The sequence below is a fragment of the Eulemur rufifrons genome, chromosome 28 (genome assembly GCF_041146395.1).
Source record: "Eulemur rufifrons isolate Redbay chromosome 28, OSU_ERuf_1, whole genome shotgun sequence".
NCBI lineage: Eukaryota > Metazoa > Chordata > Mammalia > Primates > Lemuridae > Eulemur > Eulemur rufifrons.
The window spans coordinates 3032205-3103548 of NC_091010.1; the positions used below are offsets into that span (position 1 = coordinate 3032205).

At 46.5% G+C, this 71344-nt stretch overlaps 1 protein-coding gene and 1 non-coding gene across 6 annotated transcripts; one reads left to right on the forward strand and one right to left on the reverse strand.

Annotated features, from left to right (window-relative positions):
- The first annotated feature begins 20507 nt into the window (after positions 1-20507).
- On the forward strand, positions 20508-20615 carry LOC138376715 (U6 spliceosomal RNA). Its single transcript, XR_011231698.1, has one exon. It is a non-coding gene; the product is annotated as a U6 spliceosomal RNA (small nuclear RNA).
- A 7286-nt stretch (positions 20616-27901) lies between these two features.
- Positions 27902-48279, reverse strand: HNRNPF (heterogeneous nuclear ribonucleoprotein F). 5 transcript variants are annotated; one of them, XM_069461191.1, is made up of 6 exons: positions 48234-48279; positions 47850-47913; positions 37930-38091; positions 37215-37346; positions 35502-35560; positions 27902-30235 (listed from the first exon to the last, which is right to left on the reverse strand). In XM_069461191.1, the coding sequence occupies exon 6, from the start codon at positions 30180-30182 to the stop codon at positions 28935-28937; it is 1248 nt and encodes a 415-aa protein (XP_069317292.1). In that variant the 5' UTR covers positions 30183-30235; positions 35502-35560; positions 37215-37346; positions 37930-38091; positions 47850-47913; positions 48234-48279; the 3' UTR covers positions 27902-28934. The 5 variants fall into 5 exon arrangements, with proteins under 5 accessions (XP_069317292.1, XP_069317290.1, XP_069317294.1 ...); XM_069461189.1 differs by lacking the exon at positions 37930-38091; XM_069461193.1 differs by lacking the exons at positions 47850-47913; positions 48234-48279 and adding an exon at positions 47130-47818.
- Positions 48280-71344: the final 23065 nt, after the last annotated feature.

Here is a 71344-nt window from a genome sequence, read left to right on the forward strand (position 1 = left end):
CTCTGAGAGCAGGAAGCCATGAGTAACCTGAATCACAGCCCTGGGAGAAAAAGGTCAGTGGTCAAGACAGATGCCCAATACCTGTGAGGCAGGGTTTGGGAGAGGTGGGCCCCTGCCATGCCAGGAGGGGAGGCACATGAAAAGGAAAGGCGGCTTCCTAGGTGAGACAGCTGTTGAACTGGGCAGAGTGCAAATGGCTCACAGTAGTCCATGGAGAGAGGACAAGGACTGGGATGGAGAGCAAGGACCGACTCTGACTGCGGGGGAAAGGGAGGTGTGTTGCTTAACTCCGCTTTTGGTCCACTATCAGTGTGTTCAGAGTTGTGACATTAGAGCTCAGAAGTCCACTGTCCATGCCCCTGAAGGGGCAACACACATATCAACAGGTATCTCCATTTGACTGTGCTTAGTGGTTGCCTGTGACCAGGTGGATTAGGGACCGCCTGAGATGGGAGATTCTGAAATGGGCGGGCGGGGGAGTGCAGAAAGGTCTGTTTCAGCAGTTGTTGACTGTAGGTGCCTGCAGGAAAGGAAAGAGGTGTGCCCAAGAGCTGAGAAGTCTGGTCGTTGAGGCTTGAGTAGTAGTTGGACCACAGTGCTCAGAGGGGACGTGTGGGGTAGGAGGAAAGCATTCGAGCTCTCCCAAATGAGGACAGGTCGATGACAAGCGACACCACCTGGCATCTCGGTTCTGTGAACCTTTTCGGGTTCTCTTCTCTTGCACAGATCTTCATTCTCACCCTTCTAACCAGCCCCTAAAAGGGCATCCTGAAATGTAAATCTAACAGTGTCTCTCCACAGCCAGGAACTCTCCCTGGGTCCGAGGCCCGCAGCCCGTTTGCTGGCCTCACCCCTCGCGGCCCGCCCCAGGGGCGCCCTCCGCCCTGCCGCTCGGAGCTCACCTCGGTGTGGTCCCTTCACGTCAGCTACCCCTCACAGCCGCTAATGTGCCGGCTACTGAAAACCGCCACAAGCGCGGCAGCACGGAGGGCTCTTGAATGGATGGAATGGAAGAACGAACGGACAGAAAGGCCCTCATGGCCGTAACCAGACACCCGCGGGCCACACGGAGGCCTTGGAGGAACAGGAGCGTCCACGCAAGCGTAGTCCGGCGAAGGCGAGAAAGACACTTCCGGCGATCCGGTGCAGCCAATCCGCGCGAAGAGGGGCAGGACCGCTTCCGCGGAGGAATGCCCCGCCCACACTGCCTGGGCCCTCGCCTCACAGGCGGCTTCATCCGCGGGCCCGCCTCAGCGGCGTCTCTTGGTGCTGATTGGCTGAAAGCCACCACGGTCTTGCTTCGATTGGCTGTCTCGTGGCCCAGGGGCCTCCTAGGGGCAGATGAGATCGTTTTTGCAGGCCCAACTCGGCCCAAGGAAGTGGGGCCTTCACTCTGGAGTCCGGAGGGGTGTGACTGCCGCGGATACCCTCACGTCGTTTCCGTACCTCCTAGCCCAGAGGGCTCAGAGCCCGCTACGCGAAGAGCCTTTTCCTGGCTCTGCCCAACACGCAAGGGTCAGCCTCAGGCCGAGCTCCGGGACAGCCGCCCTTCCCCCGGCAGAGACCGCAACCCGGTCTGACGCTGCTCACCTCCTGCTCCCACACAGGCGGGCAAGTGGGCAGAGTCGGGGCTGCCCCCTCCCCGGGGCCCTCAGGAGAAGTGAGCCCCAGATCTGTGGGCCCCGCGGTAGGGGGACCTGAGCAATCTGCCTAGAGACGGGAAGAAGAGCACAGCACTCCTGAGGGCGAGAGTCCAGGTAGGAGGGCAGTAGTCCCCTCTGTCCTTCTGGTTCTCTCGGGAGCGAAGTATTTTCCCTCCTCTACCCGATCCTTCAAAATAGACAGTCTCAGCCTTCTGATGACCACGCACAGGCTGCAAGGTATCCACGCCCAGCCTTCAATACCCGTTTGCGGAATGAATGCCTCCCAGGCCAGGATGTGGAGAAAGTTCATTAACCTCAAGATTCAAAAGCACTATTAACAGCACTTTGGAGTCAAATCCAATCTGTTAGTTGCTCTCTGAACTTGAGCAACCGACTTACCCTCTGCCTATTTATTTATCCGTAAAGTGGAAACCGTGACGGAGTCTACCTCAGTGTTTGTGATGATTATGTCTGATTATGCTGCATGTACTTAGCAGACAGGGTGTGTGTGGGGGGGGGGGAGAGCGCTCAGTTCACAAGTGTTGTAATTGGGAATGGTCCTGAAACACATGCGGTAAGATCTGTAGCCTGGGAGAAAGACCTTTAGAAAGTCCCCTTAGAGGGAAACTGTTCCAGAGAAGAGAAGGGTCTTACTCAAGGGAAGGGTCACACTGTGCTGGGGTGGGGGTGGAGGGCCTCAGGGCAAGTTTCCAGGCTCCTCAGCTGAGTTCTTCTACCCCATCAGGCTACAGAGAAGAATAAGCAGCAAGAAAACATGTTTGTAGGAAGCCTCAAGTACCACCTTTGCTTTGGAAGGTGTCCAGGATGAACCTCAGATCCACTTCTCCAGAAGGCCCTAGCATTTTTGCCCCTGCCCCACAATTTCTGCCCTCTTCAAGGGCCCACCTCTCATAACCCTGTTTACACTGTCCAAGATTGGGGACAGAGCTGGGGCAGAACCAGGGATTAGGAGCCCAGCTCCCTGTGTGTAACTTCTGCAAGCACAGTGGTACATTGCCACCTTATCCATGGTGTGCGCCATGTCTGAGCACTATGTCTGTTCCTCCGAGAGGGCTCTGATGGCTGGCCACACACTCAGTGGCCAACAGCAACGCCTTCCACGCTGGAAGTGATGCAAAGTCAGTTCCTAGGTTAATGTACTTACCTGCTTAGATATGTAACCCAGTACTTACAAATGGCCATGAAACTGAGTGAAGAAGCTTTAAAATCTTTGTATATTAAGAAGTATTTACTAAACTGTCCTTTGATCCATTAGGAGTGTTTGGGATGAACAGTCGCTCTTTCACTCTCTCACAGTGTGATTCTTGAGGGTTGGACTGGCAGTGAAGGCTGTTTTCAGGAAGTCACTTGCCCTGCTTCCTGGACATGCACTTCTTTTTTTTTTGTTTCTTTCATCATAAACTGTCTCCGAGACAAGCACTCCTTATCAGAACCCCTGGAGCCATCTATTGGGATATGATTTCTTATCTACAACATGGGAAAGCTGGGTGAGAGGCATTGGCACAAATCAAACCTCAGCTGGGTGGGTGCAGGTCAAAGCCAGGAGGCATCAAAAGGTATCAGAGAGAGAGAGGGAAAACTGCAAGATCCAGCTTCAACTCTTTCTTCCTCCTCAGAACTCAGCATTACAAAGGACAGGAAGGAACTTGTGTCCAGGGAGCTGAGCGAGGGAGTGGAGTCTGTGGCCCAGAGTGGATGGAGCCTGACAATCACCATTCACACCTGGGACTTCCCTCTCTGTTCTCGCAGACACTGCCACCTGGCCTCCTCACATTCCCAGAATGGGCTTTTCCATATTGCTCTTTGAAGAACATAGATGCATCCTCAAAGGCATTAATTTCCCTAAGGAAAGGTAATACAAACAGGAATTATTTAAGACTGACGGGAGGAGCAATCAAAGGGCAGTGGCTGGTATCTTGCCTGGCACACAGTGGAAGCATAACATGAGCCTTCTGTTTTCGATGGACTGAACGTCACAGGCATCAGTAGAAGGCCGAGCTCATCTGTTTTGGGGGCTCTGTGCTCGCTCACACACACACATGCGCACACACACACTCACTCCTACACACAGAGGCTGGGAAAGACTTAAAGAGACCTGGGAGACCGAGACAGTGGAAAGGATCGGGAGACACACTGCTGCAGGTGACACCCTCAGAGGCCACCTTGGCAAGGCACCCGGCTCAGGGCATAGTCCTCAAAACAATGCTCTCGGCCGGACACAGTGGCTCACCCCTGTAATTCTAGCACCCTGATAGGCAGAGGCGGGAGGATCGCTTGAGGTCAGGAGTTCAAGACCAGCCTGAGCAAGAGCAAGAAGACCCCCATCTCTACTAAAAAAAAAAAAAAAAAAAAATAGGAAAAAAAATTAGCTGGGCAACTAAAAGTAGAAACAAACAAACAAAAAACAATACTCTCACCATTCTTTTATAGATGAAGAAATAGAGACACAAGTTGATGGAACCCCCCTCAAATGTCACCCAGCTTGGAAGATGGGCCCCAGATTCAAACTCTGCTACTACATCCACAACATTCTACTTCCTTCATTTATGGAGAGTGGCTGGGGGCACACACACATCCAGAGACCTGAAGAGAAAGAATGGGTGGCAGAGGCCAGCTGAGAGGCCAGGCTAGAGGGCCGAGATCTGCCCTCCAGGAGACGGTGGTGCCCAGAGAGGCCACACCCTAAAAAGCACAGTGAAACCCTGCCATAGGCAGTGAAGGTGTCAACACCGTGCTGCCAGGCTGGGGTCCTGGCCTCCCCATCCACCCAACATGTGACGTGGGGCAAGCCACTCAACCTTTCTCTTCCTCAGTTTCCTCACTCTTCAAGTGGGAACTGTGAAAATAACATTTTATTTATTTATTTATTTGAGACAGAGTAGAATAGAAATAGGCTCCACTAATTTTTTTTTTTTTTTTTTTGAGACAGAGTCTCACTCTGTTGCTTGGACTAGGGTGCTGTGCCATGGCGTCAGCCTAGCTCACAGCAACCTCAAACTCCTGGGCTCAAGCAATCCTCCTGCCTCAGCCTCCCAAGTAGCTGGAACTACACATGCCCATCATCACACCTGCCTAATTTTTCTATTTTTAGTAGAGACGGGGTCTCGCTCTTGCTCAGGCTGGTCTCAAACTCCTGAGGTCAAGCCATTCTCTTGCCTCGGCCTCCCAGAGTGCTAGGATTACAGGCGTGAGCCACCATGCTTGCCAGAGAAGATAAAATTTAAAAGCTGTTAGAACCCCAAAACACCTTAAGCCTTAAGAGACCTGTGACTAAGATCTGAGTCACATAATGTGCTTTACAATTCCACCTTTTAAATTATAACTTAACTCTCTTCCTCATTGCTCTTGTTTTATAAATGCCTAAAAAAAGACCAGAGACTAGACCTCCCTCTTCCAATTGCTGGTGTCTGTTATAGATTAACTGCTCTCCTTTATTGTCCTGTACCTACGTCAGGCCAGACGTGCCCCAAGCAGGGACCCCATGATAGTTGTATCTTCAGTATGAAATGTTAAATATACCTTCCCCCCAACCAAAATGACCACCTTGGACTAATCAAATCATTATAACTATAAATTAAGTCTTACATTTAAAAAAATTAAAATTCTATTAAACTTCCCAAACTTCTACATTGTAAAACACTTACTTCTGTTCTTTAAAATCTGTACTTCCCAAGCAGGTTGTCCTCAACATTTACACTTAAATAAACTCCCTTTAAACTAGATTCTGACCTTTTAGATTATCTTAGGTTGACAGGATAATGAGATCGTGTACCTCAAAGAACGCTTGTGAGGGCTGAATGAGATCATATGTGCAATGAGCTCAAGAAATAGCCGCATCGACACTGGCGACCAGAGGTTTCCCGGACACCTCCTCTGTGCTAAGCCCTCTGTGCTAAGCTCTGTCATGTGCACACACAGACACAGGCTGCGAGGTCCAGAGGGCAAGGTCGCCACAGGCCTGGAGAGGCTGCCCTGCATTCTTTGCAGAACTCTGTTTTGCAGAACAGGTGTGGTAGACAAAGGAAGGCCAGTTGAGTGGAGGGTGTCCCTCAGGTCTTCCCTCAGCCAGCTGTCCTCGCCCAGTGGCTAGAGAGAGTCCCTGCACATAGAAGCATTGACAGATAGCTCATATTTTTGCACAAGCATCCTATTCTGACTGCTCTATACTTTTTTCTACTTAATAATATGTCTGGGAGATAGTTTCAAGTCAGTACACGCAGAGTTGTCTCAATCTTCATAGAGATTTTGTGTTTAGGTAAAGGTGGTCCCACTTTCTGCCCCCCCCTGGCCTGCTCGCCCTGGGGATGTGAGCTCAGGTAGAGATCAAGGACAGTGTCCCTCTCTGTTCTCCACAAGCCGGCCCTGCCAGGCCCTGTCCTGCTGGGGCCTCCGAGGGAGAGAGAGACTTTCTACTCAGCCTAAAGTTCCCTTAGTCCCTCAGTTGCCAAGGACCCTCCTGCCTGAGCCTTCTGAGTAGCTGGGACCACAGGTATGCACCACCAAACCCGGCTAATTTTTCTCTTTTTAGTAGAGACAGGTCTTGCTCTTACTCAGGCTGGTCTCGAACTCCTGACCTCAAGAGATCCTCCCACCTCCACCTCCCAGAGTGCTGGGATTACAGGTGTGAGCCACCGTGCCCAACCCTTACAGTCCCTTTATTCTATCCCAAAGAAGAGCCACCCACCTAAATCCTTCATTGCCCTCCCCAGCCGCCCAGGTCAGAGACCCTAATCCCTCATCAGCCATCCCCATTTGTCTCCTGGACAAGGACAAGTGCCCTCATATGGAAAAGAATTGGTGAGCAGGACAGCAGACGGAGAGGCCTGGGGTCATCCAGAGGCCTACAGGGGGTGAGTCTGGCAGCACTGACAGCAGTGGCTGTGCTCTTCCTGGCCCCCCTGCTGTGGGAAAGGTAGGAAGCCCGGCCATTGGTCCCTTGGGCTAAGTGAGTGTCAGGGCCTGGTCAGAGGTGACCCAAGGAGCGTGCATTGGCCCCCAGCCTTCCCCCGCAATGAACACCCAGTCCAAGTAAAAGCAATGGGACCACTGAGCCCACGGAGCCCCAGGCCACCCCCATAGAAATCCTGGAGCCCCCACTGCTGGCATAGGAGCCCACAACTCCCCACCACAGCACCCTCCAGGCCCATCTTTTAGGATGTAGGTGAGCTAAAGAAGCTGATGTAATGTAAAACCACAATGAGCCCATATCAGAATGGCCATTATCAAAAATTCCAGAAACAGGCCGGGCGCAGTGGCTCACGCCTGTAATCCTAGCACTCTGGGAGGCCGAGGTGGGAGGATCTCTTGAGGTCAGGAGTTCGAGACCAGCCTGAGCAAGAGCGAGACCCTGTCTCTACTAAAAAATAGAAAGAAATTAACCGGACAACTAAAAAATATAGAAAAAATTAGCTGGGCATGGTGGCACATGCCTGTAGTCCCAGCTACTTGGGAGGCTGAGGCAGGAGGATTGCTTGAGCCCAAGAGTTTGAGGTTGCTGTGAGCTAGGCTGACGCCATGGCACTCTAGCCCGGGCAACAGAGTGAGACTCTGTCTCAAAAAAAAAGTTTGCCTATTATCTTTATTTTAAAATTAAAAAAAGAAATTCAAGAAACAATAGATGCTGGCACAATGTGGATGCCGTATAAAGTGAACAGCTTGTTTATATGTGTTTGGTGGGAATGTAAATTAGTATAACCTCTATGGAAAACAGTATGGAGATTCCTCAAAGAACTAAAACTGGACTTACCATTCGACTCCCCTACTGGCTATCTGCCCAAAGGGAAAGAGGTCATTATATCAAAAAGACATGCACATGTATGTTTATTGCAGCACAATTCACAATTGCAAAGAATGGAATCTACCGAAGTACCCATCGCTGATAAGTGGATAAAGAAAATGTGGTGTATCCACACCATAGAGTACTACTCAGTCATAAAAAAGAATGAGGCCGGGCGCGGTGGCTCACGCCTGTAATCCTAGCACTCTGGGAGGCCGAGGCGGGTGGATCGCTCAAGGTCAGGAGTTCGAGACCAGCCTGAGCAAGAGCGAGACCCTGTCTCTACTAAAAATAGAAAGAAATTATATGGACAACTAAAATATATACATATATAGAAAAATTAGCCGGGCATAGTGGTGCATGCCTGTAGTCCCAGATACTCGGGAGGCTGAGGCAGGAGGATCGCTTGAGCCCAGGAGTTTGAGGTTGCTGTGAGCTAGGCTGACGCCACGGCACTCACTCTAGCCCGGGCAACAAAGTGAGACTCTGTCTCAAAAAAAAAAAAAAGAAAGCTAAAAAAAAAAAGAAAAAGATAAAAAAGAATGAAATAATGTCTTTTGCAGCAACTTGGATAGAAGTGGAACCCATTATCCTAAGTGAAGTATCCTAGCAATGGAAAAACAAATACCACATGTACTCACTTGTAAGAGGCAGCTAAATGATAGGTGCACATGGTCACACAGTGGCATCATGGACTGTGGAGACTCAGAGGGGGAGGATGTGCGGTGCATGAGGGATCCACAATGACCTATCGGGGCAGTGCACTGCTCGCCCTGTAATCCCAGCACTCTGGGAGGCTGAGGTGGGAGGATCACTTGAGCTCAGGAGTTCAAGACCAGTCTGAGCAAGAGCAAGATCCCATCTCTACTTAAAATAGAAAAATTAGCCGGGCATGGTGGCTCATGCCTGTAGTCCCAGCTACTTGGGAGGCTGAGGCAGGAGGATCGCTTGAGCCCAGGAGTTTGAGGTTGCTATGAGCTAGCCTGATGCCACGGCACTCTACTCAGGGCAATGGAGTGAGACTCTGTCCCCAAAATAAAAAAAATTAAAAAAAAAAATTAGCTATCGGGTACGACATACACTATTCGGTGACAGGTTCACTAAAAGCCCCGACTTCACCATTATACAATTCATCCATGCAACAAAAAACCACTTGTACTCCCTAAATCTATTGAAAGAAAAAGAAAGAAATAAGCTGAAAGCCCATCACCTCCTCCCTGAAACCCACCTCCTCCTCCTCTCTCGAGGGTCTGGTCGCAGGCCCAGCGCACCCCTCTCCCCCAGCACCCTGGGTGTGGCAGGCCGCTGTTCCTTAAGAGCTCAGCAGGGAGGAGCAGAGGCCAGAGTCTGGAGGAGTCTGACCAGTTCCCTCCAGCCTGCTGGTGTGTAGCCCTGGGCGGGACTACAGGGTTTAAAAAGCCGGAATCCACTTGCCTGGGCCATCCACAGCCCCAGCAGCCTCCTCAGACCTGCTCCCTGCACCCCTGGCTCCGGTGAGCTCTCACTCAGGTGAGCTCTTCACTCAGGTGAGCAGGCACCCACTTTGGGGCTGTGAGGTGGAGGGGGATAGCCTAAGGGGCCAGTGCGGGGGCAGCACTCCCAAGGATTCTGAGTAACAGGAAGCCTGTTTGGAGTTTGCGGACAGAGATATGGCTGCCTTGGCTTCTGGGAAAGGGAGGCCTCCAGCTCTATGGCCACTGTCATGTGGACGATGGGTCATGGGCTGGAGGAAACAGGAGCCAGGCTTTGGCTAAAGAACATGTGGACAGGAATTGAGACCCGCATAATACAGGAACTCCAGGGGTGTGGAAGGTAAAGAGACAGAGGGTGGCCAGAGGGAGGCCAGCTTTGGAGACTGCTCCTAGCCCGAGGCCCACATTAACAGTTCCTCCCTCCTGCAATGTGTTTATTGTAACAGGCTTTTAGTGCTTAAGGACAAATAGTAGTTCATTTAATTCCATTGCTGTAACCTTGTGAGGTTGGTATTAGGATTATCCTCATTTTTTACAGGACACTGAAGCAGAAAGGTTGAATAACCCGCAGAGTCACACAGCTGGTGAGTGGCTGAGGGGGTTGAGACCGGCCAGCTGGCCTTAGACCTGTGAGCTCATTAAGAGACCAGAGCTGGGCATAGCAGATAGTAACAGCGGATATGCAGAAAGCTGGAAGGGGCTAATGTCAAGGACTCAGCCACCCCAGGGACAAGTAAATGGGGTTGTGGGTAGTTCCCACCTGAAGGAGAAAGGAGCAACGTCCCACTACCTCGAGTTACCAGCTAATGGTGGCCTGTACTCTGACAGTGGGATCTGGAGCTACCAGGAGCAGGGTCCCAGGCCAGGCCAGGGCTGGGCTGGGTGGGGGAGGTCGTCAAGGGCGTGTTGTGGCTCCCTCACCCCAGGGCTCAGCGCTGCCTCCTGGGCTTCCTCCTCTGCACCCTTAAGTTTGTGGCAAAGGCAGCTATCTGGGAATTCAGCCTGAAAGTGCCGGATCTGGCCACCCCAAGCCCAGACCTTCCGGAACATAGCCCAGGGCCTGAGAGCGTTTGTGTGGGGTTAGGAAGGCCAGCTCCACGCCCTGCCTTAGAACAGCAACTGCCTGACTTTGGGCATCTGATTACACCTCCCTATGAAATGGAAACAATAGTAGGCCCGCCAGGTGGCTTACCCTGTAATCCTAGCACTCCGGGAGGCCGAGGTGGGAGGATCGCTTGAGCTCAGGAGTTCCAGACCAGCCTGAGCAAGACTCTCTACAAAATAGAGCAAAATTAGGGGGGGCATGGGGCATGCGCCTGTAGTCCCAGCTACTTGGGAGGCTGAGCCAGGAGGATTGCTTGAGCCCAGGAGTTTGATATTGTAGTGACCTATGATAACACCCCGGCACTCTAGCCCAGGTGACAAAGCGAGACCCTTTTTCAAAGGAAAAAAAAGGAAATGGAGACAATAGTATCTTCCTCTGGGGAGGCAGGCTTTATCCTAAAGATTTTAACAAAGGCTTCTAGGGCACTTATTACCTGCAGGCACTGTTCTGAGTACTTAATTGGCATTAACTCAAGCCACATAACTCCAGGCAGTTACGATTATCATCTTTAGAGAAAACAGAAAGTAGTCACTTTTCCAGGATGGGCACATAAGCAAGTGCATCCTTGGGGTTTGTACCCCTGCTCTCAACCACGGGGCTTTTATCCAGTGAGCTGCGAGCCAGATCCAAGCCGCAGCTCCTCTCCCCTGCAGCCCTGCCCCAGTCCTGCCCTGTGAGCTGGAGAGACTGATATGGAGGGACTGACCTGGGCCCTTCTCCTGCTGGCAGGTGAGTCTTCCCTGCCTCTCGGGACCCTCCTCCATTTACCCCACCCACCAAGGCAACAAAGGCCAGACAGCATCTCCCAAAGGGGGCCTGGTGTCCAATAAACGTGTTTTCATTAAACCGCCAATTAAGTAAGAAAAATTAAGGAAATGATAGCACAGGTAGAATGTGAATACTGCAAAAATTGTCCCAATGGTTCCTGAGTAATTGAACTGTGGGAAACATTAACCACCTGTGGCATGAAAAGAAAGCAAAGCACTCCCTGTGTCTTGGGGAGGCAGAGAAGTAACCAGTGGGGCTCAGCAGGAAGCTTCTCAGAATTGGTAAAGAGATACCAAGAAATCAACCCAGGGAGAGCACAAGGAAGAGCTGCAGGAAGCCTGAGAAACAGGCAGGGCTGTGAGTTGGGGTCCAAAGGTCTGGGGTGGGAGCCAAGATCCCCGGGCTGTTTGGGGCTGTGGAACAAACGCCTCAGGGTCACCTTCCCAACCTCCCTGGTGACTCACTCACTTGGACACCAGCGTCACGAATTCCTACCCACTTCTCTGCTTCTCCCACCCAGGTCTGCCTGCCTTGGAAGCCAGGGACCTGTTTGGTGAGTGGGGCACAAAATGCCTGCCCACTCGGCCCCAGTTTCCCCTCTGACCCGCCACATCCTGTCTCCTGGTTCTGGTTCTTAATTGTTTTTCCCCTCTCTCCAGCTGATAAAGACGATCCCTTCTACTATGGTAAGAGCCTACGTGCTACCCTTTCCTGTCCTGGACCTCTTTGCCAGTCTGGTGAGAGGTGGTGTGGAGCCCAGTGTAGACAAAGGGGGGCGGGGATTAACTTGGTCTCTGCGAGAGAGCTTCACTCCAGCAGGGTGTTTGGAATACCCACGGGTGAGGGGCTGGAGGCCTGGGCTGTTGGGCCCCCGGGACCTCACCCCTACCCGCCTGCCTTCCACGGACACCCACCCTCACCTTCCCGAGGACCCACCCCAGCAGTTCTCCTCTTGCTGTCTAGATCCTTCACTTCCCGTGGGCCTCAGCTCAAAGGCCACCCTCCCTTCCAGAACAGCTTTCCTTGATCATCCTTCAAAGCTGATTCTGTCTCTGGGCTCTTGCACTCTTTTCTTCTTCATAGTGTTTGTCCCCATCAGTATTATATGATACATCTAGTTGCCAGCTTGTTTTCTTTCTTGCTGCCTGGAATGGAAGTACCATGCAGGGCATAAATGTCTTGAGTCAATGAGGGAGGCAGGCAGCCCCAGGCTGGTGCAAGCTCACGCTCTGTGCCCATCCCCCCAGACTGGGAAAGCCTGCAGTTGGGCGGGATGATCTTCGGAGGGGTCCTGTTCGTCGCTGGGATTGCGATGGCCCTGAGTGAGTGGCAAGGGATGGCAAGGGATGGGAAGGGTGGGAACAGGGAGGGCCCTGACCCTAGCTCTAGCCCCAGCACTGACCCGGTCTCTTTCTCTCACAGGTGGCAAGTGCAAATGCAAGGGCAATGGGAAGCAGGGGTAAGACTGGGGCCCTACTGCATTCCCCTCCTGCTGAGCAGACCTTTGTGGTGGTGGTGGGGTGAAGTCCTATGCCCTGGAGAGTGAGGACAGCCTCCTGCCTGCTCACTGGGCTTGCAGTAGGATTTGTCATTCCCAGATAATCAACCCTGAAGGGCCCCAAATCAGGGAAGGCTCTGACCCTTGGTATGAAGTGTCCCTGGAGGAACAGCAAAGAGGTGTGCCCCCTGGGGAAGAGGCATCAGGAGTCTGGGGAGGGGAGAAGATCCTCCATGCTAATCTGACACTAATCACCTTTCTCTAGCCTCTTGCCTGAGAAAGCCTCCCCACTCATCACTCCAGGTGAGCTGGGCTTCTTGTGGGGCTGACGGGGTGTCTGTAGGGACTGTGTCTGTGACGATCTGCGCCCCACTTTCCACAGGCTCTGCCAATACCTGCTGAGCACAGGACCAGCTCGGAACGGTGCCCCACATCTCCCCCGCAGGCCCGTCAGTATGGACTGGCCCTCCAAAGGCAGGCTGTTAGGCTACCAGGCTCCCTACTGATCGGAAGGCTGTCCAGAGCTTATTTACAGATTAAACTCGTCCCACTGCTCCCTCCGGTGGTCTTGTGACCCTCTGTGCATTGCTGCTGCTCCTGTGGCCTCGAGTGTATCCTGAGGCCCACTCCTAGCAAGGGCCCACTTTGAGAATCCCCCCCACCACAATATTGTATCAAAAGACCTCACAGATTCTGCCCTTTGCCTAGAGACTCTGGAGGGCCTGAGGGCCAGACACCCACGGCATCCGGTAACCTAGGGTGACCCCCCCCCAGCAGCTGGCCCCCACGGAGACCTCACCTCACTTAGTGGGCGCTCTCTGTGGTAGGAAATGTAGCAATTCCTTCCTTGACCCACCCCAGTAAAACCCAAATAACCCCCTGGCTCCCCTCCCCCAGCCAATATCCTGTGAAATCCCACTACATCCCAAGAAGCTCTGCATAGTGCCTCTGAGAACGAAAAACCGCCTGTGCAAATCCAAGTTCTTCGGTGTGCCCCGATTCCGCCGCAGGAATGGCAGGGGGGTGTGGGAGTGCCTCCCACCCGGAGCCTGTCCTGCAGTCCCGCCCCTCGGCAGCCCAGGCTGGAAGGAGCTGAGCCCACTGCAGGATCCGCGTCTTGGCGTGGCTACCTCTAATGGTGTGGCCCCAAACCCTCCCTCCATGTCTCAGGGTGGAGCCTCATTCGAGAAGTACAGTGTGTCCTAGACTTGGGGTCACCTGACTTGCGGGCTGGGTCAGAGGCAAATGCAGGGGCCCCGAGGTGTAAAAAGGAGGGTCACGTACCTGCTGGGGCCTTTGGAGCAGGGCATGTGTGTGGGGGGTGTGGGCAGGGCTCCAAGGCTGGGCCGACGGGACCCCGCCCAGGCTCCCGGGGCGGAATGCGCCGCCGCGGGGAGCCGCCGCGCTCTGCCCGAGAGGAGGGGACCGCGGGCGGGAGGGCGTGGCTGGAATGCGGACGATAACATCGCGACTACCCGGGCGAGGCGGGCGCGGACCGTCGCGGCGGGCGGAAGGCGGCCTCTGCCCGTCCGGGAGCGGGGTGCAGGGCACGCTGGCGTGAGCGCCCTTTGGGAACGTAGAAAAGGCGCTCACTAAGCTGGCCGAGTGTGCTAGCCGGGCGCGGTGGCGCCCGCAGCCCCCGCTGCTCGGGAGGCTAAGGCTGGAGGATCGCCGGAGCCCAGGAGCATGAGGCTGCAGTGAGCTGAGATGACGCCGCTGAACTCCAGCCCGGGCGACACAGCGAGACTCTGTCTCAAAAAAAAAATCCGAGTCTGGAGAGGCAGGCCCCGGGGCGCAGTGTGTGCGGTCTGCTCCCCCGCTCGAAGTTCTGCTGTCTGATGTCCCACCGAACCCCGCCTTGCGTGGCGGACCTATCCTGGCCGCGGTATGGCCACGAGTTCACCCGGGCGCCCAGCTTGGGAATGGGAGTTTCTGGACACAACGTGGGCACAAATCTTCCCCGGCATGTCCCAGGCCCACCTCGCAGTGGGGACCTGTCACGTGCAGTCCTGCCCTGCTCTCAGGCTGCCAAACGCCCAGCCTTTACATCCCCCCTGAACAGGCGCCACAGTTCCCCCAGCCCTGTGAGCGACCACTGCAGGGTGGGGGCCCCGCAGCGCCTGCAGTGTCTAGGTCTGTGTCCAATTACAGGCTTGTCCCTGTGGTGTGGAGCCTGGACTATCACGGGTGGGAGAACGCAGGGACTGATGGGCCGTGCCTGGGGGGCCATGCAGGGTGGAGTGGGTGTTAGCCCCCGGTGGAGGAGGCTAGGCCCTAGAGTTGGGCTGCTGGTTCCCAGGGGAAAAGAGTTCTCCTCTTTTCTTCCTCAGCCTGAGGAGTGGGGTAGGTAGCCATGGATGGGAGTCTCCCTCCAGGCTTCCCTGTGTGGGATTCCTGGCTGTGCCTCAGAGACCCCCTTCCCCAGGCCTATCGGGGAGGGTGATGTCAGTCACAATTCCTTTGCTTATCACCCTCTCCTGGGAGAGGGGCTGCTGAGGGGGAAAGCAGAGAAAGCAATTTCCACTTAAGTGAGCACTTATTATGTGACACACACTGTTTCAAACACTTCACATGTTAACCCAATTAACTTTTCCAACAACCTAGGAGGTGGGGGACTCTATGATCGCCTCAGCACAGGAGATGGACTAAGGTACCCAGAGGTTCCCACAGGCTAATAGACTGCAGCCTCGCATCCAGCAGGTCCTGCTCCTGAGCTGCATTTGTGAAGGGCTGGGCTTATCTGGTATTTACCGTTACCTGAGAAAGAGCTCAGTGATTGTGCCTACTTGGTGACTGAACATCCTTCCCCACATTTTTATTTAAAAAACTTTTTTTTTTTTTTTTTTTTTGAGACAGAGTCTCGCTCTATTGCCCGGGCTAGAGTGAGTGCCGTGGCGTCAGCCTAGCTCACAGCAACCTCAAACTCCTGGGCTCAAGCGATCCTACTGCCTCAGCCTCCCGAGTAGCTGGGACTACAGGCATGCGCCACCATGCCCAGCTAATTTTTTCTATATACTTCTAGTTGTCCAGCTAATTTCTTTCTATTTTTTTTAGTAGAGACGGGGTCTGGCTCTTGCTCAGGCTGGTCTTGAACTCCTGAGCTCAAACAATCCTCCCATCCTCCGGCCTCGGCCTCCGAAGTGCTAGGATTACAGGCGTGAGCCACCTTGCCCAGCAAAAATCTTTTTTTTTCTGATGCAACTATCTTTCATGCTTATTACAGAAAACTTGAACATTACTCAGAAAGTAAACCAATTTGTAACCGAACACCCAGAAATAATCAAGGTGAAAAGTTTGACAGAGTCTTTCAGATCATCTTTTGTCTCTTATACCTGGGAGGTGGCCTTGTGAGTTCGGGATCAGAACTCAAGTTATTTCAGAATCCAAAGGTGAGGACTGGGGAAAGGACATTTCTGACTTGAAATCATACTTTTGGCCGGGCGCGGTGGCTCACGCCTGTAATCCTAGCACTCTGGGAGGCCGAGGCGGGTGGATCGCTCAAGGTCAGGAGTTTGAGACCAGCCTGAGCAAGAGGGAGACCCCGTCTCTACTAAAAATAGAAAGAAATTATCTGGCCAACTAAAATATATATAGAAAAAATTAGCCGGGCATGGTGGCGCATGCCTGTAGTCCCAGCTATCCGGGAGGCTGAGGCAGTAGGATCGCTTAAGCCCAGGAGTTTGAGGTTGCTGTGAGCTAGGTTGACGCCACGGCACTCACTCTAGCCCGGGCAACAAAGCGAGACTCTGTCTCAAAAAAAAAAGAAAAAAGAAAAAAAAAATCATACTTTTATATTACCAATTTTTTAATCATTTTAATTTTTTTAAGATAGGGTATGGCTATATTGTCCAGGCTGGTCTTGAAGTCCTTGGCTCAAGCGATCCTCTTACCTCAGCCTTCTTAGTAGCTGAGATTACAGGCATGAACTACCATGCCCAGCTTATGCTATTACTATTTTTAAATTTTTATTTATTTATTTTTAAGACAAGGTCTCATTCTTTCTTGTTGCCCAGGCTAGAGTGCATTGGTAGGTGCAACCATAGCTCATTGTCACCTCAAACTCCTGGGCTCAAGCGATCCTCCTGCCTCAACCTCCTGAGTAGCTGGAACTACAGGCTTGTACCACCATGTCCGGCTAATTTTTCTATTTTTTTGTAGACATGGGGTTTCGTTATGTTGCCCAGGCAGGTCTTGAACTCCTGGCCTTAAGAAAGCCTCCTGTCTGGGCCTCTCAATGTGCTAGGATTATAGGCATGAGCCACCCCATCTGGCCTATTATTACTATTTTATTGTATAGTAAGTGCTCATTTATACTTAAATCCATTTCTGGGCTTTGTAATCTATTAAATTGATCTATTTTTAAATTTCTGTGCCTGTGCCTCTTTTTTCAATTAAAAAAACTTCACATTTAAGATAATTATAGATTCATGGCAATTGTAAAAATAATACAGAGAAGCTGGGTGGGCAAGCGCCTGTAGTCCCAAACTACTTGGGAGGCTGAAGCAGGAGGATCACTCAAGCTCAGAAGCTGAAGACTGGCCTGGGCAACAGAGTGAGATCTTGTCTCAACATAATAAAATATAGAAGGATCCCCCACTTTCCTCCTGTGGTAGCTTCTTGCATAAGAGAGCACACTGTGTCAACCCAAATTTTACTTATTTTATTTTTTTAGAGACTTGTCTCACACCATTACCCAGGCTGGTCTTGAACTCTTGGCCTCAAGAGATCCTCCTCTTTGGCCTCTCAAAGTGCTGGGATTACAGATGTGAGCCACTGCGTCCAGACTCTCACTGCTGCTTCATCACTTGTGTATCTTGACCATTGCCACAGTGAAGATAAAGCAAAGCTCATGGGGGGTGGGGGACAAGGGCAATATACATAACCTAAACTTTTGTACCCCCACAATATGCTGAAATAATAATAATAATTAAAAAAAAGAGCTCATCACAAGGATCCCTCATGCTTCCTTCCCTCTTACAGCCACACCCACGTTCCTCCCCACCCGCACCCACAGGCCTGCCCCCCGGCAACTGCTAACCTGTCCTCTCTCTCTGTAGTTTTGTTATTTCAAGAATTTATACAAATGGAATCACACAGTAGATGTCCTTTTAAGATTGGCTTTCTTCACTCGGGATAATTCTCTGGAGGTCCATCCAGGCTGCTGTGTGAACCAATAGTTTGCTTCTTTCTGTTGCTGAGTAGTAAGTCCAGGAAACTACTTTTAAAATAAGGGTCTACTAACTTAAGGAAAACAGTAATAAGGTTTATTCTAAGACCCGTGGCTTGAAAACACTGTAAAATCTCTGTTTCCCAGAAGGTAGCAGTATTTTACCCACGATTTTTTTTTGTAAAATGCTATAAAACCCAGGGTGGGAAGCAAGGCTAGCAGTTAACACGAGAGGGCAGCCAGGCCGTCCCGGGGACCACTGGTTAGGCCCTGTGCCCAGCTCTGTGGAAGCATTACTCAGTCCCAGCCCAGCCATCCGAGGTGTGTTCCTAAGGCAAGGTTGAATCAACACTGCTCAAAATGCACCAACGGGCAAGGTGTGGTATAATCCCAGCACTTGGCGAGGAGGATTTCTTTTTCTTTCTTTTTTTTTTTTTTTGAGGCAGTGTCTCACTTTGTTGCCCAGGCTAGAGTGAGTTCTGTGGCGTCAGCCTAGCTCACAGCAACCTCCAACTTCTGGGCTCAAGTGATCTGATCCTCCTACCTCAGTCTCCTGAGTAGCTGGGACTACAGGCATGCGCCACCATGCCCAGCTAATTTTTTCTATATATTTTTAGTTGTCCAGCTGATTTCTTTCTATTTTTAGTAGAGATGGGGTCTCGATCTTGCTCAGGCTGGTCTTGAACTCCTGAGCTCAAGCAATCCTCCTGCCTCGGCCTCCCAGAGAGCTAGGATTACAGGCGTGAGCCACCGGGCCTGGCCAGAAGGAGGATTTCTATTTCCTTTTCTTCTTCTTCTTTTTTTTTTTAACCAGACCTGTCTTACAAGAAATGGAGGAGGACTTTTTAAGGCCCAGAGATGGAAACCAGCCTAGGCAACATAGTGAGACCCCCCATCTCTACAAAAGATTTTTTAAAAGTTAGCCAGCTGGGGCTGGGCACGGTGGCTCACGCCTGTAATCCTAGCACTCTGGGAGGCCAAGGTGGGAGGATCGTTTGAGCTCAGGAGTTTGAGACCAGCCTGAGCAAGAGCGAGATCCCGTCTCTACTAAAAATAGAAACTAGCTGGACAACTAAAAGTATACAGAAAAAATTAGCAGGGCATGGTGGCACATGCCTGTAGTCCCAGCTACTTGGGAGGCTGAGGCAGAAGGATCACTTGAGCCCAGGAGTTTGAGGTTGCTGTGAGCTAGGCTGACGCCATGGCACTCTATCCCAGGCAACAGAGCGAGACTCTCTCTCAAAAAGAAAAAAAAAAAAAAGTTAGCCGGGCATGGTGCTGCGCACCTGTAGTCCTGGCTACTTGGGAGGCTGAGGCAAGAAGATTGCTTGAGCCCAGGAGTTCGAGTCTGCAATGAGCTATGATGGTGCCTCTGCCCTCCAGCCTAGGCGACAGAGTGAGATCCTGTCTTGAAAAACAAAAACAGGTCAGGCACAGTGGCTCATGCCTGTAATCCTGGCTCTTTGAGAGGCCAAGGCAGGAGGATCACTCGAGCCCAGGAGTTTGAAGTTGCAGTGAGCTGTGTGATGCCACTGCATTGTGGCCCAGGTGATAGAGGGAGACCCCGCTTCAAGAAAAAGAAAGAAAGAAAGAAAAAGAAAGAAAGAAAGAAAGAAAGACAGACAGACAGACAAACCAACCAAAGTACTTTTTAAAAAAAAAAAGGATAAGGTCATACGGGATTGGTGTGGTTTCTAATCCAGTGACTGGTGTCCTGATAAGAAGAAGGAGATCTAGGCCGGGCGCGGTGGCTCACGCCTGTAATCCTAGCACTCTGGGAGGCCGAGGTAGGCGGATCGTTTGAGCTCAGGAGTTCGAGACCAGCCTGAGCAAGAGCGAGACCCCACCTCTACTAAAAATAGAAAGAAATTATATGGACAGCTAAAAATATATATAGAAAAAATTAGCCGGGCATGGTGGCGCATGCCTGTAGTCCCAGCTACTCGGGTGGCTGAGACAGGAGGATCGCCTGAGCTCAGGAGTTTGAGGTTGCTGTGAGCTAGGCTGATGCCACGGCACTCACTCTAGCCTGGGCAACAGAGTGAGACTCTGTCTCAAAAAAAAAAAAAAAAAAAAAAAAAAAGAAGAAGGAGATCTGGACACAGGAGAAGGCCCCGTGACAATGGAGGCGCGATTGGAGCGCTGCTGCTGTAAGCCCAGGACATCAGGCTGGCCGGCAGCCGTCAGAAGCTAGGAAGAGGCAAGGAAGAATTCTCCAGAGACTCAGAGAGAAAGAGCATGACCCTACTGATACCTTGGTTTGTACTTCTTGCTTCCATAACTATGAGAAAATAAACTTCTGTTGTTTTAAGCCACCCTGTTTTAGGTACTTTGTTACAGCAGCCCTAGGAAACTGGTACACTGTATAACATAATTGAATGGAACTTTAGAACTAGAAGTTCCTAACTAAAGTTAAGAACATAACTGATGTCTAACAACAAGTTAGACTTAGCTGAAGAGAATTCATGAATTGAAAGATAGATATGAAGAAATATCAAGATAATAATAAGAAAGAAAATGCATTAAATAAAACTCCACATCTATTAATGATTTAAAAAATAAATAGGCCGGACGGGACGAGGTAGCTCATGCCTATAACCCTAGCACTCTGGAAGCCGGAGGCAGGAGGATTGCTTGAGCTCAGGAGTTGGTGACCAGCCTGAGCAAGAGTGAGACTCCATCTCTACTAAACAGAAAAATTAGCCCGGTGTGGTGGTGAGCTCCTGTAGTCCCCAGCTACTGGGGAGGCTGAGGCAGAGCATCACTTGAGCCCAGGAATTTGAGGTTGCTGTGAGCTATGATACCACTCCACTCTAGCTGGGGTGACAGAGTGAGACTCCGTCTCAAAAAAATAAATAAATAAATAAATAAATAAAATATACTAAACCTGAAGTAAATGGTAATTTTCCTATTTTATAAAGGGTGTGTATAAAAAAATAGGCATATTAACAGAAATATTGATAGCTTTCTGTCTGAAATTGGGAATAGGACAAGGATGCCCTCTGACCCCCAAAGTTGTTCAGCATCACATTTTCTAATAATATGAAATAAACTTATGTGCTCACTTCTGTAGTACGTACACTAAAAATTGGAACAGTACAGAGAAGATTAGCATGGCCCCTGCACAAAGATGACACGAAAATTCCTGAAGCATTCCACATTAAAAAAAAAAAAAAAAGAAAGAAACTTAAGAGCAGGCAATAAGACACTACCCTTGGAGAATTGGTTCCAGGGCTCCTGCTGTTACCAAATCCAAGGATGCTCAAGATCCTGTGTAAAAAGTTGTAATGTTTGCATATAACCTGTACAATCCTCCTGTATGCTTTAAATCATGTCTAGATTACTTATAATACCTATGTGAAAGTTGGTCCTTGAGAGGCCAGGGAGGAAAAGCACATTACATTCCTCCAAGAATGTAATTCTATCCAAGTCCAGTGCCTGAAACTTGCCTATTGTAACCTGAAACCAGTTTTATCTAATAGCTGGTGAAACTATCTGCTACAACCCTAAGACTAGTTCTAGCCACTCATGAATCAGAGCTTGCCAGCTCCCCAAACTTTACTAGTGCCAATGAACTATCTTTCAAAACAACATGTAACATTATTTCTCTCTCTCTCTTTTTTTTTTTTTTCTGAGACGAAGTCTCGCTCTGTTGCCCAGGCTAGAGAGTGCCGTGGCGTCAGCCTAGCTCACAGCAACCTCAAACTTCTGGGCTCAAGGGATCCTCCTGCCTCAGCCTCCAGAGTAGCTGGGACTACAGGCATGCACCACCATGCCCGGCTAATTTTTTCTATATATATTTTTAGCTGTCCATATAATTTCTTTCTATTTTTAGTAGAGACAGGGTCTCACTCTTGCTCAGGCTGGTCTCAAACTCCTGAGCTCAAACAATCCGCCCGCCTCGGCCTCCCAGAGTGCTAGGATTACAGGCGTGAGCCACTGCGCCTGGCCCTATTTCTCTTTTTTATGAAACTCTCAACCTTCTCTATGTTATTCAGACATACCAAAGGCCACCGTGTCCATGTGTGTATGCCTGGAATTGCAATTCTTGCTTCCCAAAATCAAACGTTAAATTAGAAATTCATCTCTATATTTTATTTTGACTTTGACACCTAATACAATGTAAATATTGTGTAAATAGTTGTTATACTGAATTGTTTTTTAAATTTGTATTTTCATTGCTGTATAATGTTATTTTGTATTGTTTTTCCTGAATATTTGGATCCACAGTTGGTATGGATGGCTGACTGTACATATCTAAGGATTAGAAAGAAATTAATAAAACTGTCACTATTTGCAAATGACATGATTTTGTATGTAGAAAACACAAAGAATCTACATTTAAATTATTGGAATAGATAAGTGAATTTTAGCAAGGCCATAAAGGTTAATATTAAAACATCCACTTTTTAGTATTTCTATTCCCAGCAACGAACTCTTAAAAAGTAAAAATAAGAGACACCACTTAAAATATAATCAAATACGTAGGAACGGCTAGACGCGGTGGCTCACTCCTGCAATCCTAGCATGCTGGGAGGCTGAAGTGGGAGGATCGTTTGAGCTCAGGAGTTCGAGATCAGCCTGAGCAAGAGAAAAACCCCGTCTCTACTAAAAAAAAAAAAAAGAGAAAGAAAGAAATTAGCTGGACAACTAAAATATATAGAAAAAAATTGGCCGGGTATGGTGGCGCATGCCTGTAGTTCCAGCTACTCGGGAGGCCGAGGGAGGAGCATAGCTTGAGCCCAGGAGTTTGAGGTTGCTGTGAGCTAGGCTGACACTGCGGCACTGTAGCCCGGGCAACAGAGTGAGACTCTGTCTCCAAAACAAAACAAAAAACCCTCAAATATCTAGGAACAAACCAAATGAAATATGTATAAGAATTTTTACACAAAAACTAAAAGCAAAACTGAGAAGCCATGAGGCTTGCTGCCTCTGCCAGCACGCAAGTCATGATGGTGGTGTGCAGGGGGCTTATCTCCCTGCTCTGGGCTGGTCTCTGCTGAGTACCCAGGAGCCGATTTTTGATTTTTGAATAACTAGCTCCGTCCTGCTGAAGACATGGCCTTGATTTAGAACACTCAGGGTTTGGGCTATGAATGTCTATTGAGACCTGTCAGAGACACCACCTGGAATCATTTATGAACACAGATACCTCTATGCTGGGACCTGCTCCTCTGTCATTTGTAGCAGATGGCAGAGCAGCTGGCAGAACCCTTGTAGCCTTCTGGTCACCTGATAATTGGGCAGGAGCAGTATTTTCAAGTGTAACAGAAGGTTTCTCCAAAATCCAAAAAGTCCTACCTACCCAAAATTGTGCCTCTTTTTTAGTGATACGAGTTGTAAGGTGTGGTGGGTCTGATGGTAGTGAGTTATACTGATTAACATTAGTGGCTGGTTGGAAGGTATCTTGTGATTGTTCAGTCAGTTACAGATGGAACTCCTTGTTCTGCCCTTTCCCCTGTTCTCACTACTGCATTTGACCAGTCCTTAAAAGAGAAACAAAAAACTTTTCAACACTAGTGTTATTGAAGTTGGTATACAACCCCTTCCCAATTGCTAAATTTGACTAGCTTTTAAATAAATAAATAAAAAGTTGCAAGATGCAATATCTTGACCTTTACCTTGGAGGAAATGCCCCAGTTATGCCCAAGGCCACAGATTGGCAAACATATCCTGTAAAGAGTCAGATAGTAAATATTTAAATATCTTAGGTTTTGTGGACCATGTGGTCTCTGATGCAACTGCTCATCTCTCTGCCCATTGTAGCATAAGGGCAACCATAGACAACATGTAAACAAATGGGCACGGCTCTGTACCAAAAAAAATTTTATTTACAAAAGCAGGCAGCAGGCCAGATTAGGCCCACAGACCCTAATTTGCTGACCCTTACCCATGACTATAGACTCTAAACACTCTTCTTCCCTCTAGCACACGTCTTCCTAGGGCATCCAGAGTCCTTGCTGCTTCCTCCCCACCGAGTCCAATTAGCATGTCACCAATATAGTCAGTCATTGCCAGGTGATCAATGTCTCTCCAGACTGTACTGTAACATACAGAAGTTAACGGAATCCTGGAGAAAGACAGGGAATGTATTTTGCTGTCCATAAGAAGGCAAAATGGGCCGGGCGCGGTGGCTCATGCCTGTAATCCTAGCACTCTGGGAGGCCGAGGCGGGTGGATCGCTCAAGGTCAGGAGTTCGAGACCAGCCTGAGCAAGAGGGAGACCCCGTCTCTACTAAAAATAGAAAGAAATTAGCAGGACAACTAAAAATATATATAGAAAAATTAGCCGGGCATAGTGGCACATGCCTGTAGTCCCAGCTACTTGGGAGGCTGAGGCAGGAGGATTGCTTGAGCCCAGGAGTTTGAGGTTGCTGTGAGCTAGGCTGACGCCACGGCACTCATTCTAGCCTGGGCAACAAAGTGAGACTCTGTCTCAAAAAAAAAAAAGAAGGCAAAATGTTGTTTAATCTACTTAATGCTGATGGAAAAGAATGATTCACTGCGTCAGTAGCCGCCAAAGTGTCAAAGGCTTGTTGATCTATACTGGAAGAACTGCAGCTGTGATTGGAGCGACGACTTGGTTAAGTTCCGGTCATCTGCTATCACCTGCTAAGATCTATCTGGTTTCATGTTGGAACCAGACAGGCAAATTAAAAGGGCATATGATGCTTGCCTTTTTTGTCCGCACGTGTGGCCTCAACCCATTACAGCACCTATTCATCCTGCTGCCTTGGATGGGGAGCACCATTTGAGCTGTTCCTCTTGGCCTTCTGTACCACTGTAACTCTGACTCCACAAGCCAGGGACCCAGCGTGGGCTTATCTGCCCAGGATACCCCTCCCCACTCACTCAGGGAGATAACCCGAGGCTCTGCACACTCACTTGACCCATGATGAGATGAACTTGGCCTTCCTGTGCTTCCACTCTAACAAAGGGACTACAGTGGCATTCTGGGTCCCCTGGTACTCACCCGAACTCACACCCTATGTCCAACAGCCCTCAAGGGACTAGGGCCATTCACTCTCCTGGGCTGGGGGGAGGTTCGTGGAATATTTATATTTATTTTATACAATTGTAATGCCAGGCCCTTCCTCCACTTTAGTTGATGGCTTCTGGGTCTGAGACTTGATTCTGTTCTGGTAATAAATAGAACAAGATCCTGATGTTCAATAGAAATGGCCAACATCAGCTTTCTGCTTCCAGCTTACTCCTCTTTGGCTATTTAAACCAAGCAATAGTCTTGCTATTGGCCTTTGTCACAGACCAGGGCTGGTCAAGGCTGCCCACTACCGCTTACCTCACATCTGATGATTGCCACTACCTGTGTCTCATCTTCTGGAATCCTGTCATCTGTTTTTTCCTATTGCCAACGCTGGCTGAGAGGAGAGCTTCCACTAAGTTTTTCAAAATGCTGGTGAGCGTTCTCAGGTCCTTCCAGGGACAGACTTACCTGGTGTTTTCTCTGGGTACCCTGCATGCCTTCCTGTGGGGGAATGATCCTCGAAGGATGCTTTGAACAGATTAGGATAAACTGAGCAATTTGCTCAGAATTCCCATATCTTGGCTCACAAGAGATGTCTCATTTCAATGCAGTTTCATACTCAACCCTAATGTACCATCCCCAAGTCCCCCTGATGTGCTACAGGTCTTGTCCATTCTAACCAGGACTTGCAGCCTTTTTGTTAAGTCCATTTCCTTTTATAGTGGGAACTCTTCCCCCTGTGCCATGCTCAGTCCTGGTACTAGTTTTCTGCAACAGGGGTCAGCAAACTTCTAAGGGGCCAGATAATAAACACCTTAGCTTCTGTAGGCCAAAAGGCAAAACTGATGTTTTCACATTTTTTTTTTTTTTTTTGAGACAGAGTCTCACTCTGTTGCCCGGGCTAGAGTGAGTGCCATGGCATCAGCCTAGCTCACAGCAACCTCAAACTCCTGAGCTCAAGCGATCCTCCTGTCTCAGCCTCCCGAGTAGCTGGGACTACAGGCATGTGCCACCATGCCCGGCTAATTTTTTGTATATATATATTTTAGTTGTCCATATAATTTTTCTATTTTTAGTAGAGACGGGGTCTCACTCTTGCTCAGGCTGGTCTTGAACTCCTGACCTCGAGCGATCCACCCGCCTCGGCCTCCCAGAGTGCTAGGATTACAGGCGTGAGCCACCTCGCCCGGCCTAATTTTTTCTATATATATTTTTAGCTGTCCATATAATTTCTTTCTTTTTTTTTTTTTTTTTTTTTTGAGACAGAGTCTCACTCTGTTGCCCAGGCTAGAGTGAGTGCCGTGGCGTCAGCCTAGCTCACAGCAACCTCAAACTCCTGAGCTCAAGGATCCTCCTGCCTCAGCCTCCCAGTAGCTGGGACTACAGGCATGCGCCACTATGCCCGGCTCATTTTTTCTATATATATTTTTAGCTGTCCATATAATTTCTTTCTATTTTTAGTAGAGATGGGGTCTCGCTCTTGCTCAGGCTGGTCTCGAACTCCTGAGCTCAAACGATCCGCCCACCTCGGCCTCCCAGAGTGCTAGGATTACAGGCGTGAGTCACCACGCCCGGCCTGATGTTTTCACATTAAACTCAAAATAAGTACAACTTTTTGCACTACAGGTTTACTGATAATGGAATTTTTTTGAGGGACACTGTATGTTGCTTACTTGGAGTTTCTGGTTATCAAATGGATTGCAAATTCCATTTGTAAAACTCAATTCTTGGCCAGGTGCGGTGGCTCATGCCTATAATCCTTGAGATTGAGGTGGGAGGATGGCTTGAGCCCAGCCTGAGCACCATAGCAAGACATCATTCCTTTAAAAAAAAAAAAAAAAAAAAAAAAAAAAAAAAAAAAAAAAACCACCACGAAAACTAGCTGGGCATTGTGGCATGTGCCTGTAGTCCCAGCAACTCAGGAGGCTGAGGCGGGAGTATCACTTGAGTCCACAAGTTTGAAGTTGCAGTGAACAACACAATGCAGCCCAGGCAACAGAGAGAGATCATGTCTCAAAGAAAACTAAACCAAAAACTATTCTTAGCTTGTCGGCCAAACTGGTGGCAAGCTGGATTTGGTTTATGTGTAGTTTTCCGACCCATTCTGGAAACAATGAGACTCGGAGCAGACCACAAGGGGGGCATATATCTTAGGACTATCACCTACCTCAGGCCAAGGCTTTGGCATGGTCTTCCTTTTAACAATAGTGTCCCATGGTTGCAGGTCCAGAGATTTTGGGTCACCTAGCACATTACCCCAACTTTCCCATCCCAGGTTCCTGGAGCCCACTCCTTCCATACATACCCTAAGTTTAGCAGACTTCCAGGAGTGAAGGTATGCCTTGAGATTGCACTGCCCCATGAAATCTGAGGTCTCAGCCTCATGGCACCCCAGCCCCCACCAGTAAGTGCAATTTCCAAAGCTCCTAACTGGAACTCCACCTGGGTGGGCCTCTGCTTCCCTATTGGTTGCTGTTGCTTGAGCATGGTGGGCCCAGGGGATGTGCAGAGACCCCGGAACAGGGCCTAGAATAGGGGCAGTTCCTGTTGTCTTCCCAGTGCATCTTTCTCATTCTGCCTGTGTCCCCGCACCTTGGCATTCCTTGGTGATGCCATCTGATGCAGAACACTGGGGTAAAGGCCGGTAGGTAAGTTTGGCCTGCGAAGACCAGTGAGGCTAGTCTTCCTAATTTTTTAATGAAACCTTCAGGGATTTAACCAAGAGCATTTTCTTTTTAAAAGCAAAAAACACCAGATGATCCTTAAAGTGGTAAAATTAGAACATCTAGGTTCCATTATTGTTATTAAAGTGGGAAAATGAAGTTGGAAGAATTATAAGGATATCAAAATATTTTTGCATGGGATGTTTGGTTTCTTTTTTTTTTTTTTTTTTTAGACAGTCTCATTCTGTTGCCCGGGCTAGAGTGCCGTGGTGTCAGCCTAGCTCACAGCAACCTCAAACTCCTTGGGCTCAAGCAATCCTCCTGCCTCAGCCTCCCAAGTAGCTGGGACTACAGGCATGTGCCACCATGCCCGGCTAATTTTTACTATATATATTTTTAGTTGTCCATATAGTTCCTATTTTTAGTAGAGACAGGGTCTTGCTCTTGCTCAGGCTGGTCTCGAACTCCTGAGCTCAAACGATCCGCCCACCTCAGCCTCCCAGAGTGCTAGGATTACAGGCGTGAGCCACCGTGCCCGGCCTTGCATGGGATGTGGGATGATTTTTAAGAACAAACTGCCTTAGTGCATGTTCTAAGTGTTAAAACGATGGTACTACCATATGCTGTGTGTAGAGCTGCCTGGAGTGGACACTGTTTTCCACTGCTAGGTGCAGAGAAATTTTTTACTACCAATTTGTAAACAGGTCTCAAGCTTGAGAATATGCATACCCTGTGAGAACCTATCATTGCTAATTCAGGAATGCACTCCATAAAAATAATCACAAGCACACACACATACACACAAAGTCCAAATCAGCACATTTTCTAAAAACTAGAAATATGTGTAATAGCCTCACTCAAAACTAAAGTTCTCTAGCTACAGGAACCATGGGCGTGACCCCAGCATCAAGGAAAGGGCCGGCAGGATACTACGAATAGGTTAAGACCACCGTGCACACAAATCATGGGTGCCTGGGGCTGCATGTGTCTACTTCACACTTCTGAGGATGTTTGTTTCTAGTCACCATTTCCACCATTCACATAATTAACGTTTTTATTAAACTTTTATTTAGCCTCATTGTAAGAATATAAGGGAGATCATAGATTTGATGTACGAAATTTTAAAATTCACACTAAAATACATTAGGAATAAAATGAATTCAACAACCCATTTTGCTACCTTTTGCTGAGTAGATAATCTTGTGCCAGTCATTGTGAAAAAATCTTTATTTTAAGAAAAAAATTTAGTTAACAAAAAATTTAACAAGTTTCACTTAGCAAAATACACCCAAAAGGAAATCACAGTACAAAGAAAGTTTTAAGTCAAGGCCTCACCAATTCCTACAGTATTAGTATTGTGTCTCAATTCTCAAAACTAACTCTTAAAAAACTTAAACTTAAACTAAAAGATTTTAAATGAAAATATAAACTAGAATGAACAAACATGAGAAATATTTCTTTTTGAATCAGGGAGCTAGCACCTTTGAGTTTTTCAAAAAAGCACGTCTCCCCAGTGTGTTCACTGCGATGTGGTGGCAAAAGGTCCATATTTAACATACTTAAACTACTGAAACTCAGATAACATCACTCTGAAGTATACTACCAAAATGTTAATTGAGAAAAGCTGAAAATAGTTTTAGTTTACCCAATATCACATGCTAGAGAAAAGTTTGCATGAGAAAACACTGAAGAGGTAATTTTTTTTATCCAAATTTCACAAACTCATGGTGCAAAATGGGTCCCAGAGCTTCCTCTAGAGTTATAACTGCTCTTCATTCGCTGCTTGTTGGCTGCCTGTGAAAATTTGATTGAAAAACCTTCAACATCCCTACAAAACTAATCGTATCCGCCCATGCTGTTCTGACCGCTGTAGCTAGCCCCGTAGCAGCCGCTCACTGACTGACTCTCTAGACCGCTGTAAGTGGCCTGGGCTGCCGACACCCCCATGCCTTGCATCACCTGGCTGCTATACGCCCCATTGCTGGCCCCCGTTGTCGAATTCAAGAAGAGTTCTATGTATCTGTGCTGCATGTTGGCCCTGTCTTTGGACATAGCCGCCACAGCCTCTTCGTGAGTGGCAAACTCCACGTCTGCTTCACCGGTCACTCTTCCATCTGGGCCAATCTCAATATGCACTCTCACGGGGTTGAGCGGAGAGAAGAAGTTGTAAATGTCATTCTCGGTTGCTTTGTAAGGAAGCCCTCTCATGTGGACGCAGTGCCCGGTGGTGCTCTGCACTGTGAACTCGCTGTCTCCGTATCTGTGGTCGTACATGCCTGAGAGACAGTAGCTGAGGTCTCTTCCAAACAGGTCAGTGGTGAAGCCGTAGCCATCGCTGAGGCCGCTGTACTCTTCATAGCCGCCGTAGCCTGCACTGTAGGCGCCGGGCCGCATCCTCTCCAGGCCCGCCTGCTTCACGATGCCAATGTATCTCCTAGCTGTGCCAGGGCGGTCATAGGGCCCCGGCCTCTGCACCGACATAAACTTCAGAGGGGGATCTGAGTAAGACCTGACTTCCTCCTGACTGCTCTTGAACACTTCGATATACCTGTGCCCTATCCTCTCCTTGTGCTTCCCCAGAGCCTTCTCAGCTAACTCCTGTGAGGCGAACTGCACAAAAGCTTCCCCTGTAATCTTGCCCTCAGGGTCCACAGGCAGTGTGATCCCATTTGGCACGATTTCCAACCCTGAGAAGAACTGGACAATTTCTTCCTTTGTGCATCCAAATGGGAGTCCTCGAAGACGGACGAAGCCATCGTTGGCGCTGTCGGCACTGTTGGGACCGCTGTGCTTCAACACCCAATCCATCTCGGTTCTGTGGGACTTGAACACCTCGATGTACCGGTGTCCCATGCTTTCCCTGTCTTTTTTCAGGGCCATTTTTACATCATCTTCTGATTCAAGTTCAACAAAAGCCTCACCACTCTGCCTGCCCTCTCTAGTGTAGATGAAATGAACGCCTGCGGTCCCATCACGAATCGTGCAGTCGGAAAGGAAGTTCTGCACGTCCTCAATAGAGCAGGACCAGGGCAGGCCACGGAGCTTGACCACAAAACCTTCACCTCCCTCGGGGCCTAGCATCATGGACACTTGGCAGGGCAGATGTCAGACAAGGTTAGGCACAACTTTTTTTGAGGCTGAAAAGAAAGCAAAAACTACTTTACATAAATTTTCATTTAACATGCTTAACAAGAATATGCACTAAATATTATTTCCCCCATTTTATATATGAGGAAGGCAAGCATGAATGAAGTTAAGACTTGATCCCAAGTCTTTCAAAGAAAAAAAAAAAATAACACTGCCACTCAGATTGAATAAGAACAAATCAGGGGCCTAAAAAAAGACAAGCAAATAGAACAAAGAATAAAATTTGAAATTTAAAGAGCAAGATGTGTTCTGGAGGCTTTAGTCAGCAACCTAAAATCTATAAATTCTAGTAGCCAGTTATTACAGGTTTTAGAAGGGAAGAAAAGAGAATGAATTTGGAAGCAATATTCAGAGAGATTAAGAATTTCTCAGAACCGGAAGAAAACAGATGGGATATATTATGGTTATCAATCAAGTAAAAGAAAGATTCATATAAAGTTGGTCCCTTGAACATAGAGGAATCTAAGTTTTAGTCTGGTTAGAGCCAGCAAACTTCCTTTTTAGATTTGTATTTATTCCAGATACTTGCAATGATGAAATGTGATAAGACCTCTTCTGGAAAGTTTCTCCCTCAACTACAGGCCTTACATTTAACCAATTTGCTTGTTTGTGGCTGGATACCATATAAGTAAAAATAAGGGACGAACACAGCAGATGGTTTTAAAATCACAACACAGAGTAGCATTTTCTTTGACACTGGGGTGAACCAGAATCAGTGTTCTTACTAACAACAATGCTGCCAGGATACAAGACAGCAATGGCTTCCAGAATTCAAGGAGGTATCATTTTGTCCCTTAATTGTCATTCAAACAAAATACTAGTTAAGGGTGAGGCCAAACTGAAGCAGAAAAGCTCACCAGCAGAATATTAGCTATGTACACTACAAATAAATGCAGAAACCAAATTATATGATTCACAGGTTCACATATAAATAAAAGGAGCAACATAAAATACCTAAGTGGTTAAGGCTCAAAAGGAGCACATGGAATACGTGTAAATTTAATGTTTCAATAGTGTCCCATTAAGTGTAAGAGATGTAGCCATTAATACTGGTGGTCTTTTCAAGAAATGTGGTTTATCATGTAGAAAAAGATTAAAGAGCTCCTTAAAAAAAAAAAAAAAAAATCCCCCCAAACCCACAATAAAAAACAGACAAAAAGCAGGGATAGGTAAGAAATGGAAAAGCAAATCTGTCATCAATAGATGTTCAACCATAGTAGCATCAGGGAAAATCAAACTAAGGAAAGAGTTACCGTTTAAGCCCATCATATTGCTAATGATTTTAAAATTTCATGTAGCCACTGTAAGCAGTGGCGTTTCAGTAGCAACAGAGCCTGATTACAAGAATGTCCCTTGCATGCTTATTTTTAATACTGAAGAAGTGAAAAATATTGTGATGAGCCCCAGTAATCAAAGTGTAAACAGCACAAATAAAACAGATCTACACGTAATAACCTGAAAGCATCAAAAAGACCTAACACTGGGAATTTACTCAAGAGTTGTGATTAGGAATGCAATTACTTTGAAAGGCATACAGCCAAGGTAAAACCACCCTGGCTGATTAGAGTGGCGCGGAGCAGGCTCTAGGGAGAAGAGTCAGGGGGGACTAACCTGTACTGCTCATGCCCCCCCCACTTACAAATGTATTAATATTCACTGTGTACATAAGTTGAATAAACTTTTACTGAGCTTTGGTTTGAGAACACATATGGATCTAGCTACCAAGTTACAAATTTTAAAATAAAAGTGCTTTTTGAGAAGGTAACAATGAAGGAAACAAACACAAGCACACTTTTTTCCCCCCCGAGACAGTCTCACTCTGTTGCCGGGGCTAGAGTGCTGTGGTGTCAGTTCAGTTCACAGCAACCTCAAAGTCCTGGGCTCAAGCGATCCTCCTACCTCAGCCTCCTGAACAGCTGGGACTACAGGCATGCACTACCACGCCTGGCTCATTTTTTCTATTTTTTTTTTTTTTCAGTAGAGACGGGATTTTGCTCTTGCTCAGGCTGGTCTCCTGAGCTCAAGCAATCCTCCCGTCTCGGCCTCCCAGAGTGCTAGGATTACAGGCGTGAGCCACCATGCCTGGCCACAAGCACACTTTTTGCTCTCCACTCCTGAAGGCCTCAGTCACCTCAGTGTAGCAACACTGGCAAAAAAAAAAAAAAAAAAAAAAAAAAAAAAAAAAAAAAAAAGTAGCAGCTTCTCCCTCCCCTGCCCACGGAGGATTTTGTGCTAGCACTTCACAATTTCCTTCTTGGGGCACCAGGCAAGTTTTCATTGTGTGTCTTGGGTGATGGGTTTAGGCTCCCAGAGTAGGTGGAGAGGGCTCCTTTAGGTATTGACTGTCTTGTCTTTGACCCACACCTCCCTCCTGATGCTCCTCACTCCTGCAAGAATCTGGAGGCTTCACTCAAGTTCTGTTCCCAGCCTTAGGTCTAGTCATCCTTCAATGCCTGTGAGGTTAATCCATAGCCCCCCACCATTTCCCCTGGACCCCTACTATCTCCCATGATCAACAGCCCCCAGGAGCCTTCCTAGGCAGTGCTGTCCCCAGTGACTCCAAAGTCTAAGAGCGACACTGTGGAAGTCCTGCTCTGTAATCACATCCTCCTGCCTCCCCCACAACTGCCATCCTCCCTCATAGAGCCCTCAGCTTCCTTTCGAACAGCCCTCAATTCTTGCTGATCCAACTTAGACCCCACGTATCGCTTCAGTCCTTCCTCATACGGAACTCACACACACGTCTTCACTGTATGTGCCCAGGAAAACCAGAGCCCTGGAAGATTCCAAATATCTGTTTGTTCCATGGCTGTTTCACACAGCTGTACACAGCCAGGCAAAATGGCGACTCTAGACTAAGGTTTCTCAGCCTCAGCATTGCTGGCATTTTGGATCAGATAGTTATTTGTTGTGCAGGGCAGGCCCATGCACTGTAGGATGTTTCCATCCACTAGATGCCAGTAGCATTTCCCACCTAAGTTGTGACAACCAAAAATGCCTCCAGATGTTCCCCTCGGTCTAGAGCTGCCCTCAGTTGGGAACTGATTTAGAAAATCAGGGTCACCAGCCTTAGAGCAGACCCTCAATACCACCCAGTCATACCGTGGATCTCTGCTCACCCAAAGCCCCCAGCTGTGTAGGGTGGCCTTACATACTGTCGTCATCTCTTACTCTCAGTTGATCACCTTCCACTTCCAATAGGAATGGGGACCTCCTGAAGGTCCCTCAGAGTCTAAGAATTTGTAAACAAGGAGCGGCCTTTCCTTACAGTTGAGATCATTATCAACAGCTCTGCTCTGGGTCCCAACCTCACCCACCCTATGAAAATTCTTCCTTCTTTCCTCTCTCTCCATTGTGCACTGTCTCCTTGGCAATCAAATATGCTCAGGTCTAACCAATCACGTTATATGCCCTTCCCCCCGTGCCAACTCTGCCTCCAGCTACCTGCTTTTTCTTCTAGTAAAATCTTGTCAAAAGGGCTCTACTGATGTCACCTCCAACCCCCATCATCATAAGGGCATGATCCCACTTGTGCCAAGGATCTGCATGGGAAGAAGACCAAGTGTTTTCTTACTTTCATCTTACTTGTTCCCATAGCAGGATTTAACCATTTCTTCCTGGAAATCACTCTCTCCCCTTCACTCCTAATGATGCAACTCTTGTTAGGGATTCCTATTAATTTTCTGGACATTCTTTCCCAGTCTGTAAGTCCTTCCTCAAACATTAACTGCAGGGATTCACTGGGCCCCATTCTCTTCTAGGTGTCCCCCCATCTCCCGGAAGCCCAGAGTGGCATACATAACCCCACTTCCCAGCTCCCCTCTCTGTACCACAAATGATCTTGGCATTTTCTCTTCAATTGTATTCCAATTGCAGCCTTACCTACACCCAAAGGCTCTAGAAGGAAATTGAACTAATCCTTGAACCACTTCTTCCAAGCCCTCAAATCCAATCAACTTTCTTGGGAGATCCCATTCTCCACAGGACCCTCACCCCTAAATCCCATTATAACCCGGCCTTTTCAACAATTAGTGTCAAACAGCTCTACACTGAGTCCCTAACACACTGAATGACAGAGTACTGAGCACAATAATTCTTTTCTTTGTAATGTGAATTATCAAACCGTAATTTTGTTTCTGCCTTTCTCTCATATTCCTCCCTCATTCCAAGTACCTACAATGGCCTACTCAAGGCTACCCTTATCCCATTTTAGAAGTTCCCCAAGCATTAATGGCTAGCACTTATTGCAATCCAAACCACAGCTCAAATGTTCTTTTAAAACTTACGTTACTGTCCTGTTTCCAAATCCTCACTGGTTTCCCACTGGCCTCAGAAAAAGGACCACAGGAATAATGGGGTCCTCAGCCTGCAACACTTTCCTGTCTAGCTCACATCACTTCCTTTTTTTCCTCCTGGAATGTGCCATGCTCTCTGCTCCCTCAGGGATGTGACGCACATGGTTGAGGCTCTCACTAATTCTCTCTCTAAATATACTCTGCCCAACCTTCTGTCTAGCTAAATCCTGCTAATCCTTAAGGTCTCAGCTCAAATAAATCACCTTTTTATAAGTCTTCCCATTCTGCACAATGGGAAGACTGCACACCCTCATAGCACTCTTGCTGTGATCTGTATAAAAGGTGCCTTCAGACCCACACTGGAAGGCTACTGGGGATAGACTGTGTGTGCCTGTTCTGTTGGCCATTGTGACAGCACCCTCAGCACAGGCCCGACCCAGCAGGCCCAAGATTAGCTAGGGATTAACTGCTGACCATGTAGGGTCAACACCTTCCTTGAGAATGTGGCAGCCTAGCTAGGCTGACAGACATGCAAGAAGCATAAAAGAACATTAACATTTCACATAAGAATTACTTTAAATGCCTGCCAATAACACCTTACACGTTATATCCTTGTTTGTGTAGTGGTGAGTAAAAAAAAATTAATCACACATTACAAATGTTTCAGGAAATACTTCAGAAATAAAATGATTTTCTCTGAGGGCAAGGTGAAGAGAGCATTCTTCTCTAAAACCCGTATTTATGTTTAAAACATTGTCTACTTGTACTCCATAATTAGCTTTCTCTTCCATTTCTCAGAAGTCCCAAGACTTTTCATTAGCTAAAACTCAACTGAAAAGAGTCCCACAAAAATTTAGTGAAAAACAATTTTTTTTTTTTTTTTTACTCCAGGAGCCTATGAATACAACAAATCAAATATAAACACTGTAACTGAAATATGACTTTTCTTAAAATAGCTCACCTTAAAGAACAACCTTGAAGCCTTCTGTGGCTGACACTTCCAGTAGGTAACAAATTGTCCTAAAAAAACAGAAACAATATTGGCGGTAGGGCCTTGGAACCCCTGCATTCAGCAGAGTGGCAGGCAGTCTCTGGGGCTGGGTGCTTTAAATTCCTCCAGGCAAGGTGGCCGCTGGGAAGCCCTTTATAGCCCCAAGGTTGACACAATTAAACCTCCCGCCCTAACGGCACCTAGGTGGTTTATCTTTTCATAGGGTAATACAGAGCACAGCAGAAGGGAAACACCCAGCTTGTGAGTCTACAGAAAATGCAAAGCACGGGAGAGTAAATTTAAATATCGAGGGCAGGAGCGGAGAATAGAGGGAGGAGGAGGGGCGCCGGCTCCGCAGGGGCCAGGGCTCTTCTGGGATGGGCACTGGCAACAATGCTTACTAGACCTCACTCAGCCAGATTTACAAGAACCCCTCTGGGGGCAACGTGGAGACACACCCAAAAGACTCCAAGTTACTAGGCAACTTTGCTGAAATATGCTTTTCAGTAGGAAAATTGTAAGCACTATCATCACCAACATTCACGTGATAAAGCTGTCCCCAAAGGACTAGGACATGGGCTGAAGACTATGGAATTCTTATGAGAACTAAGCTGCGTTCTTAGTTTTGGAAATATGAAATTGCGAAAGTCAGTCAATTTTGTTGAACCTGTTGTGTTAAAATAGAATTATATCTGCCTTACAATTTCCTGTGTTTATTACATGATACTATTGGGAGGAGCTGTACACGTGAAAGTATTACAGTTATTAGGAAACCTATTCAAGAAATGGGATAGTTTCAAATACTCTGGAACCAGGGCTTCTAGAGGCTGTAACCACCCATAGTCCCCTCCCCTTTTCCCCCAAGAGACAGTGGAACCCAGTCATCTTAGCTTGGTCCACTTCTGCCTTGTTTACTCCAGCTCCTTCCAGGGTGATTGAAAGTTCAACACCTGGGACCTCTCTGGGGACACGCACAAGCTGGCAGCAAGACCCACTTTACCCCATTTCGGACAAAACCCCGTGAGCCTGTGGGCCGTGGCACTGCGTAGTGAAGGCTGACAGAAATCCCGCAGCACTATGAAACCGCTGGAGGACTTTGCTCAACTCCCCCTGGCGACGGGGTCGAGATGCCTTCCAAGTTCTAGATCTGTGGCTTCCAAACGTGCTAATGCACGTGGACCACCCACGGATTTCGTTAAAACACACACCCTAAAACAAGTCAGAGTGGGGACCAAGAGTCCCCCTCTGCAAAGTGCGCTTCACCCCCCCATCCCCCGCACCGGTTAGACGGGATTTACACTTGCCTTCAGGCAGATCCAATCAAGATAAACAGGGTGCGCCTAAGAGTACTAGGACTAGTTACGTTTATTTGCAGAGAAAATAGGGCGGCTTAAGCACCACCCAGCACATTTTCTTTTGTTCAGCACAGAAGCCCGGGTAAGACCTAAGCTTCACCTACTTTACATATCTTTGTGCTCCGGGGAGGCCAGAGGAGCGCTTTAACTAGGAGCCCACCCCCTCCCTTCACTCCGAGCACAAATTTTAACCTCCAGACAGCTGGGAGCACACACAGCAGGGTTGTCCCGAGTGCCTTAATTACTCAGATAGTTTGCTCCTAAACCAAAGTCCACGGGAACCGCGGCCTCAGGACTATGCCGCGGACTGTTTTGTTCTAAGACTTACCACGGAGGAAGCAGGACTGACTTCTATGAAGCAAGCAAGGCTTACAGCCCAAGGCCCACAAGTTCCACCCGAAGCTTAACAATGCAGAGGGCTCCGAGGAAAATCCAGGTGCATCTTCTGTTTGTTCTTAACCTGAAACACAAATTCAAATGGCCAGGGGCAAACGTTTTCTGCTAGGTTGGAAACCTCAGGGGCGCCGCTGCGCGTATTTTGGCGGGAAGCACTGCTGAGGTCGTGTGACAAGGTAACTGCGTTCCCGCGGCCTCCACCTGGCGACCCGACAGCCTCAGGACCGCCCGGCCCAGCAGGAAGGTCGGCCCCCGGGCCCGCGCGGGCTCGGGCGGGAGCTTCCGGGCGGGGGGCGGAGCCAGCAGCGGGGGTAGGGCGGGGCGGGTCCCCGGCTCGGGTGTGGGGGAGTCCTGGGACCGCGAGGGAGTGCCTCCGGGGCGGGGGTGGAGGAAAGGAGTTGCCCCGCGGGCCTCCAGGGACCCACCGGCAACGGGTGGGGGTAGGGGTGACTTCCCGGGACCGCAGGGGTTGGAGCTGTCAGCCCCCGGAGCTCCCAGACGCGTGGGCAGGGTACGGGGTGGCGGGAAGAGGGAAAGGGGAGCGGCAGGACGCGGGCGGGGAGAGGAGGGGAGGGGAGCGGAGCGCCCGGGCCCCGCTCCTCGGGTCGAAAGGGCAGGCTGCCGGGGGCCTGCACTCGGCGGCTCACCACGCTGGGGATGGGCAGTCGGGACCTAGGAAGCGTGGGGTCCGGAGTCCGGGAAGCGGAGGCCGCGTGATCCGAGGCCGAGAGCCGGACGTGGGTCACGGGGTGCAGAGGAGGAAGTGCCCCGCCGGGCCCGCCAAGATGTCACCAATGGGAAACGCGTGCCTGCAGGTGCGGCCCCCGGCCCGCGCGGTCGGCCAGGCAGGAAGTGGAGGAAGGAGAGAAGAAAAGCAACGAGAGAAGGAAGACAGTTCTCAGTGAGTTCTCCAGAAAGGAGCCGAAGGAGCGAGCTGGGGAAAGTCCAGAGCACCAGCTAGGGAGGGAGCGGGTGGGGAGACCGGGACGGGCATAGCAGTGTGGAAGAGAAACCGCCAAACTAAAGGGAAACTAGTGGATATACAATACCTTCTTTTGTACATTTGACCATGGACTCACGTTAATAGTTTGCATAACCAAACTGTTATTGCAATTTCTAAAATGCAATTTCTAAAATTTATACTTAGCAAGCAACTATATTTTAGGAACCTTTGAATCTTAAATGATACGGGGAACAATTATAAAGCAATTGTAATGATGTGAGCAGTGACTGGATATTTAATATTAGGAATTACAAATTTTGCTGTTATGCTACTGTAATCTTATTTCTTTACAAGACCCTTTATAGGAAAGAACGTACTAAGTGAGAATATGATGATGTAGACTGTGGGAAGCTCTACGAGGACAAGTGAGCCAGTCCTTCCTCTGAACAGTTCCAAATAAAAGGACTGAAGTGCCACTTACCGATTAAAATAAATTTAAGAGCTTTATCAAGGATCTACAATACACGGGACATAATTGGCTCATGATTCAAACAAGTTGATAAAAATTTATAAATAAGACAATAGGGGATATTTGAACATTGACTAGATGCAGTAGAATTATGTTTTAAAATAAAGTGTGATGGCTACGATTTGTTTGGAAATTATCCACAAGAGAAGCAGTAGGTGGGGATGTAGGGAAAAACTGTCCATGACTAGTAACTGTTGAAACTAGGTGACAGGTACATGGGAGTTCATTTTAATATAGTCTACTTTTGTTATCTGAAATAGTCCACAGTAAAAATGCCACCAACACCGCACTACCTCCTTGCTTATTCTTACTATCAGAGACTGAGGACAATTCAGAGGACTCAAAAATCCATTCATTCCAAGGAAAGTGAGAAACAGACACCAAAAACACATTTAAGAGAATAAAGGAAAATTAGCCAGAAAATTGGTTTGTTTTCAGAAAGAGTACCTAATATGAAAATGGTCTGAACTGCTTATAAGCATTAACTTTGTTTCTTAAAATCTTCCCCAGATATATATTCTCGGTATTTTATGATTGGCATGCATATATCACTGATTTTATTTGAATGCATTTGTTGCACTTGAGTAGTTTTCTTTATGCCTTCTTCCATTAACTGGTTCATGACTCAGGCAAGGCAAGTGTTAATTATTGATCAGTCATGACATGGGTGGTGAGGGAACAATGTGTACAGAACCCTGGAGCCAGAGGATCAAGTTGTGCCGATTTTGGGAGGGGGTGGCAGAGGAAGGTTCTTCCTACCCTTGAAGGTCTGGTTTGGTGTTTTGGACGCTATTCTAAGCCCAGTGGGAAGTCACTTAGTTGTTTCAAAATGGAATGTGGTATGATTTGAGTTTTGCTTTTTTTTTTTTTTTTTTTTTGTTGAGACAGAGTCTCACTTTGTTGCCCAGGCTAGAGTGAGTGCCGTGGCGTCAGCTTAGCTCACAGCAACCTCAAACTCCTGGGCTCAAGCGATCCTACTGCCTCAGCCTCCCGAGTAGCTGGGACTACAGGCATGCGCCACTATGCCCGGCTAATTTTTTCTATATAGATTTTTAGGTGTCCATATAATGTCTTTCTATTTTTTGTAGAGACGGGGTCTCGCTCAGGCTGGTCTCGAACTCCTGACCTTGAGCAATCCACCCGCCTCGGCCTCCCAGAGTGCTAGGATTACAGGCGTGAGCCACCGCGCCCGGCCGAGTTTTGCTTTTTAACAGAACATTACTAGATGCTATCTCGAAAATGAATAGTGGGGGCCGGGCGCGGTGGCTCACGCCTGTAATCCTAGCACTCTGGGAGGCCGAGGTGGGCGGATCGTTAGAGCTCAGGAGTTCCAGACCAGCCTGAGCAAGAGCGAGACCCCATCTCTACTAAAAATAGAAAGAAATTATATGGACAGCTAAAAAATATATATATATAGAAAAAATTAGCCGGGCATGGTGGTGCATGCCTGTAGTCCCAGCTACTCCGGAGGCTGAGACAGTAGGATCGCTTGAGCTCAGGAGTTTGAGGTTGCTGTGAGCTAGGCTGACGCCATGGCACTCACTCTAGCCTGGGCAACAGAGTGAGACTCTGTCTCAAAAAAAAAAAAAAAAGAAAATGAATAGTGGGAACAGACACATGGAGACAAAATGAGAAGCAATGAGACAAATCCAGGAAGACTGAAGTGGGAATTGCAGAATGTGAAAGGATTTAAGTGATGTGCAGTAGATAAAAATTTACCAAACGTGGAGAGATCCATTCATTCACCAAGAAATACACTGTGCACTTATATAAGATGGAGACACTGTGTTAGGGGCTGGGCTTAGATAGTGGGAAGGATAAGCATAGTTCCTGCCTTAGTGAGTCCACAGAACAGTGGACTAGGAAATCAATAAAGAAATGCACAGGCAAATTTATGACAAATTTTGGCATTAATAAAAAATAGAAAATGTGGATTAGCTCAGATGGGGTTCTGAGGAAGAGACATGCAAACAGCCAGGAAGCATAAACAGGGTAGGTGGGAACTGAGAGTGACAGAATTCCATATAGAAAGAATAGGAACTCTTCCCCCCCCCCCCATGCCCATAAATAGCTAAGGTTTAAAACAAGTAGAAGTTAGAAACCCATATTATTCTGTTTCCTTTGTACATTACCTATGTATTCCCTCTGGATACTTGTTCAAATTCTTTCTTTCTTTTAATGCAGCTCTTTGCCAGGATTATGTTTTGGTGTTTGTTTGCTTTGTAGTAATATTTTTATTTGTGGTGAATTCTTTTACCTTTTTTTTTTTTTTTTTGAGACAGTGTCTCACTCCATTGCCCTGAGTAGAGTGCCGTGGCGTCAGCCTAACTCACAGCAACCTCAGACTCCTGGGCTCAAGCAATCCTTCTGCCTCAGCCTCCCGAGTAGCTGGGACTGCAGGCATGTACCACCATGCCCAGCTAATTTTTTCTACATGTTTTTAGCTGTCCAGCTGATTTCTTTCTATTTTTAGTAGAGACAGGGTCTCGCTCTTGCTCAGGCTGGCCTTTTAAATCTTTATAGTCGTTTTTATTAAATTAAATTCACCAAATAGAACTTAGGATACAGTTTCTGGGGCTCATGCCTGTTCATATGAGGAGCACAGATGGGTCTTGGGGGGGAAACTCCCTGTCTTGGTATGGCATGTGAACTGAGCCTAGACCTGTGTGTCACTGGAAATTGGATTTAATGGCCTCAAAAGTCTCTTCCAACCCAGGAATTTTGTAACGTCCCAAGTCAGTGGCTTTTAAACACTTCTTGAAGTCAAGGATTCACTTAAATATATGATGCAAGTCTGGACCAACTTCATTGAAAAAAAAAAAGGGGGGGGGGACCAACATAACATAGTTGTATTTATTTAACTTTTCAGGGGCTCATGATTATGAAGTGTGAGAGTTCTGACCCAATTTGCATAACATGCCAAGCTGCATACACAGAGCTATCCTAAGAGCTATTAAGGTCCAAGAAGCTGTAGATGGATCATTAACATTTTAAATGTTTATGCCATTACTAATTTCTATCCAACAAAGCAGGTCTGTCATGACCTGCCTGCAACAGGAAAGCTGTTTTCCATTACTTTCTAGCTATCAGGCCCTTTAGCTTACTTGATGTAGTTAATAGTTAAATTTATCTACAATGCTTGAAATAAACATAAGGAACAAATTTTTACCCAACATGGAACAACTGTTGCTTTGATATTGACTGTATTTTGCAAATGAGTCAAGTATCAAGGTATCTCAGGGAAACAAAGGAAAGCACAAAAATGTATGCATCTGGTGAGGATTCTTTAAAATGTTCATAAAAGGAAGCACTATTAGACTTCTGTTCCTAAAGATAAAATCTGTTCTCAATGAGGGAAAATTTCATCATTTTAGATTAATTGGAGGCTCTCTCCCCATAGTAGGAAATAAAATCCACGCTTAACTAAGAAATGGGTGTGTACAGATTCTGCTGAAGAAAAATACAATTATAGGAAGGTAAGATTCCCAGACTACCTCCTGTAACCCTGAGCAAGCAGCACCCCGGAGTGATGCAGTCAGATCCATGAGCTGGGCAGAAAGGCTCATGGTGCCCACAGCCCCTTCAAGGAAGGTATCCCCCTTGGGAGCCTAGGAGGAATGGGCCTCCGTGGAAAACTGACACCTTGTCAGGTTCCAAGTAGCCTGCCACAGGAGCTGAAACTGCTCCTTGTTTGTAGCTCAGGAGACCACAGCATTCTGCCTTGGGGGAGCAGAGAACAGCTGGGAGAAGGAAAGGAACATGGCAACATACAGGAGAGGGGCTCAGCACCCAGAGAACACACCACACCTCACTCAAGCAGGTTTTAAGACACCAGAACTGCTGGACAAAAACCGTAATTATTTTCACAAAGAAAAAAAAAAAAAAAAACAACAAGAGCACTTTTAGATACTCCATTACAGAATAAAAACCTTTCTGGTATAAAAATTACTGAGTTTTAAATGTATCAGTTAACAAATGGGAGAAATGTCTCAAAAAAGAAAGAAAGAAAGAAAAGAAATAATGGGGGGAAGACATACTTTTTCCAACGCAGTTTTCTCTATATTCTAAACTTAAGAGTTTTATTAATACCAACATATGCCTGGGTTGTATCTTTTTAAAATGTCCTGATGGGAACTACAGAATTGAGCTTAAGCCAGGAAAATTCCCTTCCATTCTTTATCTCTTCTCTTGCCTCCATCTGTGTCTTTTTCTCCTTCTGGAATTCCTATTATTCACATGTTATTTCTCCTGTCTCAGAAGGAACCAACTCTGTCAACATCTTGATATTAAGACTTCTAGCCCCCAGAACTTTGAGAAAATAAATTTGTTGTTTAAGCCACCAGTCTATGGTACTTTCTTTGGTAGCCCTATCAAACTAATACAGCCAGATACCAAAATCAGACAAAAACATCACAAGAAAACTACAGACTTACAAATATATACAGGCAAAATTCCCCCCAAAATACCAAACCAAATCTGGCAACATATAAAATGGATTATACACCATGAACAAGTGGGATGTATCCCAGGAATGGAAGGGCGTTTCAACATAAGATTGTTATGGAAGTAGACAGTGGTGATGGTTTCACAACTCTGTGAACATACTAAAAACTTCTGAATTGTATATACTTTCAGATGATTAATTATATGGCATGTAGCACCAATTTAAAAATTTAAAACATTATATTTGTCAGTCATATCATACTTCTATTGGACAGCATTATTCTAACTAAATATCATAGAGCAGAAAAGGGCCCTCAATTAGAAGATTAAGAGGAATGGAGATGTCACTGATAGCTCTCGTGTATAGATACAATTAGATTTATAAGGAGACACAGTGTGATGTGTAATACAGATGGTCCCCAACTTACAATTTTTCAACTTTATCATGGTGTGAAAGTAGGAACTATACTCTAAGTACCTATAAAACCATTGTTTTTCACTTTAGTACACTATTCAGTAAATTACATGAGCTATCCAACGCTTTAATGTAAAATAGGCATTGTGTTAGATGATCTTGCCTGACATTGTAGGCTAATGTAAGTGTTCTAAGCATGTCTAAGGCTAAGTGTATTAAATGCATTTTCAACTTATGATGGGAACATAACCCCATCACAAGTAGAGGTGCATCTGTATTTATACTAGGTGAAGAGTTCTGTAAAAGGGGCACACCGTCAGGAGAAACCTAATTAAGAGTTGAGTTTTTAATTCCAGTCTGTCACTCCTTCCCTACATGATTACTGCTTTTTGTGTCATGTTTAAGAGATCTTTTTCCTAGCCCAAGCCCCTATGGTTATTTTCTTAATGTATAAAGTTCTGTTTTGATTTGTATTTTTACATGTAAATCTATAATCAACCTGGAATTGATTTCTATTTCCAAAGTTTTAGAATTAGTTTATCAAGTATCACTGGCTAATTTCAACCATAAAACTCAGATTCAAAAATCATAACCAAAATATTAGCCAACCAAATCCAGCAATACACAAAGCAATAACATGACCAAGTCAGGTTTATTTCAGGAATGCAAGTGTAGTTGATAATTTCAAAGTCAATTACTGTAATTTCTCATATTGATATGTCAATGGGGACAAAGTATGAGGAAAGATAAATTTTTAATGTTTTATGAGAAATGCTAAGTTGAAGTTGTGTCAAGAAAGAATTGGAACCAGTCTGAACGGCTCTCACTGGCCAAAAATTGGATAAGCTGAGCAAAGACAGTAAAAGATGCTGTGGATTAAAATACATCCTACATATTAAAATCTATGACTTCATAATGATACTAGAAAAAATATCATTGGCTACCTTTGGCACATGATAGGGATCCAATTCATTATGCTGGATATTGGTAAACATAAAAAGGAATAAAAAACTTGACCTGCCTTTAACATATAAAGTACATCGTAGAGTAATCAAAGGATTAAGAAAATACAGAAGTATTCCTGCTAATAAACAAGAAGGAATATATAATTAGAATATCACTAATTTGGAAACTACTAAAAAAATGATGGATCTAGGTAATGATCATCAATATCTGCTAACATCACAAAACAGAAAACACCAACCAATATATGCACACAGCACCTTAAGAATGAAGTATTCTTTCCAAAAACTCTCACTGGAATCAGAACTACCTCTAGAGGTAACTACCATTTTATAGGAAATATAAAGAACAGAGACTCAAGCACTACCAAGAGAATGTAACCAGAAAAACTCAAGAGTGTAGGGAGGGAACTGCACACGACATTACAAATATACTGTAAGGATGGATCCTTTAAGAAAGGGGATCCATTAGATCAACCCTGTCTAATGCAACAGCTATTTGCCACAAATGTGGCTGTTATAAATTGAGACATGCTCTAACTGTAAAATTCACACTAGATTTTGATGGCTTCATATGAAAATGTTAATTTAAAAACATATGCAAAATAATATTGTGGATATATATTAGTTTAAATTATTAAAGTGAACCACATCTATTTCTTTTTACTATTAGAGAATGTAAAATTGCAGATGTGGCTTGCATTATATTTCTATCAGACAGTGCTATTCTGAATTAAAAAAATAAATTGAGATACCTATCAAATATAAAGTATAATCTTGTTTGGATCCTGATTTAAACTAACCAGCTGCATAAAAATATTTTGTACACAATCAGGGACACCTGAACCCTGAACACTTAGATCATCAAGGAATTATTTTTTTAGGTGTCATAATGGTACTGTTTTAAGAGAGTCCTTAGAAACACAGAATAAATACGAATAAAAATCTTACGGGTCTGGGGTTTGCTGTAAAATAAGCCAGAGTGGTCTTGGCTGAGCTCAGTTCTTCCGCTGCCCACCCTGTTGTCCTCCACAAGAACAATGGCTCAGGGCAACCGGTTGTGGGCACGGGCACTGGCAGAGGAGGGCATCCCTGTCTACCGGAGACTCAGTCCTGTGTGCCTGTGACTTTCCCCAGCATCCATTTTCTGAGCTGTACCGTGCAGATAATACAGCAACCCCATTTAGAGTAGTCATGAGCAAGTGATTTGAAAATGGGGTAAAACACCTACCTCTCTGTGCCTGGACCCAGAGTAAGGGTCAATTAATGTGGTTCACTTAAGAGGCAGAGAATCAGAGCTCTGGTAACGGGAGAGAGGATTGGCGGGGAGAGAGGATTGGCGGGAAGTCACTTCCAGGGAAACGGATCCGCCCATTTCTGCAGCCCCTCCACTCCACTGGGCTCTTATCTCTTATCTGTCTCCAGGATCTCCCAAGATTTGGCCACATGGGAGAACTAACTCCTCCTATTTACCCAATGTTTTGCCTTAGAGTTTTTACTTGATTTTATGTTTAAAGGGAGGCTTTACAACGATATCCCTTAACTGAAAACTAGAGTCGTTTGCCATTTAAAAAAAACAAAAAAGGTAAATACTAAAAAAAAAGAATGTCATTAGATTAGAAAAAGGATCATAATATGTAAACAATAACTCTAACCACTTTACAGAAATGCTTACAAGAACATAAGACCTTAAAGACAAAAGATGAACTTGCTTAACATCAGTAATAAAGCAATCTCTCAATATTCATTAAAAGCAGAAAGTTTGCTCACTTATTTTAAAACGAAAAAACCTTGTATAGAAATTAGCACTGAAAACATCACTTTTCAATGACAGATCTCAATATATTTTTTGTCTACTCGGAGAACCCGAGAAATTTCCATTCTTACTGTAAGTCCAGAAACAAATACGTAGTTAACTTTTAAAAATATAACTGAAGCAATAGGAAGAATTATATTTAGATCAGTACTGCTCGGATGACTTTTTGAATCCAAAAGATTATTTGCAGCGTTCGAAACTCTTCCCGCTCCGCAGGCTCCGGCCGCCGGAGGCCAGCCGGGCCCCAGCGCTCCGCCCACACTCCCGCCCGGGCGGTTCCGGGAAGCCGCCGCCGAGGCCGCCGCCGCCGCTCGAGCCCCTCGGCGCGCGGGCCCCGCTACGCAGCGGGCCTGTAGTCGCAGGGAGGAGGCCCCGGCGCCCCACGGGTAGTTTCGAAAACTAGGAGGCGGCTCATTCGTTTGTCCTCCGGCTGCCGCGGGAAGGAAAAGCCGCGGAAGGGCGCCCCGCGAGGCAGGCCAGGTTGGGCTCTCTGCCCTCCCTCCCGGACACACACCACGCGCCCAGGGGCGGTCGGGCGGGCCGGGTCCGCGACCAGGCGGCCCGCGGAGGCCGGGAGAACGCGCCATGCGGGCCAGGGCCGCGTCCACAAGTTCCCCAGGAGCAGTGAGGAAATCAGCAGAATACATTTAAAGACACAAAGAAGTAAAGCTCGTGGAAAAAGAAACGGCCGACTAAGCCAACGAGACAAAGATTTTTGCCCCAAACGCCAACACGATACCTTTACAACAGGAGACTACGCAGAGACGGCGGCTCCGAGCACACGCGCCGCCGCCGAGGAGGAAGAAAGGCCCCAAACCCGCGAGCGGGGCTCTAGCGGCGGGGCGTGGGAGGAGGGCGGAGTCAGCTTCCCACAAGAGAGTCTTGTGCAACTCCCGGCGCCCTCGGCCACGTGAGCGCACAGCTTTCGTTTAAAAAGAGCCCTCCGACGGCCGCCAGTGCCCCACCCGGAGTACCGGCTGCCGCTCGCCGCCCTTCGTCCCTTCCTCGCCTCCATCCCAACCCCAAATCTCAGCCCGTAGTCCCCACCCCGTAGGACCAGGACCTAGGCGGCTCCTGAACTCACACACTGCCTCCCCGATGCCAGTGGGCCTCAGTGCCCGCTCTGTCCCGGGTGTGTGCGGTGCCTGAGCTTGGATCCCGCCTCCCGGATCTCTAATCCCAGGCCACGGTCCCCACCCCGCTAGGCCCAATTCCCAGTTGGTCCCGGGTGCAAGGCCCTTGACCTCGGCTCTCACACCTCAGCCTCCCGGTCTCCACCCCCGGTAGGTTTAGTCCCCGCTCGGTCCGGGGGCGCGGACCTCGACCTCGGATCTCGCCTTCCAGATCCCAAACCTCAGCCCCGCGGTCCCCAGCCCCAGTGGGTCTAGTCCCCGCTCGGCCCCGGAGGTGCGGCCCTCAACCTCGGACTCACCGCCCGCCCGCTCCGACCGCCCCTCACCTCGGGCTCGGAGTCTCCGCGCTCCAGCTCTCACATACGACTCCTCCGTCGTCCCTCGCAGCACCTAGAGGAGGGTGGAACGCAGGAGACTTGGCAGTTGTGGCTGAGGCAGTTGAGGCTTGTTTACCATCACCATGGAAACCCCCGGCAGCGCGCTCTGGGCGGGGCTTCTCAGGGGCTGCGTGAGGCGCGCGGCGGGCCGAGACCTCAGCTCCCGCCCGTCGAGCGCACGCTGCGCTTCCGGAAGCCCTCCTCCTCCCGGCGTGCTCAGCCCTGGCTCGGCCCTACACCCTGGGCACCCAGATACGGCAGCCCCAGGAGCCTGCGTACCCACCCCGCTGCTAGCTGACAGCGTGACCGCGTGGGGTACCCCTCGAACCCTACCTTCTTCAGAAGACGCAGCACCGTCCTGCTTCCACGACGGAGCCGGAAGGACGTAAGGACCGCGGCAGGGCGGGACCCCAGTGGCTGGCATCCGGGGGCGGAGCCGCGACGGCGCCATTGTGACGCGCCCGGAGCGGAGCCGTTGATTGGCCAGCCGGGAGCGGGACGGACGGGGAGGGCAGGGTCCCGCTAGCGGCTCCGAGTCCCTGGCGGACACTGATTGGGTTAAACCGGCTGAACGCGGAAGCGTGAGTCCAAAGGACGCCTGGTTTGAAGACCAGCATGAGATAAGAAAATGTCCTGCTCGTGCAGGAAGGAAGGAGCCCAAGAAATCCAGAGGCAGCCTAAGGCGTCTCGGAGGGGTTGGGTTTAGGAGGGATTTCTCAGGTGGAAGCAGCTCGCGGGATGATCCCGTAGGGTGAGAACGCCCCAAAACCTCAGAGGGTGACTCAGAAGACACAGGGCAAGTGCAGGATTTTCAGTCACAGGGCACCTGAGCGCACAAATTTTGGTGGCTAATGGCTATGCCTATTGAGGCAGCGGAACAGATTTTTCTTGATGCGTTGTAGGGCTAATAATTACTACCATTTTATTTTGGTGGATTCTTAACAGATGTGAAGGCATTCATCACAGGTTAAGCTGAACATTAAAAATCACCAGAGAAATAAAAGGAGTACTCAATGTCAAATTATGAGTGGTCGACCGTGATGAAGGAAGGAGCAGTTTGTCAGCAAAAGCTGGTTCCAGGAAAGAAAGAATGGGAAGAGAAAAAGGAGCTGTCAGAAGAGGTGAAAATGGCCAAGGAGAAAAATAACTTGAGGCAAAAATTACAGAAAACAGTTTCTACAAAAATCAGATATTCTTAGGAAGCCCTACAATGACTCCATCATACCTCATAATGTATAAAGATGTTTCTGGAGAAAAAAATTTGAGTAGTCAATCTGAGTCAACTATTAAGAAAATTATACCAAAAAAAAAAATGTAGCAATGTTTCAGAACTTAGGGACTGTGAAACCAGCTCCAAGCAGATATGTTCATGCAATCTTTTCATTAAGAGGGCCTCTGAGCCCAGTGGGCTCTTTGATGCCCTCAAGCCTGACAGTTCTCCACTATCCATCAATGATGCAATAATCTTTGAGGTAAACAACACTATTTGGGGAACCTGGAGTCCTGAGAGCAAGACTGGATCAGACCATGGGGTGATCAAGGGAAGTCCCTTCCTTTCCCTGGGCCTCAGTTTCCTCAGCTGAACAAAGAAAAAGCCCATGATTCTGGCAAGAAAGGAGCCACCAGGCTCAGTAAAGCAGGTCAGGCATGGGAGGAGGGAAGACTCCTGTCCAGGCCTCCCTTCCCCCCCAGCCCTGCTCAGGACTGCGCCTAGGACTCTCCAAGGTGGATTCGGCCCATCCAGGACAGAGGGCAGGGCTCACTCACAAAGTCCCCGTGAGGGGCAGCTCAGCAGTGGGTTCCCCACCTGCTGCCCACTGGGATGCTGGGAGTCTGGTTCTCAGAACCTGCTGCCCGTCTGCCCCTGGCCCTGTCAGCACCCAGCACACAGTGCAAGGGGTGGGGAGGCAGGGGGATGGGGGTGCCCAGCCAGATATGCCTACCAGTGACTGGGCATCTCCTGGGGCAAGACTAGGGCCTTGGCCTGGTTATAAGCTTCCTGCTGTCCTAAGGAGTCATTCCAGGTATCCACTATATCTTTTTCAGCATTGAGGACCAGCACAGTCACATGTAGGCAGGCCTTCTACAGTGAGGGATGGTGTCACTCAGACTGGTGCCACGGGACCTAGGCCTTTTCCACAAATGTCTGGCTTCATCTAAACAGCTGGCAAATGCTCACCCACACCTGGTCCACTTGGACTACATCCTTAGCTGTGGTTCTTTCTTTCACTTGCATGTCCACAAGTGTCCTACCTAAGTTCTGAAATCTAAAGAGTCAGGCTTCTTGATTCTTAAGGGTACCTTCACAGAGGTGTACCTTTAAGATCTGTGGTTTAAGAACAATTAAATTCTCCACAAATGAAGATCATTCCAAAATGTTGCCTCTTACAGATTGACCTGCTTGTTTATTTCCTGTTGTTTATATACATTGATTATTATCACAAATTTAACACTTTTCAATAAATATTTTCAGTTAAAAAAATAAGCTCCTCTCTTTAAAATAACTAAAAGTGGAATTGTAATGTTCCTAACACAAAGAAAGGTTAAATGCCTGAGGTGATGGATACCCCAATTACCTTGATTTGATTAATTCACATCATATGCCTCTATCAAAACATCACATGTACCCTATAAAGATATACAACTATTATGTACCCATAATAATTAAAAAGAAAAAACTCTCTAGAAACCACACATCGTACAAATGGTACAGAGGTTTGAAACACCTGGAGTCTATTAAAGTCTTCCAGTTCGTAGTGCTTGAAAAGATCACTTTAATTAATAAAATTTGACCACCCCCCTCCCCATGGCAAGGATCACCAAGGCTCAGAGAAGTCTCTTGCTCAAAATCTTGCTATTTAACAAAATTGTTAGGCTGAGTGCGGTGGCTCACATCTGTAATCCTAGCACTCTGGGAGGCTGAGGCAGGAGAATCCCTCAAGGTCAGGAGTTCGAGACCAGCCTGAGCAAGAGCAAGACCCCCATCTCTGCTAAAAATAGAAAGAAATCAGCCAAACAACTAAAAATAAAAAAAATTAGCCGGGCATGGTGGCACATGCGTGTAGTCCTAGCGACTCGGGAGGCTGAGGCAGTAGGATTGCGTAAGCCCAGAAGTTTGAGGTTGCTGTGAGCTAGGCTGATGCCACAGTACTCTAACCAGGGCAAAAGAGCGAGACTGTCTCAAAAAAAAAAAAAAAATTTGTTAAATAGAAGTAACAATAGCTAACACATTGCACCTTCACTGTGCTCTGCACTATTCTAACTCCTTAATCGCATTTAAACCTCATCACAACCCAGCTGTAGATGGCATTTACCCCATCATTTAATGGAAAGAAAGTGAGGTACAGAGTTGTTAACATTAACTTGCCTAAGGTCACTCAGCTTCTAGTTAGATCTGGGCATTGGACAGAGGCCATCTGGTTCCAGGGTCAGTGCTCTTAAATGCTGTGTTCTAGATCCTAGTGAGAAACAGGTCTTTCAGACTGGCTCACAGGCCTCTCCTTTGCCTCCCTTTCCCATCTGAGAGGAGAATGAAGGAAGTGAGAAAGCCAGTTGAACTGTCCAGCCACAGTATAGGCCCCGTCCAAATGTCACTTTTTTCCTTGAGGCCAGGTGCTCTAGTAGCAGAGATGAGGAGTAAGATAACCCAGGTGGGAAGCAGGCAAATTCAGCAGTCACAGCTTTGGTTAATTTTATTGATTAATATAGAAAATTGCACCTTTGAAGCAGCACTGATGCTCACTCAAGATGTAACCCACCACCAGGAAGGCTGGACCCTGGATTACCTGTAGTTCTTTCAGAGAACTTTACGGTTCTTTCAAACAGTACTTTCTTATGTGTTAAATAGTGAAAGAGGGGTTATGGCATGCCTGAGTTTGTTGGTTACTGGCTTGAATTAGTTTCTTTGCCCAACAACAGATCACAGCTGGATTTCCCCAAGCAGGCCAGGCCAACAACTAAAGCCCTGGCTTAGATATAAGCTAAGTTCTAGCTCTGTCTCCATTTGGAGTTGTCAGCTTTTTGCCTTACCATGAGTTTTCCCACCAAAAAGTATGTTTTGTTAGATGCCTTCACCTCTGTGGAGCCCCAGAAGAGTCAGAAAACTTCATGTGAATCAACGTATGTGAGGGCCAGGGTAGCTTGTAGCTTCTTTTTCTCTCTGCCTCTCTTTCTCTCTCAGTAACTTCCATTTTTTAAAAATTATGAAACACTTTAAGCATACAGAAAATTACAGATAGTAATAAAACAATTTTAGCAGATACTGACATTTTGCTCTCTCTCCTTTTATTGTTTTTGGACAAAAAATTATAGATAAACCAGTGCCCTGAGGTGCTTTTCAACTCTCTAAAAAGCATTACTGCCAGGCGCCATGGCTCACACCTGATCCCAGCAATCTGGAGGCCAAGGTGGGAGGATCACTTGAGGTCAGGAGTTTGAGACCAGCCTGAGCAAGAGTGAGACCCTGTCTCTACAAAAAAATAGAAAAATTAGCTGGGTGTGTTGGCGTGTGCCTGTAGTCCCAGCTATTAGGAAAGTTGAGGCCGGAGGATCGCTTGAGCCCAGGAGTTGGAGGTGGTAGTGAACTATGATGACACCACTGCGCTCTAGCCCCGGCAACAGAGGGAGACTCTGTCTCAAAAAAAATAAATAAATAAAATAAATAAAAAAGCATTACTGTAAATAAAATATCTTTTGAAATTTCAGCAAAATTTTGAAAATAATATACAGTCAGTGGGGAGTATTGAAGTTTTAGGGTGAGTGAAACTTGTGATCCATTTACACAAATTTCTTTAAAGAATATTGCTTCTGGGCTGGGTGTGGTGACTCACACCTGTAATCCTAGCACTCTGGGAGGCCGAGGCGGAAGGATTGCTAGAGATCAGGAGTTCAAGGCCAGCCTGAGCAAGAGCGAGACCCTGTCTCTACTAAAAATAGAAAGAAATTATCTGGACAACTAAAAATATATAGAAAAAATTAGCTGGGCATGGTGGCACATGCCTGTAGTCCTAGATGCTCGGGAGGCTGAGGCAGAAGGATTGCTTGAGCCCAAGAGTTTGAGGTTGCTGTGAGCTAGGCTGATGCCACGGCATTCTAGCCCGGGCAACACAGTGAGACTCTGTCTCCAAAAAAAAAATATTGCTTCTGGTAATGTAGTTTGTGTGTGGGGTGTGTGCTGTCTTGACCCAGTTTCTAGGCTGTGGCTAGAGGCCAGTTAGTTGGTCTTGAGCAGCTGATTAACCCCATACTCTCAGCCACCTCCTTGTCAGGCTCCCTCAGTGGGGCCATTGTGCCCCAGCCTAATCACTGCAGGGACAGCTTCCATGCCCTAGGGCCCCCTGAAATTACTCAAATTCGCCAACCCTACACCTGTTTGCCCTGCCTAACCCTTTTATTCCTGCAAAAACCACCAGAAAGGCACTTGCCCAAGGTCCACCCTCCTCCCTTTGCCTGGTGACCCCCTCCTGCTCTCCCTGAGTGGCCATGCCTGAAGTGGTTTGTTTTCCCCAAAACTGTGGGTACAACACAATTGTAAAACTGTAAAACTTGTAAAACTCTTTCTGGTTTCTCTCTCTTGGTCTGTGTCTGACCTCACCAAAAGAATATATTTAAAATAATTCCCTCCCACTGCAGCTTCTATTTCAAAACCATCATGGTTGGCAAGGTGGGAGGGAGCCTGGCACTGGGGTGCATGATTAAACCCACGTTCCTCCTGGAGCACCCTGGGTGGGCGGGGAGGGGTTGCCAGAGAGCTTGGGCTGCCCAGTGGTTCCTGAGCCTCACTCCACCTGGGACAGAGGGTGACCGGACTGAGGCCCAGGACTCCCTCTGACAGCTGATTATATGCTAAGCGTTTTCTATTACCTAGGTTTTTGTTGTAAGTTCTGTATTTTTTTTTTTATCATTCGGGATTTATTAAGCAGCAATGTGTCACGCCAACATTTATGTTCTGACCACTTTATTTATGAAAAATACATCCCAAGTTCTATCCCAGAACAATGGAACAAATTTGAGATCTTTACAATAGCTTCGTAATAATGGTTCTTAATGTTGACTTTGAAATTTTCTGACCAAGAATGGGGGAAAAAAAACCAGGTGGTTCATAAATTAAAGATCGATTGTGGTTAAAAGTGGTTTGCTGGTGGAAAACCGGGTGGCAATGAGAGAGACCGACAGAGGAGAAAAGAGAAAGGGATAAGGGCTGACTGCTCTCCTGGACAAAGAAGAAACCGAAACTTTCCTCAAAAAGCACACCTGCCGGGAACCCCTGAGCCTGCCTCGACGCTTCCCTCGGGCCCTGCCGGGTGCCGGTGGGGAGCGGCTGCGGGTCCGGTCTGTGCGCGGCCCCAGCCGCTGCTTCTGGCCGCTGCTCTCTCTTCGCCGCCGCGGCGTGCGCAGCTCGGCCAAGGGCCCGCCTTCCGCGGACGCGCAGGCTGCCGGCGCGGGCAGGGGAGCCGCGATGGGCGCCCGCGTCCTTGCAGTCCTGCGCTGCCCTGCCCCACGGGGCCCCTTCGCCAGCCCCACGGGCTCTGTAACAAATCTTGTACACGCGGTGGTTCTGTTTCTCACTTTGAACCCCGACACATACAGGAAGCCGCTAACCACGGTAAGTAGTTGCACTCACATACTCCCTGCTTCAGTTACTGGGTGCTTGGCCACATGACTGAGTCCTTCCTGCCACCCTGTTTAATACCCATGGGAGGCAAAACTCTTGGCCTGACAGGTGGTTTCCTCTGCTGCCTAAGTGACCTGTGGAAGGCTTGGGGTGGGGTGAGGGAGAGAGAATCTAGACCTTTTAAAAAACTGGTCCACTGCACATTTTCCCAGAATGATGTATGACAGTATTGTGATCAAGTATGCAGTATATAACTTAATATATTAATACACTGAAAAGTTCTAGAAGGATGTACCTAAAAACGTTAACAGTGGTTTCCTCCGTTCTTCCCCTGTTTCGAATATTGAACAACAGACTATTTCTGTTATTTTAGCTCTTCCTCTTTCCTTCATTTTTTTCTCCAAACTCAGGGGCCTCGTTGCAGCAGTCATTTACAGGTCATCTGGGTGCACTCCTCAAATAGGCTGGCTGTCTTTGCTCTTATAGGTCTTGAGGAACCCTTACCAATGTCAGTTCCATTGGCTACCAGCAGAATTTGATGAGCAATCCACTCATCAGAGAAGCAATTTTTTTTTTTTTTCTTTTTTGGAGACAGAGTCTCTATTGCCCCGCCTAGAATGCAGTGGCATCATCATAATTCACTGCAACCTCCAACTCCTGGGCTCAAGCAATCCTCCTGCCTCAGCCTCCTGGGTAACTGGCACTACAGGTATGCACCACTGTGCCCAGCTAATTTTCCTATTTTTAGTAGAGATGGGGTCTAGTTCTTGCTCAGGCTGGTCTCCAACTCCTGAGCTCAAGTGATCCTCCTGCGTTGGCCTCTCAGAGTGCTAGGATTACAGGAGTGAGCCACCGCGCCCAGCCCAGAAAAGCAATTCTTATACTCTCCTAAATGACCATAATTTTATAGACTCTGGGAAAAAATGATAATGAAGACTATGAGTCATCAACTTTGTTTTCCTTATCCATGTGACTCATCAATATATCTGTACTTCCATATAGAAAGAACACTGTTAGAAAAGAACAGTGGTATGGAAAACTAAAATTATAGATGTCAAAAATATAATCTGTTACTTGTTACTGGAATATGGTTATTCTTGGCAATAGACTGAAGAATGTTCTAGACATTATTGCAAACCAAATAATGAAGCTCTCATGTAGATTTGACTCAGAAAAACACAGGACTTTGAATAGGAGTGTTGAGAGGGAAAGAAAAAGATTTTAAAAATACCCACACAGAACATTGTGTAGAACCTTTCCTCACGTTGTGCCATTACCTCACCTCTTCCTTCCCTGGAAAGAAGGCAACAGTCCTCTCAGGTGTTTACACAGTACCTTGCTTTAGACATTCTAACTTCCCCATCCTCTCAAAACTAGACAATTCAGGTAGTCTTAAGAGATTTCTTACTGCTAGAACGTGAGTAGATATGTTTCCATAAAGTATTTTATCTCCTTCTGTTTAATGACATCAGTAGGAATCAAAAAACAATTTTGAAATTGTCTGAGGAAAGTTTAGATGTTATTTCCTTGCATGCCTGGAAGCTGCCTGCCCAGTGCTATGTGGAACAAGATTTTTATGTAATCACTACTTCTCACAGTTACTCTAAGAGATGGGTAATTTTATCTCAGTTACACTGGTGAGGGACTTGTCCAACATCTGTCCAACTGAGTCTGTGTTCCTCCTGAACACTACTATATTGCACCTGGGCACTACCAGGCTTTGCTTTATAGGGCCCTGATATATACAGATTTCACTTACCATGATTTTTTTCCCCAGACAAACTATGTTGCCTAGAACTTGCCATGATTTTGGTAACAACATTCCCCCAACAACATGGTTCAAATTTCAGTTACTACAGTATAGTAACTGTGAGCAATTGCATAAAATATAAACTCTTCAGTGCACAAAAGCCTATGTAAATAACAAATGCACATGATCAGTGACCAGTCACCTAATTTCTTTGAAAGTCTGTAGGCAATTGGTCACAGAGCATCTGTTATTTAGTTTGTATGTGCACAGAAAAGCGTGTGTTTGTGATGCTTCTCATCTCCTAGTAATACCCATGTGACACTTCACAAAAATGGATCACCGAAAGAGGGAATTGACCAACAAAGATGAAAGTGCAGCCAGTAAGTTATAATTCTGAGAGTGAAATTCAAATTGAATGAAAATGGAATAATAGAAGAACTACCTGACTGGGAACATTTTGACACTGCCACTATTCAAGAGGCTCTAGAGCTACAGCCACAGGAACTTTCGGTAGGGAAACTTACCAACATACGTGAGAAAAGGAATTGTGACAGAAAGGATGAAGGTGTCTCAGGGGAAATGGCAAAAAATTCACATTAAAGAATTCTTGGTCTGGGTGCGGTGGCTCATGCCTGTAATCCTAGCACTCTGGGAGGCCAAGGTGGGTGGATCGCTCTAGGTCAGGAGTTCGAGACCAGCCTGAGCAAGAGCAAGACCCTGTCTCTACTAAAAATAGAAAGAAATTATCTGGCCAACTAAAATATATATATAGAAAAAATTAGCCAGGCATGGTGGCGCATGCCTGTAGTCCCTGCTACTCGGGAGGCTGAGGCAGGAGGATCGCTTGAGCCCAGGAGTTTGAGGTTGCTGTGAGCTAGGCTGACACCACGGCACTCACTCTAGCCTGGGCAACAAAGCAAGACTCTGTCTCAAAAAGAAAAAAAAAAAAAGACTATTGGAGAAAGAAAAGTTTGATTAAATCACAGAGTAATGAAATGCAAAGATTGACATAAAAATAACATCTCTGATCAATCCTTGTTTGAAATAAATATATACTGAGCACCTGTTAGGAACTCTGTGCTGTACTAAAAACTGTAAATAACAAGCAGCCACACTCAAGCCCTCCTGGGAAAGTCAGAGCAAACTTTTGTAGACACTGAATCAGTGGCTTTAGTGTGAAGTCATTCATTTCAGGGTAAAATTTCATGGGGTAACAAATGGAGTTAGAGTAAGTCCCCTCTCCCCCCATTCTTAGCAATATTATATCCACAGAGTAAAACTGGATTGATAACATATTGGAAGGCTGCACTTTTTTCTTTTTTTGAGATAGTCTCGTTCTATTGCCAAGGCTAGAGTGCCGTGGCATCAGCCTAGCACATAGCAACTTCAAACGCCTGGGCTCAAGAGATCCTCCTCCTTCAGCCTCTGGCGTAGCTGCGATTATAGGCGAGCACCACCACGCCCAGCTAATTTTTCCTATTTTTAGTTGCCCTGCTAATTTTTTCTATTTTTTTTTTTTTTTTTTTGAGACAGAGTCTCACTCTGTTGCCCAGGCTAGAGTGAGTGCCGTGGCGTCAGCCTAGCTCACAGCAACCTCAAACTCCTGAGCTCAAGCAATCCTCCTGTCTCAGCCTCCCGAGTAGCTGGGACTACAGGCATGCGCCACCATGCCCGGCTAATTTTTTCTATATATATTTTTAGCTGTCCATATAATTTCTTTCTATTTTTAGTATAGGTGGGGTCTCGCTCTTGCTCAGGCTGGTCTCGAACTCCTGAGCTCAAACGATCCGCCCACCTCGGCCTCCCAGAGTGCTAGGATTACAGGCGTGAGCCACCGCGCCCGGCCAATTTTTTCTATTTTTAATAGAGACGAACTCCTGACCTTAAGCAATCAATCCTCCCACCTCAGCCTCCCAAAGTGCTAGAATTACAGGCATGAGGCCCTCCCCCATGATGCACTTTTTTCTATACACATAAGTGAAACTCCCTAAAGCAAACTGCAGCTATTATGAAATAATTAGAATAAGAAGCAAGACGTGTCAGATAAAGTGGTTCTAACCCTCTAGGATAAGTCAAGAAAAGGAATGGCTTAGAGCGGAGACAGAGCCACAGGGCAGCCATTTCAGAGTGGCGGATTTAAGATAGGATTTCCGTGGTTCTCTCTCAGTCCAAAGCTGCCCTGTGTGATACAGGGGGCACTTAGCCACTCAGGGTGTTGAGTGCTTGAAATGCGGTTAGTGCCATGGAACTCTTTCATCTTATTAATGCAAAGTTGAAACCTCTCACCCATTAAACAACTCTTCATTTCCTCCTCCTCATCATCCCCTGGCAACCACCATTCTACTTTCTATCTTTATAATTTCAGCTACTCTAGGTACCTCCTAGGAGTAGAATCATACAGTATTTGTCCTTTTGTAGTCCCAGAGGCTTGGAAGGTTGAGGCAGGAGGATTGTTTGAACCCTGGAGTTCAAAATCATCCTGGGCAACATAGTGAGACCCTATCTCTAAAAAAATAAAACTATTGAACTTAAAAAAAAAAAATTCCTGGTAGTCTAGTGGTTAGGGTAAGGAATAAAAAAGAAAAAAATGAAAAAAAGGCTGAATAATATTCCATTGTATGTATATAGTACATTTTGTTTATCCATTCATCTATTAACGGACAGTTGGGTTAACTTTGCCTTTTGACTATTGTCAGTAACGCTACTATGAACATGGGCGTACAAATATCTGCTTGAGGCCGGACACAGTGGTTCACGCCTGTAATCCATCCTATCACTCTGGGAGGCCAAGGCAGGAGGATCACTTGAGGTCAGGAGTTCAAGGCCAGTCTGAGCAAGAGTGAGACCCCATTTCTACCAAAAATAGAAAAAATTAGCTGGGTGGGGTGGTGCCCACCTGTAGTCACAGCTACTTGGGAGGCTGAAGCAGGAGGAACGCTTGAGTCCAAGAGTTGGAGGTTGCAGTGAGCTATGATGATGTCATTGCACTCCAGCCGAGGTAACAAAGTGAGATTCTGTCTCAAAAAAACTAAAAAACACACACAAAAAAACCCCAGAAATCTGTTTGAGTCCCTGCTTTCAGTTCTTCTGGCATATATACCCAGAAGTGGTATTGCTGGATCATAGTAATTCTATTTTTTATTTTTTGAGCATCTGCCATAACTGTTTTCCATAGTGGATGTACTATTTTACAGTCCCACAAACAGTATACAAGGACTTAAATTTCTCTACATCCTTGCCTGAATTTATTTTTATTTATTTATTTATTTATTTTTTGAGACAGAGTCTTGCTCTGCCTGGGCTAGAGTGCCGGGGCCTCAAACTCCTGGTTAAGCAATCCTTCTGCCTCAGCCTCCTGAGTAGCTGGGACTACAGGCATGTGCCACCATGCCTGGTTAATTTTTTTCTATTTTTAGTTGTTTGGCTAATTTCTTTACATTTTTTTAGTAGAGACGGGGGTCTCACTCTTGCTCAGACTGGTCTCGAACTCCTGCCCTTGAGCGATTCTCCCACTTCGGCCTCCCAGAGTGCTAGGATTACAGGCGTGAGCCACCGCGCCGGCCCTTGCCTTAATTTAAATTTAAAAACTGATACTCAGTTTACTTATTGGTAACTTTTAAATATGTTTGAAACAACTTGGGGGCTGGGCATGGGAGCTCATGCCTGTAATCCTAGCACTCTGGGAGGCTGAGGCAGGAGGACTGCTTGAGGTCAGGAATGCAAGACCAGCCTAAGCAAGAGTGAGACCCAGTTTCTACTAAAAAAGAGAGAAAAAATTAGCCAGGCAACTAAAAATAGAATAAATTAGCCAGGTGTGGTGGCATGTACTTGTAGTGGGAGGCTGAGGCAGGAGGATGGCTCGAGCCCACGAGTTTGAGGTTGCTGTGAGCTAGGCTGATGCCACTGCACTCTAGCCCTGCAACAGAGCAAGACTCTGTTTCAAAACAAACAAACAAAAAAACACAAAAAAACCCCAACTTGGGTATGTGAATCTACTTTTTCAGCTGTAAATTCTATGAATTCTAAATATACATTAAATATTCCCAATGAAAATTTAGCAACTGCATTGAGATGTGCTGTAAGTGGAAAGTACTCACCAGGTTTCAAAAGCTTAATACAGGAAAAAAAGAATGTAAAATATCTTATTGACAATTTTATATGGGTTTTTTGTTTGTTTGTTTGTTTGTTTTTTTGAGACAGAGTCTCACTCTGTTGCCTGGGCTAGAGTGAGTGCCGTGGTGTCAGCCTAGCTCACAGCAACCTCAAACTCCTGAGCTCAAGTGATCCTCCTGCCTCAGCCTCCCGAGTAGCTGGGACTACAGGCATGCGCCACCATGCCCGGCTAATTTTTTTTCTATATTTTAGTTGGCCAGATAATTTCTTTCTATTTTTAATAGAGACGGGGGTCTCGCTGTTGCTCAGGCTGATCTCGAACTCCTGACCTCGAGCGATCCACCCGCCTCGGCCTCCCAGAGTGCTAGGATTATAGGCGTGAGCCACGGCGCCCGGCCGACAATTTTATATGTTAATTACATGTGAAATTATATTTTGGATGTATCTAAACAAAAATACAAACACTAAAATTAATTTCACCTGTTTCTTTCTACTTTTGCAAATGTGGCTACTAGAAAAAAATTTACATTATATATGTGGCTAACATATTTCTATTAGACAGCACTGCTATAGAGGTCACCTCCACTCCAAGCACACAATGAAAGCCACCAGATTCTGGAAGACATACTCCTCCTCTCTGAGTTGCCATCGTTTTATGTCAAATAAACCATCTTCTTCTGCTCTTCTGCCCTTAACATGCACATCCATCTTTTATTACGGGAGGATTCCCTGAATGGAAACTTCTATCTTCTCTTACTGCAGAAGGCTGGGCTATCCCATGGTGACCTTCTGGTGTCCAGCCTTGAGTATCCTATTTTCTATGTTTTGTTGTCGCATCAGAATCTGATGCCTTCCCTTAATTAATTCCTGTGCCTGGGAAAGGCTAGGGGCAGTCTGACACCACCAAGGAAAGCTCAGGAGATGTGTTAATGTGTTTGCAGAGTCAAAGGACCCCTTCCTTCCATCTTTGATTTGACAATGCTGCCGTGCCACAACTCCTGTACATTTGTGATTCTTATCCACTTAACAGCTTGAGTAGTTTCCACTCTGGAAGCGGTCAGGAATCCTGAGCTCACTTGGGTCTATGTGACAGTGCAGTAGTGGGGCAGGACCTAGACCAGGTGTGGTCACTTTCAGTAACTGACTGCTGCATGCCCATGTGAGGGGGTGTGTGGGGACCCAGGAGGGAACCCTGAAATGTCTTATAGGTAGAGGCAGAGACTGGAGATTGAGGCAGGAGAGCTGTTGTTGACTATATTCCTGTTGCTTATATGAGGGTGATTCATGATGCAATAAGAATCACCACCACTCCAGTCAAAAGTAAAAATAATACTTCTTCCTGGAGAGTAAATTGTGCATAATGGTTTGTCTTAATAAAATTTTTATTTTGGAATAATTTTGGATCCAGAGAAAATTTGCAAAGATAGTACAGGGAGCTTCCTGTAGTTAGCATCTTATGCAACTGTGGCACATTTGTTAAAAATAAGAAATTACCATTGTTACTATGTTCTTAATTAGACTACAGACTTTAATTTAATTTTAATTTATTTTTATTTATTTATTTTTTTTTTTGAGACAGAGTCTCACTCTGTTGCCCAGGCTAGAGTGAGTGCCGTGGCATCAGCCTAGCTCACAGCAACCTCAAACTCCTGAGCTCAAGCAATCCTCCTGTCTCAGCCTCCCAAGTAGCTGGGACTACAGGCATGCACCACCATGCCCGGCTAATTTTTTCTATATATATTTTTAGCTGTCCATATAATTTCTTTCTATTTTTAGTAGAGATGGGGTCTCGCTCTTGCTCAGGCTGGTCTCGAACTCCTGAGCTCAAACGATTCGCCCACCTCGGCCTCCCAGAGTGCTAGGATTACAGGCGTGAGCCACTGCGCCCAGCCTAGACTACAGACTTTAATATGATTTCATCAGTTTTTCCATTAATGTCCTGCTGTTCTAGAATTCAATCCAGAATCCTACATTGCATTTAGCATACTAGCTTTTTATATACCAAGGTCTCGACCCTATTTACACTCATATTAGAAATACTTTTTCATTAGAGAATAGGCTCTGAGGTTTATATTTTTTTGTGTGTATGAGTTACGTATAATCCCTATATAAATGTAAAAGTTTATTCGTATTGGCCATGACAACTAAAGATTACCAGGGCCATACATGGTTAAATGGTGATTTGTTTGTTATTTCAGTGAATGGATGTATTCCCTGCTTTGTGAATTAGTTACTATTCAGGATTATTAGTTGCTGCAGTGAGGGAGACCTTATGAGGAATCGGGGTGTTTTCAAGAGGCCCTGTTAAAGAGCGTTTGTTATAGTACTTGGGCTTGTGGTTGATTTGGGGGAGAGTCCAAAGAAACAGGGGTCTATTCTGGATTGGGTGCTTCGGAAAGCAGGGGCAATTCAGTAATTATCTTAGTTTTTGTCTAGAAAGCAGGAAGAATGGAGCAAAGCTAGAGTTGTTACTGGAGAAGAAGCAGTAGTCATTCTGCTTGGCCGGGGAAGGGATGTTTAATTCTTTTTTGTGTGATTGCACAGTGCCAGTTTTTATCTGTTCAGGCAAGATTACCGAGTGGACTTATTTTCTCCTTCCTTCGTGTCACGGAGACCTCATTTGATATCAGTATTCTGTGAAATTGTTTATATTCTCCAGGGGATCCAAGCCAGCTACTGCGGGTTCTCGGGTTTTTGTTTTTTTTCTTAACAGTGAAGCACTAATCACATTTAGATGGCAAGCAAAAAGGATACTGCTTAGCAGCTGTGCTACAGAAAAGACAACTCTTGGTCCCTGGTACTGGCTAATTCCGACTATGTGCATGTGCTTAATAACTCCTCACCAAGGGCCGGGAAGTTGTCTGTCTTGTTCAGAGCAAACACAGCAGCCCTGGATATAGCAGTATCAAATAATACTGAACTGGACGCTTGCTTCTCCAGCGGCGAAGGTCATGGTGGTGACATCTTCCACCCTGCACTCTGTCCCTGAGGACCAGGCCTCATGCCAGTCTTGCCACGCGGAAGAAGCGGCGGCCACGTGAGACAACTTTAGGGTACCCAGTGGATAGCCAATCGTCTCCGTGTCCCCTGGAACTGGGGGGTACAGGCTAGCCGCACTCCAACCCTGTTCCTCCTGGATCTCCTTTCTTCCTCCGCAGGAAACGACTCTTATTTTCGTCACTCCTGCTGGTCTTCAGACCAGGCGTCTTTTAGGCTCACCCAATCGGCTTCCGCCAGGGGCTCGGAGCAGCCAGCTGGACCCTGCCCTCCCCGCGCCCGCCCCGCTCCCAGGTCCCGCCCCGCGACGGGCTGGCCAATCGCCGGCTCCGCTCCGGGAGCGCCACAATGGCGTCGTCGCAGTTACCCCTCCCCGCCCCCCCCCCCGGCCCTCCCGGCGCCAGCCGCGGGGGCTCCGCCCTGCCGCGGTCCTCGAATCCTCCGGCTCGGTGGGGGAAGTGCGACTGCGCCCAGTCTTCCTGAAGGAGGTGGGGGGTGGAGTCCGGCCCGCGGTCACGCCGGCAGCTGGCCCCGGGCTGGGGACCCCAGGGTGCGAGGTCAGTCCGAGGCTGAGCACGCCGGGAGGAGGAGGGGTTTCGGAAGCGCAGCGTGCGCTCAGTTGGCGGGAGCTGAGGTCTCGGCCCGCCGAGCGCGTCACGCAGCCCCTAAGAAGCCCCGCCCAGCGCGCGCTGCCGGGGGTTTCCATGGTGATGGTAAACGAGCCTCAACTGCCTCAGCTGTAACTGCCAAGTTCCCCGCGTTCCGCCCTCCTCTAGGTGCTGCGAGGGACAACGGAGGTGCCGTATGTGAGAACTGGAGCGCGGAGACTCCGAGCCCGAGGTGAGGGGCGGTCGGAGCGGGCGGGCGGTGAGTCCGAGGTTGAGGGCCGCACCTCCGGGGCCGAGCGGGGACTAGACCCACTGGGGCTGGGGACTGTGGGGCGGGGGTTTGGGATCTGGAAGGCGGGATCCGAGGTCGAGGTCCGCGCCCCCGGACCGAGCGGGGACTAGACCCACTGGGGCTGGGGACTGTGGGGCTGGGGTTTGGGATCTGGAAGGCGGGATCCGAGGTCGAGGTCCGCGCACCTGGGGCCGAGCGGGGACAAGACCCACTGGGGCTGGGGACTGTGGGGCTGGGGTTTGGGATCTGGGCAAGTCTTGGCCCCAGAGGGGGAGCGGCCAAGCCCACCCTGAGGAAGGAGAGAAGGGCAGCCAGAAGGGACCGAGTCTTGAGGAAGCGCTTCCTAAGGGCAGGGATACTGGGGAAGTCCTGGACGGGTGGGCATCCCAGGACCTAGAGGCACGAGAGGTCTGTAACCAGCTGCAGGAATACCTCCAGGGTTATTGGGTTGTTTTGAGAAAAGAAGCTCTTTTTGCTTTAGTTTATCTGTGTAAATATTTATTTATTTTTAGAGACAAAGCCTTACTCTGTCTCTAGCCCAGGGCTCAAGCGATCCTCCTGCCTCAGCTTGCCCAGTAGGTGGGAACTACAGGCGCTTACCACCACGCCCGGCCGTATTTTTCAAGGCAGTACATTCACATACTTAAGAGTCAGAAACTTGCACAAGGCCATATTACTCAAGTCTTTTCTCCATTTTCTTCTTTCTGAGGAAATAGTTTCAAACCTTTGAACTTTCTTCTCCAGAAATTGTATTTCTTCTTCTTGTATGGGCATCTCTTCCCTGAGTTCTTCCTTCGTTACCTTTACTAAATTGGTATACTTTGGTCTGAAATATTTATTGATTTCATTTGCCTCCTGGTCGTACTTTTCTGCTGCCATTTGTTTTTTCTTTCCGTTTTTCTAGGGTTAGGGTTAGGGTTAAATATATTTTGCAGAGATTCCTTTTGAAAACATCTAGGAAAGAACCTGAATTTATCAGGTTGCAGGTGGATCCAGGGCTTTGTCTCAGGCTCCATATGTTTTTTTTTTTTCCTTTTCTTTTTTTTGAGACAGAGTCTCACTCTGTTGCCCAGGCTAGAGTGAGTGCCGTGGCGTCAGCATAGCTGACAGCAACCTCAAACTCCTGGGCTCAAGCGATCCTACTGCCTCAGCCTCCCAAGTAGCTGGGACTACAGGCATGCGCTACCATGCCTGGCTAATTTTTTCTATATGTATTTTTGGTTGTCCAGCTAATTTCTTTCTATTTTTTTTTTTTTAGTAGAGATGAGGTCTCGCTCTTGCTCAGGCTGGTCTTGAACTCTTGAGCTCAAACGATCCGCCCACCTCGGCCTCCCAGAGTGTTAGGATTACAGGCCTGAGCCACCACACCTGGCCCATATGTTTCCTTTATAAACAAGATTTATTTTATTTTATTTTTTTTTTGGTGACAGGGTCTTTCCGTGTTGCCCAGGCTGGTCTCAAATTTCTGGGCTCAAGTGAACGTCCCACCTCAGCCTCCCTAGTAGCTGGGATTACAGGGGTGGGCCACTGTGCCCAACCTACGATTAAGATTTTTGTGTGTAGTTATTTTTTCTCATCTTAAAAATAAGAAATATGCCGTTGAGTACTGTTGGTAGGAATGTAAAATGGTACAGCAACTATGGAAAACAGTATGGAAGTTCCTTAAAAAATTAAAAATAGAATTGTAATATAATCCAGCATTATCACTTCTGAGTTTATGTCCAAAAAAACTGAAAGCAGGGACTCAAAAACAGATATTTGTACACCCATGTTCATAGCAGCATTGTTCATAATAGTCAAAAGGTGGAAGTAGCCACAGTGTCTATTGATAGATGAATAGATAAACGAAATGTGGTAGATGCAGTGGAACATTATTCGGCCTTAAAAAGGAGGAAAATCCTCTGCGTCATCTTGGATAGACAATATAAAGAAATAAAAAAGAGAAAAAAAAAAAGAAAAAGGAAAATCCTGTCACATTCTACAATGTGGATGAACTTTGAGGATATTATGTTAAGTGAAATAAACCTGACACAAAAAGACAAATGATTCTACTTATACGAGGATCTAAAGGAGTCAATTTATTAAACAGAAATTAGAATGATGGTTGCCAGAGTCTAGGGAAAGGGGGAAGACGGGGTTGTTTAATGGGTACAGAGTTTCAGATTTGCAAGTTGTAAAGGTTCTGGATATGTGTTTCACAACAATATGAAGGTACTTAACTTTGAAATGTACACTTTAAATGGTTAATTAGTAAATTTTTTGTTATATATATTTTTGATCACAATAAAAAGAATTTTAAAATGTAAGAAATACAGGCAGGGTGTGATGGTGCACACCTGTAGTCCCAGCTACTTGGGAGGCTGAGGCAGGAGGATTCCTTGAGCCCAGGAGTTTGAGGTTTCTGTGAGCTAGGCTGAGGCCATGGCACTCTAGCCCGCGAAACAAGAGAGACACTCTGTCTCCAAAAAAAAAAAAAAAAAGAAAGAAAAGAAAAAGAAAAGAAATATAACAAGAGTTATATAAGAGTTTTATTGTAAAGCTTATTGGAAGATGTAAAGAATCCTACCAAAATCAAGATCTATATAGCCATTACTCCTTTTTTTTTTTTTTTTTTTGAGACAGGGTTTTGCTCTGTTGCCCAGGCTTAGGTGCAGTGGTGAATTTACGGCTCACTGTAACCTTGAACTCCTGGGTTCAAGGAAGCCTCCTGCCTCAGTCTCCTGAGTAGCTAGGACTATAGCTGTGTACCATCACACCCAGCTAATTTTTTTTCCCAGAATATTATGGGGGTACAAATGTTTTGGTTACATAAATTGCTTTTGTACAGTTTGAGTCAAAGTTACTGTACCCATTAGGTGTGAATTTTCCCATGCCCCCCTAATCTTTTTTTAATTTTTAATTTTTTTGTAGAGATGGGGTCTCACTATGATGCCAGGCTGGTCTCAAACTTTTGGCCTCCCAGAGTGCTGGGATTATAGGCTTGAGACACCTCACCTGGACTCCATTACTCATTTTAAGAAATAGAGCTCTACCTTCATCTTTATGACACTTTGTGTAGTCCCGGTCATCTGGGCTCCCTTCTTTACCCTGGGATGATCACTGTCCTCAATTTTATGTTTATCAGTTACTGACTTTGCTTTATAATGTCTCTAAAATTGTTTGTATAGCAGAAAGAGATGTTTGAATACCAGAAAGAGATGTTTGAATAGTATTGCATGACCTTGAGCTTCATATATGTTGTCTTCATAATATGTTTTCCTCAGTGCCTTTCTTTTGTTAATGTTATCTTCAAAGAATCATTCCATGTCCAATGATAAAACTGTAGTACTTTTTGCTGTTTTATAGTATTCCATTTAATAAGCAGAACGACATCTTACTTTCAACTCTTCTGTTAAAGGATTTATAGGTTGTTTCCAGTTTGGGATATTACAGTGGTGCTTTGAACAAGCATGTGTCTCCTGGGGCCACATATGTAATATCTATTTTAGGCTGTAAACCTACAGTGGAATTGCTGGGTCATAGATTTGTCCACATTCAACTTCATAACATAAGGATATTTTCCAAAACAGTTGTACCAGGTTACACCCCCTACCCCAGTGGTATTGCTGTATCATATAGTAAGTATATATTTAACTTAATAAGAAACTGCCAAACTTTTCCACAGTGTCTATACCATTTTTATTTTGCATTCCCATTAGCAGTATATGAGAGAGTTCCACTTGCTTTGTATCTTCACCAGCACTTGGTATTGTCAATTTAAAAATGTTTAAATTTTATTCTAGCCATTCTATAGGGTTATATAGCCATATTTCATCATAGCGTTAATGTGTATTTTGGTAATGGCTAGTGATGTTGATTATCTTTTCATTAGCTTATTTGCCATCCATGAATCTGTTTGTGAAGTGTCTAAGTGGTTTGCCCTTTATAAAAATTGGATTGTTTCCTTCCTGTTGAGTTTTGAGAGTTCTTTATAGTTTCTGGATACAAGTCCAGATTTGTGATTTTCGATTATTTTCTTCCCATTTGTAGTTTATTTCTGTCTTCTCTTAACAGTGTTATACAGCAAAATTTTTTTTTTTCTTTTTTTTTTTGGAGACAGAGTCTCGCTTTGTTGCCCGGCCTAGAGTGAGTGCCATGGCATCAGCCTAGCTCACAGCAACCTGAAACTCCTGGGCAAGATCCTACTGCCTCACCCTCCTGAGTAGCTGGGACTACAGGCATGCACCACCATGCCCGGCTAATTTTTTGTATATATATATTTTAGTTGTCCATATAATTTCTTTCTATTTTTAGTAGAGATGGGGTCTCGCTCTTGCTCAGGCTGGTCTCGAACTCCTGAGCTCAAACAATCCACCTGCCTCGGCCTCCCAGAGTGCAAGGATTACAGGCGTGAGCCACCGCGCCCGGCCCAAAAGTTTTAAATATTTAAGTCAATTTTGTCAATTTTTTCTTATTTGTTTTTTTTTTTTTTTTTTTGAGACAGAGTCTCACTCTGTTGCCCGGGCTAGAGTGCCATGGCGTCAGCCTAGCTCACAGCAACCTCAAACTCCTGGGCTCAAGCGATCCTTCTGCCTCAGCCTCCCAAGTAGCTGGAACTACAGGCATGTGCCACCATGCCCAGCTAATTTTTTATATATATTTTTAGTTGTCCAGCTAATTTCTTTATATTTTTAGTAGAGATGGGGTCTGGCTTTTGCTCAGGGTGGTCTTGAACTCCTGAGCTCAAACCATCCGCCCGCCTCAGCCTCCCAGACTTTTCTTTTATAGATTATGCCTTTGTTATATCTAAGAATTCTTTGCATAATCTTGAAGATTTTCTGCTATATTTTCTTCTGAAAGTTTTATACCTTTACATTTTACATGTGACATACAGTTGGACTTTTTTTTTTTTTTTATTGTTTTTAGAGACAGGGTCTCACTTTGTCACCCAGGTTGGAGTGCAGTGGTAGGATCATAGCTCACTCCAACCTCAAACTCCAGGGCTCAAGCAATCCTCCTGCCTTGGGCTTCTGAGTTGCTGGGACTACAGGTGTGCGACACCATGCCCAGCTAATTTTTTAAAAATTTTTTTTGTAGAGACAGGGTCTTCCTATGTTGCCCAGGCTGGTCTTGAATTCCTCGCCTCAAGCAATCCTCCTGCTCCTGCTTCCCAAAGTGCTAGAATTACAGGCATGAGCCACTGCCCAGCCCATATTAACTTTACAGTAAGGCTATTAATAAAATATCTTGCTGGGATTTTGATAGGAAATATGTTAAACTTACATATTATTTTGGAGGGAATTGACATCTTCGTTGAGTCTTCTAATCTGTTAATGTAGTATGTCTCTTCATTTGCTTAGATTTCTTGAATTTCTTTCATAAGCATTTTCTAGTGTTCAACATACAAGTCTTATATATGTTTGTTAGATTTACATATAAGTAGTTTTTTTGAGCTGTTATAAATGGTATTGTATTTTTAATCTAGGCTTCTACATATTTGGTAATATATAGAAATATATTCTACAACCTTGCTAAACTTATTAGTTCTAGGTGTTTTTTTTTTTTGGGGTCTAATGCTTGGGATTTTCTGTGTAGTATTAATACATCATGCCATCTGCAAATAGGGGTAGTTTTACTTCTGTTCCAATTTGTATGCCTCATATTTCCTTTTCTTGCCTTATTTTGTTGACTAGTACTTATAATACAATCTTGAAAAAGAGTAGAAAGTAGAGATCTTTTCCTTGTTCCCAATTTTGGGGAGAAACATACAGTTTTTCACCATTAAGTGTAATGTTAGCTGTAGTTTTTGTAGATGTTCTTTATCAAGTTGAGATGGTTCCCCTCTATTTCTAACTTGCTGAGAGTTTTTATCATAAATCGGTGGTGGTAGATTTTGTCAGATGTCTTTACTATGTTAATTCATATCATCATATAATTTTTTTTCTTTAGCCTATTGATATGCTGTATTACTTTGATTTTCAACTATTGAGCCAGCCTTCAATATTCCAAACTATACTTGGACATGGTGCATAATTATTAGTATAAATATTATGAGGATATTGGTTTAGGTTTTTGGTGTTTTGCTCTTTTACTGGCTTTATCTGGGTTTGGTATCTGAGTATAATACTGATTTCACTAAATAAGTTGGGAAGTGTTTCTCTTTCATTTTCTGTAAGAGATTTATACAATTATCTTTTTTTTTTTTTTTAATTTATTTTTTTTTTGAGACAGAGTGTCACTTTGTTGCCCTGGCTAGAGTGAGTGCCGTGGCATCAGCCTAGCTCACAGGAACCTCAAACTCCTGGGCTTAAGTGAGCCTACTGCCTTAGCCTCCCGAGTAGCTGAGACTACAGGCATGCACCACCATGCCCGGCTAATTTTTTCTATATATATTTTAGTTGGCCAGATAATTTCTTTCTATTTTTACTACAGACGGGGTCTCGCTCTTGCTCAGGCTGGTCTCGAACTCGTGACCTCGAGTGATCCACCTGCCTCGGCCTCCCAGAGTGCTAGGATTACAGGCGTGAGCCACCGCACCCAGCCCGTAACTGTAGCTCTTACTTCACATGCCAAAGAAAAAGAAAACAAAAGTGAAAAAGAATTAAAAACAAACAAAAAAAATCATAATTTCATAAAATTAACTGTAGTACATACTGTACTAGTGTCATAATTTTGTAGCTATCTCCTGTTGCTATTGCAGTGAGCTCAAGTGTTATGAGTAGCTATATAAAATGCTGTGTGACACTAATCATCTCTGTGTGAGCAGTTTAGTAAATTGCATATTGCAGTAAAAAGTGATCTCTTGTGATCTGTGCATTTTTCATCATGTTTAGGGCCGTACCACAAACCTTGAATAGCACCACGGGACCCATATGAAGTGCCAGTAGTGATGCTGGAGGTGCTCCCAAGAAGCAGAGAAAAGTCATGACATTGGAAGAAAAAGTTGAATTGCTTGATATGTACCATGGATTGAAGTCTGCAACTGCAGTTGCCCGCCATTTCAAGATAAATGAATCCAGTGTAAGGACCATTGTAAAAAAAGAAAAGGAAATTCATGAAGCTGTTGCTGCACCAACAGGTGTGAAAACCTTG

Excerpts from the sequence above, each read along its gene's own strand:
- HNRNPF (XM_069461189.1), bottom strand. The coding sequence starts at position 30,182 with ATGATGCTAGGCCCCGAGGGAGGTGAAGGTTTTGTGGTCAAGCTCCGT.